Consider the following 72089-nt stretch of genomic DNA (forward strand, 5'->3'; position numbering starts at 1 on the left):
GGTAAATGGCAGGAATGGTGGTAGATGGCAGGAATGGTGGTAGATGGCAAGAATGATGATAGAAGGCGGGAATGGTGGTAGATGGCAGGAATGGTGGTAAATGGCAGGAATGGTGGTAGATGGTAGGAATGGTGGTAGATGGCAAGAATGATGGTAGATGGCAAGAATGGTGGCAGAAGGCAGGAATGGTGGTAGATGGCAGGAATGGTGGTAGATGGCAAGAATGGTGGTAGATGGCAAGAATTATGGTAGATTGCATGAATGATGGTAGATGGCAAGAAGATTGGTAGATGGCAGGAATGGTGGTAGATGGCAGGAATTGTGGTAGATGGCAGGAATGGTGGTAGATGGCAAGAATGGTGGTAGATGTCAGGAATGGTGTTAGATGGCAGGAATGGTGGTACATGGCAAGAATTGTGGTAGATGCCAAGAATGGTGGTAAATGGCAGGAATGGTGGTAGATGGCAAGAATGTTGGTAGATGGCAAGAATGGTGGTAGATGGCAGGAATGGTGGTAGATGGCAGGAATGGTGGTAGATGGCAGGAATGGTGGTAGATGGCAGGAATGATGGTAGATGGCAGGAATGATGATAGATGGCAGGAATGGTGGTAGATGGCAGGAATGGTGGTAGATGGCAGGAATGGTGGTAGATGGCAGGAATGGTGGTAGATGGCAGGAATGATGATAGATGGCAGGAATGGTGATAGATGGCAGGAATGATGATAGATGGCAAGAATGGTGGTAGATGGCAGGAATGGTGGTAGATGGCAGGAATAATGGTAGATGACAGGAATGGTGGTAGATGGCAGGAATGGTGTAGATGGCAAGAATGGTGGTAGATGGCAGAAATGGTGGTAGATGGCAGGAATGGTGTAGATGGCAGGAATGGTGGTAGATGGCAAGAATGGTGGTAGATGGCAGGGATGGTGGTAGATGGTAGGAATGGCGGTAGATGGCATGAATGGTGGTAGATGGCAGGAATAGTGGTAGATGACAGGAATGGTGGTAGATGACAGGAATGGGGTAGATGGCAAGAATAGTGGTAGATGGCAGAAATGGTGGTAGATGACAGGAATGGGGTAGATGGCAGGAATGTTTGTAGATGGCAAGAATGGTGGTAGAGGGCAGGAATGGTTGTAGATGGCAAGAATGGTGGTAGAGGGCAGAAATGGTGGTAGATAGCAAGAATGGTGGTAAATGGCAGGAATGGTGGTAGAGGGCAGAAATGGTGGTAGATAGCAAGAATGGTGGTAAATGGCAGGAATGGTGGTAGATGGCAGGAATGGTGGTAGATGTCAGGAATGGTGGTAGATGGCAGGAATGGTGGTAGATCTCAAGAATGGTGGTTGATGGGAGGAATGATGGTAGATGGCCGGAATGGTGGTAGATGGCAGGAATCGTGGTAGATGGCAGGAATCGTGGTAGATGGCAAGAATGGTGATATATGGCAGGAATAGTGGTAGATGGCAGGAATGGTGGTAGATGACAAGAATGGTGATAGATGGCAGGAATGGTGGTTGATGCAGGAATGGTGGTAGATGGAAGGAATGGTGGTAGATGGCAGGAATGGTGGTAGATCTCAAGAATGGTGGTTGATTTGAGGAATGATGGTAGATGGCCGGAATGGTGGTAGATGGCAGGAATCGTGGTAGATGGCAGGAATCGTGGTAGATGGCAAGAATGGTGATATATGGCAGGAATGGTGGTAGATGGCAGGAATGGTGGTAGATGACAAGAATGGTGATAGATGGCAGGAATGGTGGTTGATGCAGGAATGGTGGTAGATGGAAGGAATGGTGGTAGATGGCAGGAATGGTGGTAGATGGCAGGCATCGTGGTAGATGGCAGGAATCGTGGTAGATGGCAAGAATGATATATGACAGGAATGGTGGTAGATGGCAGGAATGGTGGTAGATGGCAAGAATGGTGATAGATGGCAGGAATGGTGGTTGATGCAGGAATGGTGGTAGATGGCAGGAATGGTGGTCGATGGCAGGAATGGTGGTAGATGGCAGGAATGGTGGTAGATGGCAGGAATGGTGGTAGATGGCAAGAATGGTGGTAGATGGCAAGAATGGTGGTAGATGGCAGGAATGGTGGTAGATGGCAGGAATGATGGTAGATGGCAGGAATGGTGGTAGATGGCAGGAATGGTGGTTGATGGCAGGAATGGTGGTAGAGTTAAACACTCCATTATACACAGTTTACGGTCTAGGTATGAACGGGCAAACAAGGTTAGGAATTAATGCCAGTGGAGGCGGGACGAGGAGCTGTAACTGAACCCCCAACCCTCCACCCTCCCAAAACACCCAGCAAGGAGCAGTGACTCGACCCCCCCTTAACAACAGCCAGAGTTAGGTTCACACACACACCCGTCTGGAAAGTGAAGTAGTGGAGGCAGGTAACATACATAGCTTTAAGAAGAGGTATGATAAAGCTCATCTAGTAGGGAGAGAGTGATCTAGTGGCGACCAGTGAAGAGGCGGCTCCAGGAGCTGTGGATCGACCCCTGAAACCACAATTAGGTGAGTATCATGAGTCGATCGCTAGTGGTGTTCGCCCTCGCCGCGACAAACGCAGCCAGCGACCTCCCTTGAGAGGCAGCGAACCACCCCAGCGACCAACACAATGACACTGCCAACACACATACTGACTCACAACACATCTTGCTAATACACTCTCCAATTCTATATATATATATATATATATATATATATATATATATATATATATATATATATATATATATATATATATATATATATATATATATATATATATATATATATATATATATATATATATATATATATATATATAATGCCTTAATCGCGAGCAAGCGACAGAATATGCAAAACAGCCACCGGGGGAGAGAAGTTGAATGACAGCTCTAGGCCTTTCGTTTTGCAGTCAACACATCAGGAGCTTGCAGTGTTGCAAACTCATCTTTTCTGCAGCATTCCAAGCTGCTGATGCTTCGATTGCAACACGAAAGGCCTAGAGCTGTCATTCAACTCCCCCCCCGTGGTTGTTTCTAGGTCTGTATTTTCGTAGGCTGAATCAGCGTTTCCGGGTGTGAAGTTGGGTGAGGGGTGTATGTGGGGGGTAGGGTGTATGTGGGGGTGATGGTGTATGTGGGGGGTGATGGTGTATGTGGGGGGTAGGGTGTATGTGGGGGTGATGGTGTATGTGGGGGGTGATGGTGTATGTGGGGGGTAGGGTGTATGTGGGGGTGATGGTGTATGTGGGGGGTGATGGTGTATGTGGGGGGTGAGGGTGTATGTGGGGGTGAGGGTGTATGTGGGGGGTGAGGGTGTATGTGGGGGTGAGGGTGTATGTGGGGGTGAGGGTGTATGTGGGGGTGAGGGTGTATGTGGTGGGTGAGGGTGTATGTGGGGGTGAGGGTGTATATGGGGGGTGAGGGTGTATGTGGGGGTGAGGGTGTATGTGGGGGTGAGGGTGTATGTGGGGGGTGATGGTGTATGTGGGGGGTGAGGGTGTATGTGAGGGTGAGGGTGTATGTGGGGGGTGAGGGTGTATGTGGGGGTGAGGGTGTATATGGGGGGTGAGGGTGTATGTGGGGGTGAGGGTGTATGTGGGGGTGAGGGTGTATGTGGGGGTGAGGGTGTATGTGGGGGGTGAGGGTGTATGTGGGGGGGAGGGTGTATATGGGGGGTGAGGGGGTATGTGGGGGTGAGGGTGCATGTGGGGGTGAGGGTGTATGTGGGGGTGAGGGTGTATGTGGTGGGTGAGGGTGTATGTGGGGGTGAGGGTGTATATGGGGGGTGAGGGTGTATATGGGGGTAAGGGTGTATGTGGGGGGTGAGGGTGTATGTGGTGGGTGAGGGTGTATGTGGGGGTGAGGGTGTATATGGGGGTGAGGGTGTATGTGGGGGTGAGGGTGTATGTGGGGGTGAGGGTGTATGTGGTGGGTGAGGGTGTATGTGGGGGTGAGGGTGTATATGGGGGTGAGGGTGTATGTGGGGGTGAGGGTGTATATGGGGGTGAGGGTGTAGGTGGGAGTAAGGGTGTATGTGGGGGTGAGGGTGTATATGGGAGGTGAGGGTGTATATGGGGGTGAGGGTGAATGTTAGGGGTGAGGGTGTAGGTGGGGTGAGGGTGTATATGGGGTGTGAGGGTGTATATGGGGGGTGAGGGTGTATATGGGGGGTGAGGGTGTATGTGGGGGTGAGGGTGTATATGGGGTGTGAGGGTGTATATGGGGGTGAGGGTGTATGTGGGGGTGAGGGTGTATATGGGGTGTGAGGGTGTATATGGGGGGTGAGGGTGTATGTGGGGGGTGAGGGTGTATATGGGGTGTGAGGGTGTATATGGGGGGTGAGGGTGTATATGGGGGGTGATGGTGTATATGGGGTGTGAGGGTGTATATGGGGGTGAGGGTGTATATGGGGGGGTGAGGGTGTATATGGGGGGTGAGGGTGTATATGGGGGGTGATGGTGTATATGGGGGTGAGGGTGTATATGGGGTGTGAGGGTGTATATGGGGTGTGAGGGTGTATATGGGGGGTGAGGGTGTATGTGGGGGGTGAGGGTGTATATGGGGGGTGAGGGTGTATATGGGGTGTGAGGGTGTATATGGGGGTGAGGGTGTATGTGGGGGGTGAGGGTGTATATGGGGGTGAGGGGGTATATGGGGGTGAGGGTGTATGTGGGGGGTGAGGGGGTAGATGGGGGGTGAGGGTGTATATGGGGGGGTGAGGGTGTATGTGGGGGGTGAGGGTGTATATGGGGTGTGAGGGTGTATATGGGGGTGAGGGTGTATGTGGGGGGTGAGGGTGTATATGGGGGGTGAGGGTGTATATGGGGGGTGAGGGTGTATGTGGGGGGTGAGGGTGTATATGGGGGGTGTATGTGTGAAGGTGCATTTGGGTGTTGGTCCGGAACAACGGTATCAACAGGGGAAGGTAACAGCATCAGGAGCGACAATGGCAGCGACAGTGCTAGTAGCAGCAGTAGCAGCGACAGTGCTAGTAGCAGCAGTAGCAGCAACACCTTTATATTATAATAATAAGGTAAAAGGACCCCAATGGAAATAAGTCACTCTGTCTGACTTTTTTGGGTTATCCCAGGTTCTCTACACATATGCTGCTATGTATGATAATTCTATGTAACTGTATTGTGTATACCTGAATAAATTTACTTACTTACTTACTTACTTACTTACTTAACAGTACCACCAGAAACAGTAGCAACAACAGTACCACCAGAAACAGTAGCAACAACAGTACCACCAGAAACAGTAGCAACAACAGTACCACCAGAAACAGTAGCAGCACCAGAAACAAAAGCACCCCCTCCCCCCCCAAAAAAAAAGATCCAGCAGCAGCTACATTACCGTAATTAGTAATATTCACTGGTAAACTGAAAGGTCTTCACACACACACACTCTACCCACCTTAATGGCCGCCTGGGCCCCTTAGCCTTTTTACCTCCACTTTCCAGACATTTTTTGGGTCCAGTAGGGGGGGTAGTGGATGGTTTTCCAAGTGCTAGGGGTCTAGAATGTGCTTTTTAACAGATTACTTTTTGAGATGAATGACTGTGGTTTCCCTGGAGAATGTCGACTATTTCATTAAGTATTTTCTGAGTAATGTAAAGAGCAGCTCCTCGGTTTTTTATATATTTTTTTTATCTTATTCTGACTTGATTTCTTTTTTTGTGTGTGTTTTCGGGTTTCTTTGTCCTTTTTCGACTCTTCTCTATCTTCTTTTCTCACTTCTCTCTCCTTTCTCTCGTCTCTCAATGGGTAACCACAGTTAAATAATGGGCGAAAGGTGTTCAGAGTAGTTTCGCTCACGTGGACTTACGATGTAAGTCACATAATCAGGTTCCCGTCGTGACGAGGCGTCAGAGTGGGCGCCTGTGACGAGTGGGGTGCCACAAGGGCCAGTCCCAGGAACCGCTGCTGTTTCTGGTATACTGTGTGACTGTGTTGTGGTTCACCCTCGTCTTCCATAGACCCATCCACCGACAGTTCACTCCCATATAGCTTGAGGCCTTTCGGTTCCTGAGTGAAGCCTTCGTCAGGAGGCAAGAGGTCATTAAAGTCACGGTAGATATCTCGGGTTCAGTATAAATAGTTGACATGGTTGATTTGGGGCTTCAAGGGGAAGGTCCTTGATGCTGGGGGAGGAGGGGGGAATGGGGGTCTTGATCCGAGGCATTGGAACGACCCATTCTCTTGCTAGGGGGTCGAGACTGATGACCTCCCGTCACCCAGGTGCTCTTTATTCTTCTTCATAGTCTACCTATCTCTCTCTCTCTCTCTCTCTCTCTCTCTCTCTCTCTCTCTCTCTCTCTCTCTCTCTCTCTCTCTCCCTTCCTCCATCCTTCTATTTACTCAGCTCACCCCATTAATCATTCTAATTGTCTCTTCTCTTTATTTCACTCTATCCTCCCCTCCTCTCCCTCTCCTCCCCTCCCTCTCCCTCCCATCCCCCCTTCCTCTCCCTCTCCCCTCCAGTACATAGGAGTACAAGGGAGCCCAGTTAATGTCAAAATAGATTAACAGAAGGCTCTCTCCCCACAATCCAATCTACTACTGCTAATACTATTATTACCACTACTACTACTATTACTACTACTACTATTACTACTACTACTACTATTACTACTACTACTACTACTACTATTACTACTACTATGCTACCACCAAAATTCCATTTATAATTTATTCTGAAGTTAACTTCAGAAGTAGCGTCAGGTTTGCACTTGCCTCAGCCACGCAGAACACCGTAGCCAGTCATCAAGTACACTGCTTCTAGTAAGGTCTTGTAGTGTATCTAGTTGAAGCGTCTAGGTGCTGACCCTCCCGGGTTGTTTAAGCCCTTGCAACTCCAGTAGGGAGCTTGTTCTAGTCTTCTGTGACTCTGTAAAGTTGTGTTACGTTTGTGTTGCTTCTCTTGCCTCAGAGTTTCATACTGGGTAGAGGGACAGAAAGAGATTGTGAATAAAGTTAGGAACTTTAACCTAGCCTTGTGGAACCCCGTGAGAGAGAGAGAGAGAGAGAGAGAGAGAGAGAGAGAGAGAGAGAGAGAGAGAGAGAGAGAGAGAGAGAGAGAGAGAGAGATTCCCTTCCCTTCAGCCACTCACATACAGTGGAATACTTGCATAGCGACCACTCCCCACCTCACTAAGTGGTACTCGTCACCCACTAAGAGGACTCCTCTCTCTCCCTTCCCCTCTCTCACTCTCTCCACTCACCTAACTCCCCCCCCCTCTCTCACCTACCCACTTATCCCTCCTACTCTAATTAATCCATCACGACCCTGGCACTTGTGACACAGAGTGCCACCTGCTCATCAGATGGAGAGTGCCTGTTGACACCTAAGAAGGCACATAATAATTCGGTTTAATCCTATGGATTAGGAACCCACGATAACCCAAGGAAAGCCAGTGTGGCTTATTTTCCTTCGCTCCTCTTCCCCAGGATGCCACCCACAGTTGTCTAGCATTCAGGTACCTACTTACTGCTAGGTGAACAGGAGGTGACGTTAGGTGACAGTGCTGAAGGTTTGATCATTTTGTTTACATATCCTTGCCTGTCGGTTTGCGTGCGGCCAGCAGTAACAACCTGGTTGATCACGCCCTGATCCACCGCGAGGCTTGGTCATGGACTGGGCCGCGAGGGCGTTGACCCCCAGAACATCCTCCAGGAATATCCCAGGTCTTTACCTATCCCTGGTTTAACATCCACTAATCTCACTATCCACTTATCCTTGGAGACCTACAATATCCTATTCTAGTATCTAAGGATTTGCCCTCAACCCTTGGGGAAGCGCTAAATTTAGGGGTTATTCAGGGCTTGGGACATATACATCGGAAGGTGTATATGTCTCAGCGTATATACACTGAGAGTTGACTTAATCGCAGAGAGATGAGGAGTGTTCTTGTCTGGCTGTAAACAGGTTACGTGCAGCCATACTGACTCGACTCACGAAATCGTAATGACACGATTGCAAACCAACCATACCACGGGTGGGGATAGAACCCGCGATCAGAGAGTCTCAAAACTCCAGACCGTCGCGTTAGCCACTGGACCAGCTAGCCACAATAAGATTCGTCCAACTAGGTATATTTCTACACCACAGGAAGGTTAGCATAGGCACCACTGTGACCCTTCGTTCAGTCGATAGGGTTTAAACCTCCCCTTAACCAATATATTCATTGCTTGGAAATGATGGGTAATAAGGTGGTTGATGCAGTTCCTGGGTTCAAGAACCCTTCATAAGCGCCCAGGTTCTCTTCTTGAAGGTTAGAGTGGTAAGTACTACCAGCCCTGGCTGCCTTCAAAAGGGAGCCGGACAGATACCTTAAATCGGTACGCGATCAGGCGGGCTGTGTGGTTTGTACGTTGGTCTACGTGCAGCCAGCAATAACAGCCTAGTTGATCAAGCCCTGATCCACCGAGAGGTCTGGCCAAGGACCGAACCGCGGGGGCGTTGACCCCCGGAACACCCTACAGGTAGGTCGACTATAAATGCTTTTATCTAAGCACTTTCCCAGACTATCCCTTCACAAACTCACTAAAATAACCAGTGATTGCAGTCCGCAGCGTCTGCAGTTCCAGCCAAACCCCGGCTCAATTTTCAGCCGAGCAGATTTCAATTTGTAATCCAAGCAAATTCTCTGTTTACACTCTGTTATGGAATATCAAACAGAGCAAACAGTGGTCCGCATCTGAGGCGAGCAGGGATGGCGGTCTTTTTAAACGTGTTTGCCCTTGCGCCCAGCCACTCTCGGGGTTCCAGAAGGCTTCGTCGGGGTTTCCAGAAGAGATCAGAGAGGGAGATAAGGGCGAGGAGGAGCTGACAGCCTCACCGAGTGGAAGGTTGCAAGTGAAAGACGGAGGCTGTGGTGCGGCTCTCCGCCTCCTCGTTAATTGGTCCCACACGGAGGCCGGGAGACTGCCAGCAGGCTAAGCAAACCCAACGTTCGCTTCCCCGCCTGCACACCCCCACACACACACACCACCCTCCCCTTTCTACCCCCTCTAACACCCTTCCCCCACACGCCCCACCATGAAATACCCCTCCTAGCCCTTCCACACGTCCGTCTCCCCACCATGATACACCCCTCTTATCCCTTCCACACGTCCATCTCCCCATCACGAAATACCCCTCCTATCCCTTAAGTTTATTTAGGCACAGGTACATAAGTACAATTATCATACATAGTGTAAATCACCTAGAATAACCCCCAAAATATTAGTGACTAATTTCCATTGCGGTCCTTCCAGACGTCCGTCTCCCCACCATGATACACCCTTCTTATCCCTTCCAGACGTCCGTCTCCCCACCATGATACACCCCTCTTATCCCTTCCAGACGTCCGTCTCCTCACCATCACTAACTCGACCCATCAGAGCACACTCAGAGAAAGCAGATCAGAATTTTATGTAAGATAGCAGACTGGAGTGGGGGGGGGAGGAGGAGGAGGAGAAGGTCAGAGTGCTTGGCAGTGTCTGGAACACACTGCTTTGAGGCACTCTGCCCATTACGGCCCCAACAGTTGCCACAGCTCCACAAACACTCTCCTGTTCCACCAGTTTAAAGCCCTTTTAATTTGCGTTCGTTTGGAGAAACAACGTCGTTGCTAATCTCCAGTTGCTGCTGGGTTTTAAATGGAATTGTGTGTGCCTTAAACATGTGAAAATTCCCGTCTGTAGCCGCAGAGAAAATAAAAAATCAACAAAAGAAATGGTATATGATGAGTGAGTACAGGCATTCCCCCACCGACGGTCTTTTCAGTTTCAAGATGAGATGAACAGCCTCGACGGCTTTTAACCTGGTCAAGTCCTCTCGTTGCCACGGAGCACTGTTTGTTCCCATCATGGTCTCCTCTGAGGAGCCATTGGAGGCTGAAATTCCAGGCTGAATAAGGCTGAGTGTGGACACCCGGCGCGTCTCGCCCGCCTCGCCCGGGGCTACGACCCATCCACCTGAAAGACCCAACACACAGAATGCAAAATGCTTTCCTTGTCATGAAAAAGGCAGAGGCGGTCCCATTCAGAGAGGACACTTGCACCGGCAACGGTTAATGATGTACACTTGTGTACCCTGGCACAGTGTCACCCGCTTATTTACGCCAGGATAAAGCGGTGAGAGAAATTATGGAGAAATGTATACGAGGTTCTCATGGTTGAGAGAGCTGAGGGAGGGCAGTGTGAGAAGCCTGGCTGTTATTGTCTAGTCTTCCCCGCCCCTTTCCCTCTTATCCTACCTACTGTTGTGCACCTTTTGTTCATCGTTTTAAAAGCAATAATAGCTAGATAAGTTTGGGCTCCAGATAGCCTCTATCTACGATAGCCTCTACCTACGATAGCCTCTACCTACGATAGCCTCTACCTACGATAGCCTCTACCTACGATAGCCTCTACCTACGATAGCCTCTGCCTACGATAGCCTCTACCTACGATAGCTTCTGCCTACGACAACCTCTGCCTACTATAGCACCTTCCCAGCCATGGTGACATAGCACAAGATATTTTATTATGCAGACTATACAGGAAATTTGAAGCCACAGGCATCAAATTTAAGGTTTACCAAATATTTTACAAGGACCCCCAATGGATGTAAGTCACTTTTAATTTTTGGGGAGTTATCCTAGCCAGTTTACACTATGGTTGTAAGTCACTTTTATTTTTTGGGGGGTTATCCTAGCCAGTTTACACTACGTATAATAACTATACTCGTGTGTAGCCGTACTTAGTTTACGACTGAAAAAGAAAACGACACAATACCACGACTGGAACGATACACAAATAACAAGCGCGGTGGAGAATGCAATTTATAGGGATGTTGCCGTCCGACTTTGACCGATTTGTCGTGAGTTTTATTCCATGTGTGAATTTCTTCTATAATGCCAAAAGCAATCCCTGGAACGGGTGTGATTTGAAGCCACGACGAGTGAGTGTTAAAACTACAGGCCAGTGCGTAAGCCACTGGGCCAGCTGGCTTAAATAAGATTCATCCATAGGGAAGTTAGCATGGGCCACCACTGTGACCTCAAATGCAAGTTTTTACAGACGATTCCCCACGCTGGCGGGGGAAGTTCTCAAAATACCCCCTTCCCTCCGCTGCCCCCTCCATCTCTTGACCCCCTACCTTCGTAGGACCCCCGCCAATCCCAGGAGGACCCCCAGAAAGGACCCCTCCAGGGAGAGGAGGAGCCTACCACACATTGTGTGAGGATCCTCAAGGCTAAATTGAAGCATTTGTTGTGTCTAATGGAAAACCGCCCACTGAAAAGCACAGCACGCCCACCCTGCCGCCCGCCCAGCCCCGCCCAGCCCCGCCCCCGCCTGCACACCTTGCTAGCACGACCGCCCACCCACCCACCCACCCGCCCACTGCAGCGCGTTAACGATTTCCTCCTTCCCTGTGACACCCGCCCATTTCTCCAGCCGCCCACCCTCCCACCCGCCCGCCCATCACTGCCACCCGGTAGCCAAACTCTAAGTAAATAGAACACAAGGGAGAGTTACCCCATTCACCCCTCTACCACCCATTCACCTCTCGTCTACCACCCATTCATACCCTCTTCTACCACCCATTCGTACCCTCTTCTACCACCCATTCACCATGTTCCAGCACCCATTACTCCACCTTCAGTATACAAGAGGCGTTACCCCTCTGAAACATAACACTGAGTCTCTGGAACAGAGAACTAGCTGCTTTTTGATCCCTAGCTGCCCTGACGAGTCTTTAGCCCAGCTCTTTAAAGTTTATTCTCTATAAGGATTACAATGCTGAGTTTACAGAATTTGGTTATTGTGTGGTTTACATATAGTAAAATACTAATTACAGAGTGTACCACTAGAACACCTAGCATGGCTAGGCATTTCGGGCAGACTTAGTTTAATTCTTAATTGTAAAATATTACAAATTATGAGGTAAGTTGGTATTATGGCTAAGTGACTAAATACTAGTTTGTGAGTTTAGCAATGTGAATGCTTTTGTTTTGGCACAGTACATAGTTTCATTATTGGAGTATCACAGGATTCATTATTTTAAGATTGAGATTAATATTTCTGTTTATGGTCAAATGAGTGAGCGAGTGTAAGTGCGAACCACCAGGTGGTATTCGTGTAGTTAGTTGACGGGGTGTATCAGGGAGATAAGATGTTTTCTAATGGTAGTTTTGAAGGTGATGAATGTGTCTGCAGTTCTAGAGTTCTCAGGTAGGGTATTCCAGATTTTAGGGCCTTTGACATACATTGAATTTTTGTAAAGGTTTAGTCGGACACGGGGAATGTCGTAAAGATGTTTGTGTCTGGTGTTGTGCCTGTGGGTTCTGTCACAACTATCAAGAAAGCGTTTTAGGTCAAGGTTGATATTGGAGTTTAAGGTCCTGTAGATGTAGATTGCACAGTAGTAAGTGTGGATGTACTGAACAGGGAGTAGGTTTAGATCTATGAAGAGTGGGGGGGGGGTTGCTAGGGATGGGATTTAGTGATTATTCTTACTGCAGCTTTTTGTTGGGTTATTATTGGCTTTAGGTGTGCTGCTGCAGTTGATCCCCAAGCACAAATAGCATAGGTGAGGTATGGATAAATAAGTGAGTGGTATAGTGTGAGAAGGGCAGTTTGCGGCAAGTAGTATCGTATCTTGGAGAGGATCCCAACACTGGATGGCACTGGATGTGTTTTTTCCCCATGAGGCTAGGATCTCTGAGTCTATAGGCAAGTTCACCGTATTTTCTACACTTTTATGACTCCCTGAAGCTGGTCACAGCCCCTCCTTCCTCCCTGCGGTACAGGAGATAGGTCTCAACCAGTGTGAATGTCCATTTGTGGTCCCACACTACCTGTCCAGGCTTGCAAGGTGATTCAATCTGGACACTTTTGGTTGCCACTGGAGTTACATAGCTGGGGCGACTCCCTTATTGCTGGGCATCCAGCAAACAAGACCATGGTGCCAAAATGAGTCTGCAATTGCACTGCCACAAATGCACCTGTGTTCTGCAAGGGTATGGACGGCAAGGCCGAGTGTAACACCAGTGTGGAAACAGGACGTGTTTCCTTAAGACATCTGCTGCCCCTGTTCACCTAGCAGTAAGTAGGTTACCTGGGTGTTAGTCGACTGGTGTGGGTCGCATCCTGGGAGACAAAATTAACATAATTTGCTAGAAATACTCTGTATAACCAGGGCCTTTATATATAAGTCACTGATGTCAGCTATGGTCTGTATAAGTTGCATCATGTATCTGTAGAAATAAAGCTTATTAAGAGCATAAGAAAGAAGCACTGCAGCAGGCCTACTGGCCCGTGTGAGGCAGGTTCAATTCACACCCACTCATGTATTTATCTAAACTATTTTTAAAACTACACAAGGTTGTAGCTTCAAATGATGCAAATACATCTGTCTTCTGCAAGGCTAAGTGCAACACATAAATGAATCGTCTGGGGGTCGAGGCGTGTGACTAGGGAGAATTAGGCATAACCAGTAGGAAATCCCCCACATAAGGAGCTCTCACTGCCCCCCCCACACACATACATTATTTGAGATGGAAAATAAAAATCATGATGGAAGAGGGAAGAATAAAAACTGGGGGGAGGGGGGAAGGGGAAGGGGGAGGGGGAGACAACAAGCATAAAAATATAACCCTGTTATCCCTCCCTACATGGTACCCCACCAGTATTTACAAGCAAGGAGGGGGGGGTCAAAATTTTTCCCTGTATCCCCCCGACCGTCAAATCAAACTTGTATATTCTAATTTGCTTATTAATTTTTTTTCAGGTCTCTTAATGGAGATTCATCAATTATTCCAAAATTTGGGCTCCATGGATTTATATTTCAATTTAAGAGATGTTTGTTTTCGAGGGAATATTTTGTAGTACCGTAGCCCCCCTTTGGTCAGTCCGCCCTAGCATGTCTCTGTATATGTATATATACTGGTGTATATGTCGGTGTATATATACTGAGATGTATATGTCGATATATATGAAATGTATGCACTGAGTGAGGTGTATATCTTAGTGTATATACACTGAGAGGTGTATATCTCAGTGTATATACACTGAGAGGTGTATATCTCAGTGTATATACACTGAGAGGTGTATATCTCAGTGTATATACACTGAGAGGTGTATATCTCAATGTATATACACTGAGAGGTGTATATCTCAGTGTATGTACACTGAGAGGTGTATATCTCAATGTATATACACTGAGAGGTGTATATCTCAGTGTATATACACTGAGAGGTGTATATCTCAGTGTATGTACACTGAGAGGTGTATATCTCAATGTATATACACTGAGAGGTGTATATCTCAATGTATATACACTGAGAGGTGTATATCTCAGTGTATATACACTGAGAGGTGTATATCTCAATGTATATACACTGAGAGGTGTATATCTCAGTGTATGTACACTGAGAGGTGTATATCTCAATGTATATACACTGAGAGGTGTATATCTCAGTGTATGTACACTGAGAGGTGTATATCTCAGTGCATATACACTGAGAGATGTATATCTCAGTGTATGTACACTGAGAGGTGTATATCTCAGTGTATGTACACTGAGAGGTGTATATCTCAATGTATATACACTGAGAGGTGTATATCTCAGTGTATGTACACTGAGAGGTGTATATCTCAGTGCATATACACTGAGAGATGTATATCTCAGTGTATGTACACTGAGAGATGTATATCTCAGTGCATATACACTGAGAGGTGTAAATCTCAGTGTATATACACTGAGAGGTGTAAATCTCGGTGTATATACACTGAGAGGTGTATATCTCAGTGCATATACACTGAGAGGTGTATATCTCAGTGTATATACACTGAGAGGTGTATATCTCAGTGTACATACACTGATAAGTGTATATCTCAATGTATATATACTGTTCCACTTCAGCATTCAACACTGCAAACGTTATTCTAAACTGTTACGTCAAATCCCAGAATGTCTTATAGTATCAACCAAGTTGTTGCGTATAATGACAGACTGCAAACCATTGCAGTCTAACTCAGTTGCTGTCACTGTTCACCTAGCAGTAAGTAGGTAACTGGGTGTTAGGCACCTTACACCTTAAAACAGGGGCAGCAGATGTAAGGAGGCTAACCCCCAGGTACCTACTTACTGCTAGGTGAACAGGGGCAGCAGGTGTAAGGAGACTAACCCCCAGGTACCTACTTACTGCTTGGTGAACAGGGGCAGCAGGTGTAAGGAGACTAACACCCAGGTACCTACTTACTGCTTGGTGAACAGGGGCAGCAGGTGTGAAGATATTTGTCCATTTGTCTCTGCCCGGTCAACACTGAACGCAGATTTCTTATATTTGGAACCATGTTCAGTTGTCAAGAATAGGAGAAGAGAAAGAGGAGGAAGAGAAGGAAGATTTGGTAAACAAGGATAACCCAAGAAAGCCAAGCTGTATGGCTTATTTTCATTGTGGACGTCTGGTCTGGGATAGCCCAAGAAAATAGGGCCTAGTACGGTGTAAGTTGTCAGTGGCCCTATGGACCACACTAACGAAGCCGTAGCATATCACCGGGACTTTTTTGACTTATGTACACAAATAATGAGCGACACAGCGTCTGGCTAATGGGAGATAATTAGGTTTGATCCAGACAAGGAAAGGATAGCTTCAAAGCCTTGGATCAGGAGTTCTTCGCTCGCATAAAGGCACCATCGCTGGAGGAGAGCAGATGGTAGAGGCCAGAAGGCAGACAACATTGATCAACTAACTTTACCGAGGCAAAAAGAACTCGGTTAATCCATACCAAGATAGGCGAGGTTCTGGAAACAAAAGCTGCTATTGATATACGACCTCGACAATATCCATTCCGTACCGAGAAAGAGAAACAGAGAGAGAGGAGGGAGAGAGAGGTAAAAAAAAAAGTGTTCCGCCCTCTTAATCACAAGCGAACGCGGCCATAGAGATTCATCCGAGCGTGAGGACACAATTTTGTAATGAACGTTAACATCATACATCCGCCACTCTTACCAACACACCTTTGATGAGGAGTTTCTATACCTCTCCGACATCTCGTATCATTTTAAAAACCACCAGCAGAGGCATCCGGGAGAGTATCCTTTTTTGATCATTTCTCAACACTGACTCCCCGTCCGGTTGAGTTCCCTTCGGGGGCTCTCAGAATGAAAGCCCTGGGGAGGATTGTCGTGGCTGAGGCAACCTGGAGCCACACCGCCGTCTTGTATCGTATCACTCAGTGTAAAATATTACTGAGATTGGATTCTAATTATGGGGTTGATAATGAGTTGACTGGTGCAGTTACTGGAAGCAGCCAGCTGTTCAACTCCTCATTCCGATTTTCTCTGCCAGAAACATTGTTGACATGTGTATAGAGACACAACTAATGAAGGCCTCCTCCTCGTCTTCCTCTTTCTTTTCTGTTTCTTCGTCTTCCTCCTCCTCGTCTTCCTCCTCTTCGTTGTCCTCCTCTTCGTCTTCCTCCTCTTCGTCTTCTTCCTCCTCCTCGTCTTCCTCTTCGTCTTCCTCCTCCTCTTCATCTTCCTCCTCTTCTTCGTCTTCCTCCTCTTCAAGTTACACCAGAGACGCAGACTCGTGATAAACCCTCTCATATAACATACACTAATAACTAATACCCATTTATATGAAGAATATACAACTGTTTCTTGCTATACATTTAACCATCAGTGATCCTCATAAATCTTCCTTACTAACACCCTCCTTTACTGATGGTCAAGAGCTTTCTTATTCAGAGATCAATTTTGTCAGAAATATATGTGTACCGTCAGATTGTATGCTTTTAAAACACAAATTACAGTGAGAAAACATACGCCTAATCAACAGGTTTTATTGCAGGTCCGAAGAGAAGTCAGGTGTGACCAGAGATCAGACAACACATGATATATATACACTGAGATGTGTAATTTTCTCAGAGCATTTAAGTTCATTTTGGTACAGGTACACAAAAGTGCAGTTATACATAGTGTAAATTACCAAGAATAACTCCCAAAATTCCAAAGTGACTTATTTCCATTGGGGTCCTTGTTTAGAGTTCATTGTAATCCCTCTTTAAGGGATTAAATTGCGTATTCTTGTCTGGAGGCAGAAAGATCACCATGCACCTGTGTTTCCTTGAGACACCTATTGTCCTTGTTCACCTAGCAGTAAAACAGGTACCTGGGTGTTAGTTGACTGTTGTGGGTCGCATCATGGGGATAAAATTGACCTAATTTGAGGGAAATACTCAGCATAACAAGGGGCTTTCTATATAGTAGTATGTCACTGATGTCAGCTATGGTCTGTATACCTTGTACATGTACTGGTAGAAATAGGTGATGTAATACAATATGTTACAATACAATACAATACAACTTTATTTTTTTCTGCAGTATACGAAATGTAGTTTACATGTTAATAGACAGGCTTTAAGCTTATCTATTAACATGTAAACGATAGGCTTTAAGCCTTAAAGTGACTTACTTAGAGACGTGAAATTAGCTCGCAGCCTCCCGAGTGAAGATTTTGACACACGTGCAATATTTAGACGCATGTGTAACATTTAAACACATGTTGCACGTGTGTCTAAATCTTCATCTTGTCGGTATTGTAAACCATTCTTGAACAGCCTCCAGAATGTCCGAAGTAATTCCATCGCAATGAATGATACTCACCCAAGTGAATTGTTACCAACCTTGACGCATAGCCCCTAGTGTCCCTTTCTGCCCTTTTCTTCCCTCACCCCTGATCCCCTCTCCACCTACCTGTTTATACCCCCGGTACTATTTTCTGCCCCGCAGCTCTGGATGACCCTTATCGGTTTAATACTTAATTATTTGATTATAATAATGATGATCTCCCAAGTGAACTGACGTTGTCGTCCCTCTGCTCTCTTTGTTTTAGTTACCCATTAAAATCGTCCCCGATGGGAATAAATCCCACTGTGTTGACCTATCTTTCGTAAGTAAGTTTATTCAGGTACAAAGAAATACACTTATACTGCTATGTATGATAGCTTATGTATGTGTAGATTATTTAGGATAACCAAACAATAAGTCTCAGTGAGTTATTTACGCTGGGGTTCTTGTGCTTATTTCCTGGGGTCCTTGTGCTTATTTCCTGGGGTCCTTGTGCTTATTTCCTGGGATCTTTGTGCTTATTTCCTGGGGTCCTTGTGCTTATTTCCTGGGGTCCTTGTGCTTATTTCCTGGGGTCCTTGTGCTTATTTCCTGGGGTCCTTGTGCTTATTTCCTGGGGTCATTGTGCTTATTTCCTGGGGTCCTTGTGCTTATTTCCTGGGGTCCTTGTGCTTATTTCCTGGGGTACTTGTACTTATTTCCTGGGGTACTTGTACTTATTTCCTGGGGTCTTTGTACTTATTTCCTGGGGTACTTATACTTATTTCCTGGGGACCTTCGCTAAAGATGTCCTCTCATTCAGTGGATAAATTTATAAGTCTCTAAAAAATACTTATTGTATTTTCTGAACATAGTTGTATGATGTATTTGTATGAATTATCCTCACTGGATGTATGACTGTGTGTGTGTGTGTGTGTGTGTGTGTGTGTGTGTGTGTGTGTGTGTGTGTGTGTGTGTGTGTGTGTGTTCACCTAGTTGTACTCACCTAGTTGAGGTTGCAGGGGTCGAGTCCGAGCTCCTGGCCCCGCCTCTTCACTGACCGCTACTGTGTGTGGGGGGTGTACGTGTGTGTATGACAGCAGGAACGACAGAGACAGCAGGGAGGACAGAGAGAGCAGGGAGGACAGAGACAGCAGGAACGACAGAAACAGCAGGAACGACAGAGACAGCAGGGAGGACAGAGACAGCAGGAACGACAGAGACAACAGGGGCCGACAGAGACAGCAGGGAACGACAGAGACAGCAGAAATTACAGAAACAGCAGGGACGACAGAGGCAGCAGAAATGACAGAAACTGCAGGGACGACAGAGACAGCAGGGCCGACAGAGACAGCAGGAACGACAGAGACAGCAGGAACGACAGAGACAACAGGAACGACAGAGACAGCAGGAACGACAGAGACAGCAGGAACGACAGAGACAACAGGAACGACAGAGACAGCAGGAACGACAGAGACAGCAGGGAGGACAGAGACAGCAGGAACGACAGAAACAACAGAGATACCAGGAACAGCAGAGACAGCAGGAACAACAGAGACACCAGGAACAACAGAGATACCAGGAACAACAGAGACACCAAGAACAACAGAGACACCAAGAACAACAGAGATACCAGGAACAACAGAGACACCAGGAACAACAGAGACACCAGGAACAACAGAGACACCAGGAACAACAGAGACACCAGGAACAACAGAGACACCAGGAACAACAGAGACACCAGGAACAACAACTTGCACCTCAAAAGAACCATAAACCAAACCTATTACAGAGAGAGGTAAATGTCACATCTGCGTTGGGAGGATTGTGATCATTTCTTAGTAATTAAGCGTTAAGTAGAGTGAACACAGGCTGGTGTACTCGACCGTGAAACACAAAGAAATACTGATCCTTCTCTGTGAGGGAGAGGGAGGAATGGGTGGGAAGAGTCATTGAATGGGAAATGGGGGTATGTGTCCCCTTACCCAGTAATAATACCTGGAGTATACCTGAGGGAGTTTCGGGGGGGTCAGCGCCACCGCAAACGGTCCATGGCCAGGTAGATCAGGGCCTGATTAACCAGGCTGTTACTGCTAGCTGCTTGTAGCCAATGTAGGAACCACAGCCCGGCTGGTCAGGTACTGACTTTCGGTACCTGTCCAGCTCCTCCTTGAAGACAGCCAGAGGTCTATTGGTAATCCCCCTTATGTATGCTGGGAGGCAGTTGAACAATCGTGGGCCCCTGACGCTTCTTGTGCTGTCTCTTAGCGTGTTCTTGCCCCCCTTACTTGTCACTGAGGGATCACAGGACCCTATGTCTAACTCTTATACGCTGTCATGTGGACTACACTGCCTCTACATGGTTCTCTGCCTTGACAACTGAAAGAATAACCTTGACAACTGCCTTGACAACTGAAAGAATAACCTTGACAACTGAAAGAATAACCTTGACAACTGCCTTGACAACTGAAAGAATAACCTTGACAACTGCCTTGACAACTGAAAGAATAACCTTGACAACTGCCTTGACAACTGAAAGAATAACCTTGACAACTGCCTTGACAATTGAAAGAATAACCTTGACAACTGAAAGAATAACCTTGACAACTGAAAGAATAACCTTGACAACTGAAAGAATAACCTTGACAACTGAAAGAATAACCTTGACAACTGAAAGAATAACCTTGACAACTGAAAGAATAACCTTGACAACTGAAAGAATAACCTTGACAACTGAAAGAATAACCTTGACAACTGAAAGAATAACCTTGACAACTGCCTTGACAACTGAAAGACTAAGTACAAATCAAACAGAAAAAATGGTAAGAATCATCCTGGACCTGGATCCAGGAGAACATGTAGGCCAGGATGGTAAGATTCATCCTGGATCTTGATTCAGGAGAACATGTAGGCCAGGATGGTAAGATTCATCCTGGATCTTGATTCAGGAGAACATGTAGGCCAGGATGGTAAGATTCATCCTGGACCTTGATCCAGGAGAACATGTAGGCCAGGATGGTAAGATTCATCCTGGACCTGGATCCAGGAGAACATGTAGGCCAGGATGGTAAGATTCATCCTGGACCTTGATCCAGGAGAACATGTAGGCCAGGATGGTAAGATTCATCCTGGACCTGGATCCAGGAGAACATGTAGGCCAGGATGGTAAGATTCATCCTGGACCTGGATCCAGGAGAACATGTAGGTCAGGAGGGTAAGATTCATCCTGGACCTTGATCCAGGAGAACATGTAGGCCAGGATGGTAAGATTCATCCTGGACCTGGATCCAGGAGAACATGTAGGCCAGGATGGTAAGATTCATCCTGGACCTTGATCCAGGAGAACATGTAGGCCAGGATGGTAAGATTCATCCTGGACCTGGATCCAGGAGAACATGTAGGCCAGGATGGTAAGATTCATCCTGGACCTGGATCCAGGAGAACATGTAGGTCAGGAGGGTAAGATTCATCCTGGACCTTGATCCAGGAGAACATGTAGGCCAGGATGGTAAGATTCATCCTGGACCTGGATCCAGGAGAACATGTAGGCCAGGATGGTAAGATTCATCCTGGATCTTGATTCAGGAGAACATGTAGGCCAGGATGGTAAGATTCATCCTGGACCTGGATCCAGGAGAACATGTAGGCCAGGATGGTAAGATTCATCCTGGACCTGGATCCAGGAGAACATGTAGGCCAGGATGGTAAGATTCATCCTGGACCTGGATCCAGGAGAACATGTAGGCCAGGATGGTAAGATTCATCCTGGACCTGGATCCAGGAGAACATGTAGGCCAGGATGGTAAGATTCATCCTGGACCTGGATCCAGGAGAACATGTAGGCCAGGATGGTAAGATTCATCCTGGACCTGGATCCAGGAGAACATGTAGGTCAGGAGGGTAAGATTCATCCTGGACCTTGATCCAGGAGAACATGTAGGCCAGGATGGTAAGATTCATCCTGGACCTGGATCCAGGAGAACATGTAGGCCAGGATGGTAAGATTCATCCTGGACCTGGATCCAGGAGAACATGTAGGCCAGGATGGTAAGATTCATCCTGGACCTGGATCCAGGAGAACATGTAGGCCAGGATGGTAAGATTCATCCTGGACCTGGATCCAGGAGAACATGTAGGCCAGGATGGTAAGATTCATCCTGGATCTTGATTCAGGAGAACATGTAGGCCAGGATGGTAAGATTCATCCTGGACCTGGATCCAGGAGAACATGTAGGCCAGGATGGTAAGATTCATCCTGGATCTTGATTCAGGAGAACATGTAGGCCAGGATGGTAAGATTCATCCTGGACCTGGATCCAGGAGAACATGTAGACCAGGATGGTAAGATTAATCCTGGATCTGGATCCAGGAGAACATGTAGGCCAGGATGGTAAGATTCATCCTGGATCTTGATTCAGGAGAACATGTAGGCCAGGATGGTAAGATTCATCCTGGATCTTGATTCAGGAGAACATGTAGGCCAGGATGGTAAGATTCATCCTGGACCTTGATTCAGGAGAACATGTAGGCCAAGATGGTAAGATTCATCCTGGACCTGGATCCAGGAGAACATGTAGGCCAGGATGGTAAGATTCATCCTGGACCTGGATCCAGGAGAACATGTAGGCCAGGATGGTAAGATTCATCCTGGACCTGGATCCAGGAGAACATGTAGACCAGGATGGTAAGATTCATCCTGGACCTGGATCCAGGAGAACATGTAGACCAGGATGGTAAGATTCATCCTGGACCTGGATCCAGGAGAACATGTAGGCCAGGATGGTAAGATTCATCCTGGACCTGGATCCAGGAGAACATGTAGACCAGGATGGTAAGATTCATCCTGGACCTGGATCCAGGAGAACATGTAGGCCAGGATGGTAAGATTCATCCTGGACCTGGATCCAGGAGAACATGTAGGCCAGGATGGTAAGATTCATCCTGGACCTGGATCCAGGAGAACATGTAGACCAGGATGGTAAGATTCATCCTGGACCTGGATCCAGGAGAACATGTAGGCCAGGATGGTAAGATTCATCCTGGACCTGGATCCAGGAGAACATGTAGACCAGGATGGTAAGATTCATCCTGGACCTGGATCCAGGAGAACATGTAGACCAGGATGGTAAGATTAATCCTGGATCTGGATCCAGGAGAACATGTAGGTCAGGATGGTAAGATTCATCCTGGACCTGGATCCAGGAGAACATGTAGACCAGGATGGTAAGATTCATCCTGGACCTGGATCCAGGAGAACATGTAGGTCAGGATGGTAAGATTCATCCTGGACCTGGATCCAGGAGAACATGTAGGCCAGGATGGTAAGATTCATCCTGGACCTGGATCCAGGAGAACATGTAGGCCAGGATGGTAAGATTCATCCTGGACCTGGATCCAGGAGAACATGTAGACCAGGATGGTAAGATTCATCCTGGACCTGGATCCAGGAGAACATGTAGGCCAGGATGGTAAGATTCATCCTGGACCTGGATCCAGGAGAACATGTAGACCAGGATGGTAAGATTAATCCTGGATCTGGATCCAGGAGAACATGTAGGTCAGGATGGTAAGATTCATCCTGGACCTGGATCCAGGAGAACATGTAGACCAGGATGGTAAGATTCATCCTGGACCTGGATCCAGGAGAACATGTAGGTCAGGATGGTGAGATTCATCCTGGACCTGGATCCAGGAGAACATGTAGACCAGGATGGTAAGATTCATCCTGGACCTGGATCCAGGAGAACATGTAGGCCAGGATGGTAAGATTCATCCTGGACCTTGATCCAGGAGAACATGTAGGCCAGGATGGTAAGATTCATCCTGGACCTGGATCCAGGAGAACATGTAGACCAGGATGGTAAGATTCATCCTGGACCTGGATCCAGGAGAACATGTAGGCCAGGATGGTAAGATTCATCCTGGACCTGGATCCAGGAGAACATGTAGACCAGGATGGTAAGATTCATCCTGGACCTGGATCCAGGAGAACGTGTAGACCAGGATGGTAAGATTCATCCTGGACCTGGATCCAGGAGAACGTGTAGACCAGGATGGTAAGATTCATCCTGGACCTGGATCCAGGAGAACGTGTAGACCAGGATGGTAAGATTCATTCTGGACCTGGATCCAGGAGAACATGTAGGCCAGGATGGTAAGATTCATCCTGGACCTGGATCCAGGAGAACATGTAGGCCAGGATGGTAAGATTCATCCTGGACCTGGATCCAGGAGAACATGTAGACCAGGATGGTAAGATTCATCCTGGACCTGGATCCAGGAGAACATGTAGGCCAGGATGGTAAGATTCATCCTGGACCTGGATCCAGGAGAACATGTAGACCAGGATGGTAAGATTCATCCTGGACCTGGATCCAGGAGAACATGTAGGCCAGGATGGTAAGATTCATCCAGGACCTGGATCCAGGAGAGCATGTAGGCCAGGATGGTAAGATTCATCCTGGACCTGGATCCAGGAGAACATGTAGGCCAGGATGGTAAGATTCATCCAGGACCTGGATCCAGGAGAACATGTAGACCAGGATGGTAAGATTCATCCTGGACCTGGATCCAGGAGAACATGTAGGCCAGGATGGTAAGATTCATCCTGGACCTTGATCCAGGAGAACATGTAGACCAGGATGGTAAGATTCATCCTGGACCTGGATCCAGGAGAACATGTAGGCCAGGATGGTAAGATTCATCCTGGACCTGGATCCAGGAGAACATGTAGGCCAGGATGGTAAGATTCATCCTGGACCTGGATCCAGGAGAACATGTAGGCCTGGGTCCAGAACATGTAGGCCTAGGTCCAGGAGAACATGTAGGCCTGGGTCCAGAACATGTAGGCCAGGATGGATTACAACAATTGGATATGTTGAATATTTAAGACAGAGTAAAACAGAAGTTAAATCAAGTTTATAAAACTGTTCACAATGTCCAGAATATCTTGCTGTCAGTTTTGTCGAGACTGTTAACCAAAGCAATCATAGTACTAGGGGGAGAGAGAGCACAGTTTTGGTACAATAATCTGCCCTTCATGTTGAGTACTAGTGGTACAATAATCTGCCCTTCATGTTGAGTACTAGTGGTACAATAATCTGTCCTTCATGTTGAGTACAAGTGGTACAATAATCTGCCCTTCATGTTGAGTACTAGTGGTACAATAATCTGCCCTTCATGTTGAGTACTAGTGGTACAATAATCTGTCCTTCATGTTGAGTACTAGTGGTACAATAATCTGTCCATCATGTAGAGTACTAGTGGTACAATAATCTGCCCTTCATGTTGAGTACTAGTGGTACAATAATCTGTCCATCATGTAGAGTACTAGTGGTACAATAATCTGCCCTTCATGTAGAGTACTAGTGGTACAATAATCTGCCCTTCATGTTGAGTACTAGTGGTACAATAATCTGTCCATCATGTAGAGTACTAGTGGTACAATAATCTGCCCTTCATGTAGAGTACTAGTGGTACAATAATCTGTCCATCATGTAGAGTACTAGTGGTACAATAATCTGCCCTTCATGTAGAGTACTAGTGGTACAATAATCTGCCCTTCATGTTGAGTACTAGTGGTACAATAATCTGCCCTTCATGTTGAGTACTAGTGGTACAATAATCTGCCCTTCATGTAGAGTACTAGTGGTACAATATTCTGCCCTTCATGTTGAGTACTAGTGGTACAATAATCTGCCCTTCATGTTGAGTACTAGTGGTACAATAATCTCCCCTCATGTAGAGTACTAGTGGTACAGTAATCTCCCTCTGCGTGCGGCCAAAAGTAACAGCCTGGTTGATCAGGCCCTGATCCACCATGAGGCCTGGCCACAGACTGGGCGCGGGGGCGTTGACCCCCGAAACGTTCTCCAGGTATACTCCAGGTATACTCACGTACAGTACTAGTGGTACAATAGTAGTGGAGTTGAGCGCCTCTGGTGGTGAGAGTGGGCGCCTTGAGTGAGGTTCCTTGAAGGTGGTGGTGAGGGTCTCTTGATCCAAGGAATGTGATCTATGCCACCTGGGAGTGACCTTATCCTCCCAGGTGGTCCATGACCCCCACGGGTTGAGCGCTTCACCATGAGTAGTACTAGTGATGGTGTAATAGTGCCATCTAGTGGTGGTAGTGGTGGTGTAGTAGTGCCATCTAGTGGTGGTAGTGGTGGTGTAGTACTGCCATCTAGTGGTGGTAGTGGTGGTGTAGTAGTGCCATCTAGTGGTGGTAGTGGTGGTGTAGTACTGCCATCTAGTGGTGGTAGTGGTGGTGTAGTAGTGCCATCTAGTGGTGGTAGTGGTGGTGTAGTAGTGCCATCTAGTGGTGGTAGTGGTGGTGTAGTAGTGGCATCTATTGGTGGTAGTGGTGGTGTAGTAGTGGCATCTGGTGTTGGTAGTGGTGGTGTAGTAGTAGTGCCATCTAGTGGTGGTAGTGGTGGTGTAGTAATGGCATCTAGTGGTGGTAGTGGTGGTGTAGTAGTGGCATCTAGTGGTGGTAGTGGTGGTGTAGTAGTGGCATCTAGTGGTGGTAGTGGTGGTGTAGTAGTGGCATCTAGTGGTGGTAGTGGTGGTGTAGTAGTGGCATCTAGTGGTGGTAGTGGTGGTGTAGTAGTGGCATCTAGTGGTGGTAGTGGTGGTGTAGTAGTGGCATCTAGTGGTGGTAGTGGTGGTGTAGTGGTGGTAGTCAGAGTTAGTCAGGTTATCAGTGATGGTGTTATAATGAAGGTCAAGACAGTGACCAACCTCAAGGTGTAGTAGTGCCATCTAGTGGTGGTAGTGGTGGTGTAGTAGTGGCATCTAGTGGTGGTAGTGGTGGTGTAGTAGTGCCATCTAGTGGTGGTAGTGGTGGTGTAGTAGTGGCATCTAGTGGTGGTAGTGGTGGTGTAGTAGTGCCATCTAGTGGTGGTAGTCAGAGTTAGTCAGGTTATCAGTGATGGTGTTATAATGAAGGTCAGGACAGTGACCAACCTCAAGGTGTAGTAGTGCCATCTAGTGGTGGTAGTCAGAGTTAGTCAGGTTATCAGTGATGGTGTTATAATGAAGGTCAGGACAGTGACCAACCTCAAGGTCACTAAAAGTCAGTTGAACTTCAGTGGTCGTAATGGAGAGACGTGTCGCTGCTCCTCCTGCCGCCCCGCCGGCTTTACCGCTTCCTCAGCATTTTAATACACCTAAATAACGTAAGTATTGTCTGGTGACGCATTTGTCAGTACAACAGCAGAGTTGAGCTGCAGCTCCTGGTCCCCACCACCAGTTTGGTCACCAAATTATTAATATTTTAAGTCTTAATTTTCTTTGGGGTCTAATGTGTTGGAGGGGGGCGGGGGGGGTTGACCTTAGTGGAGGGGTTTTGATGCGAGGAACTGGAGCTGCTCCACTTCCTCTGATCAAACAATAATTCTCACACTAGACGTTACATAACCTATAATTATGTATCCAGTTCTGGCCTATTTTTATCCATTATTGAAAAATACCTTAGTGAAGGTCTCTTGATCCAAGGAACTTGAGCCTTGTGATCCAGATATAGATTTACATGTTAACATGGTAATGTTACTAGTGTATATTAGCATGGTAATGTTACTAGTTTATATTAACATGGTAATGTTACTAGTTTATATTACATGGTAATGTTACTAGTTTATATTAACATGGTAATGTTACTAGTTTATATTAACATGGTAATGTTACTAGTTTATATTAACATGGTAATGTTACTAGTTTATATTACATGGTAATGTTACTAGTTTATATTACATGGTAATGTTACTAGTGTATATTACATGGTAATGTTACTAGTGTATATTAACATGGTAATGTTACTAGTTTATATTACATGGTAATGTTACTAGTGTATATTACATGGTAATGTTACTAGTGTATATTAACATGGTAATGTTACTAGTTTATATTACATGGTAATGTTACTAGTGTATATTACATGGTAATGTTACTAGTTTATATTTCATGGTAATGTTACTAGTTTATATTACATGGTAATGTTACTAGTGTATATTACATGGTAATGTTACTAGTTTATATTACATGGTAATGTTACTAGTTTATATTAACATGGTAATGTTACTAGTTTATATTAACATGGTAATGTTACTAGTTTATATTACATGGTAATGTTACTAGTGTATATTACATGGTAATGTTACTAGTTTATATTACATGGTAATGTTACTAGTTTATATTAACATGGTAATGTTACTAGTTTATATTACATGGTAATGTTACTAGTTTATATTACATGGTAATGTTACTAGTTTATATTACATGGTAATGTTACTAGTTTATATTACATGGTAATGTTACTAGTGTATATTAACATGGTAATGTTACTAGTTTATATTAACATGGTAATGTTACTAGTTTATATTACATGGTAATGTTACTAGTTTATATTACATGGTAATGTTACTAGTGTATATTACATGGTAATGTTACTAGTGTATATTACATGGTAATGTTACTAGTGTATATTACATGGTAATGTTACTAGTGTATATTAGCATGGTAATGTTACTAGTTTATATTACATGGTAATGTTATTAGTGTATATTAACATGGTAATGTTACTAGTTTATATTACATGGTAATGTTACTAGTTTATATTACATGGTAATGTTACTAGTTTATATTACATGGTAATGTTACTAGTTTATATTACATGGTAATGTTACTAGTTTATATTAACATGGTAATGTTACTAGTTTATATTACATGGTAATGTTACTAGTTTATATTACATGGTAATGTTACTAGTGTATATTACATGGTAATGTTACTAGTTTATATTACATGGTAATGTTACTAGTTTATATTACATGGTAATATTACTAGTTTATATTACATGGTAATGTTGCTAGTTTATATTACATGGTAATGTTACTAGTTTATATTACATGGTAATGTTACTAGTTTATATTACATGGTAATGTTACTAGTTTATATTACATGGTAATGTTACTAGTTTATATTAACATGGTAATGTTACTAGTTTATATTACATGGTAATGTTACTAGTTTATATTACATGGTAATGTTACTAGTTTATATTAACATGGTAATGTTACTAGTTTATATTAACATGGTAATGTTACTAGTGTATATTACATGGTAATGTTACTAGTTTATATTAACATGGTAATGTTACTAGTTTATATTACATGGTAATGTTACTAGTTTATATTACATGGTAATGTTACTAGTGTATATTAACATGGTAATGTTACTAGTTAATATTAACATGGTAATGTTACTAGTTTATATTACATGGTAATGTTACTAGTGTATATTACATGGTAATGTTACTAGTGTATATTACATGGTAATGTTACTAGTTTTTATTACATGGTAATGTTACTAGTTTATATTACATGGTAATGTTACTAGTTTATATTACATGGTAATGTTACTAGTGTATATTACATGGTAATGTTACTAGTTTATATTACATGGTAATGTTACTAGTGTATATTAACATGGTAATGTTACTAGTTTATATTACATGGTAATGTTACTAGTGTATATTACATGGTAATGTTACTAGTTTATATTACATGGTAATGTTACTAGTTTATATTACATGGTAATGTTACTAGTTTATATTAACATGGTAATGTTACTAGTTTATATTAACATGGTAATGTTACTAGTTTATATTACATGGTAATGTTACTAGTTTATATTACATGGTAATGTTACTAGTGTATATTACATGGTAATGTTACTAGTTTATATTACATGGTAATGTTACTAGTTTATATTACATGGTAATATTACTAGTTTATATTACATGGTAATGTTGCTAGTTTATATTACATGGTAATGTTACTAGTTTATATTACATGGTAATGTTACTAGTTTATATTACATGGTAATGTTACTAGTTTATATTACATGGTAATGTTACTAGTTTATATTAACATGGTAATGTTACTAGTTTATATTACATGGTAATGTTACTAGTTTATATTACATGGTAATGTTACTAGTTTATATTAACATGGTAATGTTACTAGTTTATATTAACATGGTAATGTTACTAGTGTATATTACATGGTAATGTTACTAGTTTATATTAACATGGTAATGTTACTAGTTTATATTACATGGTAATGTTACTAGTTTATATTACATGGTAATGTTACTAGTGTATATTACATGGTAATGTTACTAGTTTATATTACATGGTAATGTTACTAGTGTATATTAACATGGTAATGTTACTAGTTTATATTACATGGTAATGTTACTAGTTTATATTAACATGGTAATGTTACTAGTTTATATTACATGGTAATGTTACTAGTGTATATTACATGGTAATGTTACTAGTGTATATTACATGGTAATGTTACTAGTTTTTATTACATGGTAATGTTACTAGTTTATATTACATGGTAATGTTACTAGTTTATATTACATGGTAATGTTACTAGTGTATATTACATGGTAATGTTACTAGTTTATATTACATGGTAATGTTACTAGTGTATATTAACATGGTAATGTTACTAGTTTATATTACATGGTAATGTTACTAGTTTATATTACATGGTAATGTTACTAGTTTTTATTACATGGTAATGTTACTAGTTTATATTACATGGTAATGTTACTAGTTTATATTACATGGTAATGTTACTAGTGTATATTACATGGTAATGTTTATGGTTATAATGTGAATGTTTTGTTTCAGGTGTGATAAATGAGGATTGCTGTGCCTGGCTGTGTCTGCTGCAACATTGATCAACACAGCAACATTGATCAACACAGCAACATTGATCAACACGGCAACATTGATCAACACAGCAACATTGACCAGTCTGAGAGGTGGAGACAACCACACTAGTAAATGATCTGAACCATAACATTTAGATGGAGATGCAGCAGTTGGAGACGTCGTTACGGGTGGGCGGGGCCCACTTGTAAGGTATTTCCAGGTTATTAGTCCACAAAAGTTTGGTTATTGAAGCAGATAATTGTATTAGGTGGTAGACTGGTGAGGAGAGTATATGAAAAATTGCAAGGAATTGATATCAACAGTAACTTAGTGGGAATTATTAGTTTATCTCCCGACCAGAGATGAAATCTCTGCCCAGGAAATAATGAGGAATGTATTCTATAGGTTACCTTGAATGGGGTGGAAATAAAAACTGGAGAAATTGGTTGTAAAGCTTAGAATTAAAGACTGATTATATTTTAGTAAGTTTTAGTTAGTGTAATATCAGTATTATGTAGTGTATACTCATCCTACAAGATTGTAGGAAGCTGAGATGAAATGTGTAAGTGATGTATCATGGTTCAGTTGGTAGTGGCGTCAACTGAAGAACCGGGATTCGATCCTGGGAACAAGTGGGTATGTTCCTTATATCCATTGCCACTGTTCACATGAGAAACACAGCGGCAGGTCTACTGCCCCTGAGCAGGCCTACTGGTAGGGGTCGCATCCTGGGGAAGTATAAATACCCTAATAAAAATGTCAGATGTCATCCTGACTTGATTGTGTAATTATGTGTTAATCTACCGAGTTATTAATTATACTGAGATAATTTAGTGTGGTGAGGGTAATGGTAGAGGTGTTGATGCTGGGTGTGGTGAGGGTAATGGTAGAGGTGTTGATGCTGGGTGTGGTGAGGGTAATGGTAGAGGTGTTGATGCTGGGTGTGGTGAGGGTAATGGTAGAGGTGTTGATGCTGGGTGTGGTGAGGGTAATGGTAGAGGTGTTGATGCTGGGTGTGGTGAGGGTAATGGTAGAGGTGTTGATGCTGGGTGTGGTGAGGGTAATGGTAGAGGTGTTGATGCTGGGTGTGGTGAGGGTAATGGTAGAGGTGTTGATGTTGGGTGTGGTGAGGGTAATGGTAGAGGTGTTGATGTTGGGTGTGGTGAGGGTAATGGTAGAGGTGTTGATGCTGGGTGTGGTGAGGGTAATGGTAGAGGTGTTGATGCTGGGTGTGGTGAGGGTAATGGTAGAGGTCTTGATGCTGGGTGTGGTGAGGGTAATGGTAGAGGTGTTGATGCTGGGTGTGGTGAGGGTAATGGTAGAGGTCTTGATGCTGGGTGTGGTGAGGGTAATGGTAGAGGTGTTGATGCTGGGTGTGGTGACGGTAATGGTAGAGGTCTTGATGCTGGGTGTAAGGAAAGCCTATTAAATCAGGCATATCCATTATTAAGACATAATGAGCACTGAGACAGGCCTATTGGCCCATGTTAGGTAGGTCCAACTCAACCACTCATTTGTCTAACCTATTTTTAAACTACACAGCCAAACTTTTAGCTTCACATGACGGGATAAATTATCCTCAGGCAGAATATATTATAGCCGGAAAAATCAATAACAATTCCTCAGAATTGTGGAATTAACCACATCTTCCTATTATCAGTAGTGTTGTAGAGGACCTGGCAAAGTAATTTTATACTATGAAGTCCCGTCTTGGGGGGGGGGGGGATTTTTGAAACTGGGTTATACAGTGTATATTTACAGAGACTTTGTAGACTGGTCTTACCTAGACCCCCTTGATCTTTCCTAGACTTCCTTGATCTTTCCTAGACCCCCTTGATCTTTCCTAGACCCCCTTGATCTTTCCTAGACCCGCTTGATCTTACCTAGACCCACTTGATCTTACCTAGACCCCCCTTGATCTTACCTAGACCCCCCTTGATCTTACCTAGACCCCCCTTGATCTTACCTAGACCCCCCTTGATCTTACCTAGACCCCCCTTGATCTTACCTAGATCCCCCTTGATCTTGCCTAGATCCCCCTTGATCTTACCTAGACCCCCCTTGATCTTACCTAGACCCTCCTTGATCTTACCTAGACCCCCCTTGATCTTACCTAGACCCCCCTTGATCTTACCTTTACCTCCCTTCATCCCCCCTCGTGTCGCCACTGCTCTGCAAATTAGTAAGGCCTATACCTGGAGTATGCTGCATAGTTGTGGTGTATATATAACACTGTAGGTCTATAATTATTTATTATATCAAAATTACTTATAGAATTAGGTGGTGTTAAGTAGGATATGTAAGGTATAGAACTGGAGCATCTGCTATATGCATTATGAATGCATATAGCAGGGGAGAGTAATCTCCCCTGAAGGCATAGATTACGTAGGACTGTTAGCCTGGGAACCCACCAACGACCTTCAGTAGCTGTCTGCAATCTGTTATTGCATGTGGTTTCCGTGGGGATTTTGGTGGGTTTCGGGCTTGGGTAGTGGTTGTGGTGGGTGTTCTACGTTTTTTATGCCTTTGGCCAGTCTAATGTTGCTTTGTTTACTAAGTTCACAAAACTGACACTTGGGGAGGAAACTTTAGACGTTTCGGTATAACCTGGGTTGTTTTGAGACCACTTTCGACTGCACCTGGCTTTAGTTTTGATATATTTTTTCCTAGACCAGATTTCTCTAACTTTCATTGTTTTCACATTATAAATGGTGTACAATACCAGGTTGGTAAGAGACGTTGTGACAGGTATGAATAATGATGAGATGTTTCGCTTGGGGAGTAGACTTTATCTGTCGACTACAGAGGTGACAGCAGTCTTGGAGACTAAATTGGAGAGTTAATGTTGAGATCTACTCCCCAACCTTGATAGATGATCAGTCTCTCAGCCAAACTTTTTATTTACGTCTAATTTCTTGCCTAACATTGGCCAACAGGAATATTGGAGTTTGTTTTCATGTCTATTGTAAGCTCCTGTTGAACTTTATTATTGAAGGTTAACTTGTCGCAATTTCCTCACTGTTGTATTGACACTATTTCAGCTACGAATATTGTTACTATTCTATTAATGTTACTACTACCAGAACTTGCTGCTAGACTGACTACCAGCACTTCTATTATTGCCAGTACTAATACTACCACCATTAGCATTACCACCATTGGTATTACCTCAAATCTTACCACTACTACCTACACTATTATTGTTATTATTTCTACTTTTTCTGCTACTGTATATACCACCACTACTGTTTGTAATTTAACCCCCCGCCCCCTCCCTTTCATAATTTTTGCGACCTGTATTGTGATCTTGGTCTGACTTGATACTCGTCCAAGAGAAATCAAAATATCGTCTCGAATTGCTTCTTCATTGTTGGTTTCGATAAGTGTATTGTAAATAGTTTTATATATTTAAGTAGGATAAGAATAGAACTGGAGCATCTGCTATATGCATTATGAATGCATATAGCAGGGGAGAGTAATCTCCCCTGAAGGCATAGATTACGTAGAACTGTTAGCCTGGGAACCCACCAACGACCTTCAGTAGCTGTCTGCAATCTGTTATTGCATGTGGTTTCCGTGGGGATTTTGGTGGGTTCCGGGTTTGGGTAGTGGTTGTGGTGGGTGTTCTACGTTTTTTATGCCTTTGGCCAAACTATACAAAGTTAAATATTGATTCATCGAGTTTACACAATATTATTTTGGAAAATTTAAGCGGCGTTCAAGTTCCTATGAATATAAAATTATTAGCGTTCAGAATTGCAGTTGGTTTGTAAGTAGTGAAGTCTAACTCTTCTTCATTAACAACTTCAGAGGTTTTCTTGCAGCAAAAAAGTGTTAGTCGGTAGAAAGGATTCACTAGCATCTGATGCTGATGAGTATAGTTAGGGGAGTGATTTAGATTGCTATTAGTGAGAATAGGATTATTAACCCTACTGGATTTGAAAAATAGAGGTAGAGTGGGGGGCTTGACTGTAGTGGTCCTCAGGTTGTGCTTAAGATGCCAGCCATAACTGGCAGGTAAGGTGAGTTATGAATTCAGGCTAGCACAGTAGTGTGTTAGGAGACTGGTATACGGCAGAGCTCAAACTGGTTAGATAGCACATTAGCCTAAACAACCAACACTGGGTTATGAGGGACGTGCAAGTGTAGGGGAAATAAAGTTGTAATATATAGCTTTGGAAATTGTATTTGGGTAAATGTGCACGTAAGTATTTTACATTGTTCGAATGGGGGGAGCAGTGAACTCTCAATCAGGTTCTATGAATTAAACAACTTCCACTGTTTTTTTTTTTCGGTTAGGCGTCTATATTTAAAGAATATTAGGAGTAGGTTTGGCTAGGTTGTAATATGTTACCATCAAACTCAGTAAGACTTGTTTGCACCAGAATCCTCCTGACAATTAAGACAGGTTATTAGAATACTGAAGACAAGAGGTGATCATGTGTTAGAAGACTATGCAGTGAAGATAGTGTTGTACATGACTGGGCAGTGGACAGTGTCGCAATACTTGTCTTCCTGACAATACAAAAAAAGGTCATGAAATTTTTAAATGTATCATACCTCAAACTACTAATAATGGCAGCATTGAGGCTCCGCCTCATTACTACTATTGTTAGTAGGGTTGGGGTAGGTATAATTTTTTTTTTTTTCCCCCCGAGCTTAAAGCTCCCGAACTGTGTGAATGTTGTCCTCCTGCTGACAAATACAGCAGTTGAGGCTTGTCTCAGTTATTTCCTTTTTCTATTTCTTTTGTGTTCCTTGAACACTTGTGTGGTCAAGAAACAGTTCTTTCTTTTTGTTTTGATAGACATTTTATTTAATTAAAATGTAATAATCTAAATTTTATCGAATTTTGTAGGTTGAAGATATTCCCCGTGTTGTGGGCAGCTGCTGTGTGAAGTCTGCGTTGTGGGCAGCTGCTGTGTGGTGAAGTCCGTGTTGTGGGCAGCTGCTGTGTGGCGAAGTCCGTGTTGTGGGCAGCTGCTGTGTGGTGAAGTCCGTGTTGTGGGCAGCTGCTGTGTGGTGAAGTCCGTGTTGTGGGCAGCTGCTGTGTGGCGAAGTCCGTGTTGTGGGCAGCTGCTGTGTGGCGAAGTTCGTGTTGTGGGCAGCTGCTGTGTGGCGAAGTCCGTGTTGTGGGCAGCTGCTGTGTGGCGAAGTCCGTGTTGTGGGCAGCTGCTGTGTGGTGAAGTCCGTGTTGTGGGCAGCTGCTGTGTGGCGAAGTCCGTGTTGTGGGCAGCTGCTGTGTGGCGAAGTCCGTGTTGTGGGCAGCTGCTGTGTGGCGAAGTCCGTGTTGTGGGCAGCTGCTAGTCTTCAGAGATGTCATCACCAGCAGCAACACGTCAAAACAATGTCTGCAAAGATAAAAGTATGGACATTACTAGATTATTCATGAACTGTCGGAAGCAATAGTTTGAAGTCTATGTATTTAGAATGATTCCTTCAACATTTTGTACAAAGAAAAATTGCTAAAATATTTTCAAAGCTGATCTATCGAAAGTTACCATGAAACTGGAGTAATCCAAATTTAAATTACCAGAGGTTGATGGCGCTGGAGGAGCTGGAGGTGTTGATGGTGTGGTGGATGGCAGAGGAATGACTAGTGGCGCCACTGTTCTTGACCACCATGGCTAAATGGCGCCACTGACCTGGAGGAGGGGGTGTGATGACGTCAGTGGTTGTTTGTGGGAAGGGGGAAGGGTCGTTAGGGGAAGTGTTGGAGGGTGGCTGCTGGTGGTGGGGTTTGGGGGTGAGTAGTTACTGGTGGGAGAGTAATGGGTAGGGGGATGGTTGTCACTTTTTTTTATGTATATTTTATTTAAAACGTTACAATACAAGGTGGCAAAAGATGCAACATCCCCCCAATGAAAAGCAGGGGTGTCACTAGCACGTTAAGAGACCATACAATAAGTGTCAGGGGCCCGAGACTGTTCAACTGCCTCCCAGCACACATAAGAGGGATTACCAACAGACCCCTGGCAGTCTTCAAGCTGGCACTGGACAAGCACCTAAAAGTCGGTACCTGACCAGCCGGCTGTGGCTCGTACGTTGGTTTGCGTGCAGCCAGCAGTAACAGCTGGTTGATCAGGCTCTGATCCACCAGGAGGCCTGGTCACAGACCGGGCCGCGGGGGCGTTGACCCCCGAAACTCTCTCCAGGTAAACTCCAGGTAAACTCCATACAAAAGATCACACCAGACAAGTGTTCTGACACCCTATCACCACACACCATATACACCCAGTTATACCAGAAATATACCTCTGACATTAAAGGATACATAGTAATTGCACTATCATGAGTGATACAGTAACACCATAGACACAAATATTAATAACAATATTTACAATGGGATAGATGTCTTTATTTAAACACAATGACAACTCAACCCGGTGAAAGAGAATACACTTCAAAAGATTAATTTTCTAAGAAGGTTGCAGCAATGACTGTCAACAACTCCCAAAGGTAACTTATGTGCAGTTATCTTAGCATGTAACCCTATTCATTCAACACAGTACATAAAAACTTAATATGAAAAACGTCACAGAATACAAAGGTATGAAGTATAAACCCCAGCCATGTAGCGGCTACAAGCAAAAAATTCCACATACTTCCCTAACACAGATAAAACAACTTATTGTGACAACTGCTGCTAAACACCACTCGCATCATATGACTTAAGACTGCTATGTACATAGATAAGAACATAAATCTAATTTGAATGTATCACAGGTGATAAATCCGCCTTAACATATCAGGCGTAAGAGAGTAATTCTCATAGTACAAGTCCAAGTCCAACTTGTATGTAGTCTCATCTTTCTATATACAATAATATGCTTATTATCTACACATTACACTACAACACACTGGACAAGCAACTGTCCATCACTTCCAACACAATATACTGCCCTACTCCTCACTCTGCACAGTGATAGAGGCAAAGACCCCCCCCCCCCTCCCCATTTATACCTTATCATTCACTACTACCTTGAAGGAACATGAGTACTATATGAATAGTGTATAATCCATGACACAAGAAACTGGCCAGCTCCACAGGCGCTTGCGCCCGTGGTCCATACATGATTCATTCACGCATCACTCATCCAACACACACGCAAACATTTGTTGTCATCCCGAAACTACTCAAGACGGCAAGGGTTACACCAATACATAAAGGTGGTGACCCTACAGATTTAAACAACTATAGACCAATATCAAACTTACCATTGCTATCCAAAATCTTTGAGAAACTCGTGCACAGGAGACTATATTAATTTATAACGTCACAAAACATACTCAACCCCTGCCAATTTGGATTCAGGAAAAAATAAAAGCACTAATGATGCAATTATAAAAATGCTAGATCTGCTTTACACAGCATTGGAAAATAAGGAATATCCACTAGGAATTTTTATTGACCTAAGAAAAGCTTTTGACACAGTAGACCACGGCATCCTACTCCACAAACTTGACCATTATGGTATAAGAGGCCATGCGCTTGCATATTTCAAATCTTACCTTACTAATAGGTATCAGTATGTCACCATTAAAGACACAGCATCAACAACACAGCCACTTATACTGGAGTTCCGCAGGGAAGTGTCCTTGGTCCCCTGCTCTTCCTCATATACATCAATGATCTTCCAAACGTATCTCGACACCTGAACCCCATTCTCTTTGCTGACGACACGACTTATGTCATCTCTCACCCTAATCTTGCAACCCTCAACACCATTGTTAATGAGGAGCTGATCAAAATATCGACTTGGATGACAGTCAATAAACTTACGCTTAACGTTGACAAAACCTACTACATTATGTTTGGTAGCAGAGCAGGAGATGCGCAAATTAACATTAAGATCGACAACACTCTAATTACCAGGCATAATGAGGGCAAATTCCTAGGCCTATACCTCGACAACAACCTGAACTTCAGCATCCATATCCAACACATAACCAAAAAAGTATCCAAAACGGTTGGGATCCTCTCCAAGATACGATACTACGTGCCGCAAACTGCCCTTCTCACACTATACCATTCACTTATATATCCATACCTCACCTATGCTATCTGTGTTTGGGGATCAACTGCAGCAACACACCTAAAGCCAATAACCCAACAAAAAGCTGCAGTAAGAATAATCACTAAATCCCATCCCTGGCAACACCCCCCCCCCCACTCTTCATAGATCTAAACTTACTCCCTGTTCAGTACATCCACACTTACTACTGTGCAATCTACATCTACAGGACCTTAAATTCCAATATTAACCTTGACCTAAAATGCTTTCTTGATAGTTGTGACAGAACCCACAGGCATAACACCAGACAAACATCTCTGACATTCCCCGTGTCCCTGGAGTTTACCTGGAGAGAGTTCCGGGGGTCAACGCCCCCGTGGCCCGGTCTGTGACCAGGCCTCCCGGTGGATCAGAGCCTGATCAACCAGGCTGTTGCTGCTGGCTGCACGCAAACCAACGTACGAGCCACAGCCCGGCTGATCAGGAACTGACTTCACAAAAATTCAATGTATGTCAAAGGCCCTAAAATCTGGAACACCCTACCTGAAAATTCCAAAACTAGAGACGCCTTCATCACCTTCAAAACTACCATCAGAAAACATCTTATCTCCCTGATACACCCTGTCAACTAATAATACGAATACCACCTGGTGGTTCACACTTACACTCACCCATTTGACCATAAACAGAAATATCAATCTCAATCTCAAAATAATGAATCTTAACTAGTCAAAAGTTGGCCTGTGATACTCCAATACTGAAACTGTATAGTGCCAAAACAAAAGCATTCACATATATCCCTCTGAAAAATCCCTCACCCACCTCCTCCCATAAATTTCCTTATTTCTACAGCAGCATACGCCACCTCAACCACACCAGCGTACCTTAGGCGCACACAGGCGCAGGCAGCAACACCTCTAAACAGAACCTAACACTACTCATACTCCACAATTTGCAGACACATCTGAACAGCACATATCAAGCCACTTTTATCCTAACACTGGGCACATGCCCCTCCCTCAAGGCGCACGCTATCTGGCGCTCCCAGACACACACGCCATTAACCGGCGCTGCCATCAAGCAGCAGACCTCATACCTTACTCATACCTTACTCTCCTCTCTGCAGGTTCACATTCCAATGTGTGGCTGACTTGTCCCTCAATAACCTTTCAGTCTGTGGAACCACAGCATCTAAACCCCCCTCGCACCTGGCTAAGGTTTCCTCCCTCGGTGCCCCACTACTACTATTGCATGCCCACATGGGCCCTGGGGACCACGTTTGCCATGCTCTCCACGCACGACACCCGTGCCACCTGGCACCACCTGCTGTCGCTGCTCACCTCCACTAGCACACCGCCCCCCATCTACCGATGCTTTCTTCCCTGTTCATTGAGCCGGCGTCAGGACGTCGTCAGAGTCCGACATTGCTGCCGCCCTCTTCCTCGTCCCAGCGTCCTCCTCCATGTTTGTGACCGGATCGTCCACACGATGAACCTCCACCACCACCTTCGTCTCTGCCTTCTGACGAGGGGTCACCACGTCCCCGCCAGCCTCACCAGCACCAACAACCACCTCCTGCTGCTCGACCGCCATGGACACGATCTCCGGACCGACGTCGGCACAGCCGGGGAGACCACATCCGTAGATGAGAACATGGTATGCAAAACAGACGCTATTGTCGCATCCGAGTCCTCCACTTCCACCATCACCTGGTCCTCCCCGAAAGCCTGCTGTACCACCGGCGATGCAGGCGACTCGAGAGACGACAGCTCCAGATTCGACACTAACACTGGCTCCTCAATCTCCTCACTCCAAAGTCGACCGTGCCCACCATCTCCTTTTCGTCCATGTATGGGAGCCTCCTGCCCATCGTCATTCATTGATCCACTGGCCGGCCTTCTTATCATGTGGGAGTTCGATACGTGGATAGGGTAAAGTAATACTCACGTAGGCTGGTAGTACGTATAATTACAGATAGTGTGGGGAGCGCCCAACAGCCTGCCTATCTCCTTGCTCACTCTCGTATAACTGACTAGCCGCCCACAGTACCCATATGTGAGGGGGTCTTTGAATACTGCTGTGGTCAGCACAATATGAATACAGACAGTGACTCAGGCAGAGACGGTTGATAGTGAGTCAACTACTGGTACACTGGTTACTGGTAACTGGTTACTACCACTGAGATTCTGGCCTGCCCTCGCTGCCCACACACTGCTGCCATATGATCATAGTCACCGCAGAGGCGGCACGTCCGTCGTTGACCAGCATACGACACCATGACCTGTGTGTGGAAGTCAAGGTACACATACGATGGTATGGCCTGGCAAAGAGACATCTTAAGGGTAATCGAACCATCTGGGAAACCAGCATACGCCCCAGCCACCCTATTGCCTTGTTTAGCCATGTGTACCACTCCATATCTTCTGAAAACACTGCGGAGATCCGTTGCATCAGCCTCGAAGGGCACATTGCGCAGTTTCACCCACGTATATTGTCGAGAGACATCCACCATACGCACATGCACTTCATGGGACACATCTATGCAGAGATCTTGGAATTGCTCAACCAGCTTTTCGTACACTGGCTCGTAGAGTAGTTTCACAAATATCCGGTATGCGCCATTTAATGCCACACCGTAAAATCCTTGTCCACAATTCCATAAGTGTCACGGATTATCTTGGGTAGCAAAACTTGTTCATTCTCAGGCGTAATCGCCCCCCGAACAAGCTGTATACCAACGGTATTCACCCGCCTCCTCACGCTGAATACCATGACGTCACTGGATAGCTTGCTAGACTGTCAGCAGAGAGGTACGAGGCACGTCCACACTCCCTGGCAGCTAGGTCGCGAATTTTCTCCAGTTCCCTGAATTAAGCCTGAATACCTTCCATCCCCCCCCCCTCACATGCGCTGTATAATCCTACAGGCTTAGCGCTCCCCCTTTGATTATAATAATTCCTATATGCTATGACAGTCTTTCATCTACGCCTCCAAAGGAGGCTTCCCCATATTTCTTATTCTCGCGTTACTAGATGTCCCCCCACATCTGGGGTCCCAAATACATCATGCCCTGGTTCTTCGTATCCAACTTTGGTTACGACGTGTCTTTAGCAAGCACAAAGATATTTTTGTTGGATCCTTGGTCATGTTGACGTACAGGGCAATGAACAGGCAGACACTGCTGCGCAGTCAGCAGTGTATGACCTCCCAGTTTCATATAGAGGTGTTCCATTCACAGACTATTTTGCTGTAATTGCTACCCACCCTCGCACCCATTGGCAAAAACGTTGGCCCTACCTGCTACATAATAACTTACATTCCATTAAACCAAGTATAGGTTTCTGGCCGTCTTCTTGTCAATGTCGAGGTTGGGAGACTACTCTCTCCTGTCTTCGCATCAGCCACACTCGTCTTACTCATGGATATCTCATGGAAAGGCACCCTGTCCCACTCTGTGAGAATTGTCAGGTTCCAGTTTCTGTTAGCCATATTCTGTTGGACTGTCCGTTCTACCAACAAGCACGCAGAATTTACCTCCAACGTCGTCACAGCTCTGCTGCCCTGACCTTCCCTTCTTGCTGATGGACGCTCCTTTAACTCAGACTCTCTCATTCACTTTTTGACAGCATCTGATTTACTGCGCAATCTCTGATGATGATGCCTCTAGTACCCCTCACGACCCTTTCTACCTCAACCTCTTGCTACCCAATACCCCTGCACCCTTCCCTGCCCTGCTGTGCTGTATGTTCCTTGTAGGTTTAGCACTTATTTTTGATAATGCAAACTGAAAATTATATTCCAAGTTATTCTTAGTCAATAAAATTGAGAAAAATAAAATCAGAGGTTTTCTTCCAAACCTAATATTTTTTTCGAAAAACTGCTGCTTATTATTCATTTTAGTTCATTTCTTATTTGTAATTCAATTTAATTTCCATGTTGAGGCCCCCCCCCCAAAAAAAAAAAAAATTAGTGCCCCGGGCCTCCCAAGGTCTAAATCCAGCCCTGGGAATGTAATATTATTATTACATGTATTTAGGTGGTTGCACAGTCCAAGAAAGGTATCCCCCTACTGCATAACCCCAGCCCCCTGTACTTCCATACATGTGAAAGGAGTAGTGCAGAGTGCAGCATAAGTATTTAATGCTGTTAATCAGCATCGAAGATTTTAAGTGGAAGGTAAGATATATTTGCAAGTTATCACATGTAAACTAATATATGAACGTAACGGAGGGACACTGCAGCAGGCCTACTGGCCCATACAAGGCAGGTCCTTCTCAAAATGCGACTGTTTGTACAACCTTTCCCAAAGCTTCCAATTCCTCTTAATAAAAATTAACAAATTACGTCATACACAACTTGACGCTGACTAAAATTTTACACCAAAAATTACCACCTTTAAGGTTTAGTGCTTTGTTTAAATTATAATAATAATTACCAGCTTTAAAAGTTTCAGCAGTGCTGTATAGCCCTTGTGGTTTAGCGCTTCTTTTCAATTATAATAATGAATCCTTGTGCTCCACTTCCTTGGATCCAGTCTCAGTGCCTTCCATTTCACTCCCTAAAACACTTGACTATATTGGAAATTAATATCCTCAGTGGGATTAAGTCTGGTCACTTTGGGGGCTTTTATCAGAGGTAATTTACACATCTGACTATATAAGACCAGTTCAGTCATTGTGAATCTGTGTGGAAAAAGACACTTATGTACAGTTCAGGACATTTATTAAAGGAAACGTTTCGCCACGAGTGGCTTCTTCAGTCCTAATACAGAGAAAACTAAGAAAACATTTATATATATAGTGGCAGGAGTCAGGTGAGGGGACGCGTGGGTAGAGGTGGTAGTAGTAGTGGAACTAAGAAGGTGAGGCTAGAGAGGGACCTGCTGGCATCATGTAACACCAGTTCCCAGGATGGGTAATATCTTCTTGATTAGTAATTTTGAAATACTGTAACTACCGGATTTTTGTTTTATAGTGTTACTGACGGTGATTAGTGTAGCTTCAATGCATTTTCTCCGTCTTAAGTCGTCTTCCTTAATCACATCCTTACTACTACTACTATTACTACCACTACTACTACCACTACTACTACTACCACTACTACTACTACCACTACTACTACTACCACTACTACTACTACCACTACTACTACTACCACTACTACTACTACTACTACCATTACTACTACTACCATTACTACTACTACCACTACTACTACCACTACCACTACTACCACTACTACTACCACTACTACTACCACTACTACTACTATTACTACTACTATTACTACTACTACCACTACTACTACTACTACTACTACTACTACTACTACTACTACTACTACTACTACTACTACCACCTCTACCCACACGTCACTTCACCTGACTCCCCACTATATATATGCTTTTGTGATGAATGGTTTGAGAAACCGACAAGTTTAAGATTGAGACACTTATGCAACATATGGGAATCTTTATTCAGGAAACGTTTCGCCACACAGTGGCTTCATCAGTCCATACAAAGGATAAACTTGAAAAACAGGAGGAGAATGAGGTAATCAGTCCCTCAGCCTTGAGAGCTGTATAATCCTCCGGGTTTAGCGCTTCCCCCTTGATTATAATAATAATCAGCCTTGAGATGATGTGTTCAGTCCATCAATCTTGAATAGAATACGGCATATTAGCGGAGAAGCAGCTTATAAACCGTATGGCAGGAGAGGTGCAGCAGTCATAGGTGGTGTCACATTAGTGTCTCAATCTTCAACTTGTCGGTTTCTCAAACCATTCATCTACAAACCTGTCAGACACTGCAACTTCTTGGGATCTTAATACTTGGGAATTCTTCGCTTGCCTAACCCTTGGGCACGACCTACTTCCACATTGGACAAATGTGACACCACCTATGACTGCTGCACCTCTCCTGCCATACGGTTTATAAGCTGCTTCTCCGCTAATATGCCGTACTCTATTCAAGATTGATGGACTGACCACATCGACTCAAGGTTGAGGGACTGATTACCTCATTCTCCTCCTGTTCTTCAAGTTTATCCTTTGTATGGACTGATGAAGCCACTGTGTGGCGAAACGTTTCCTGAATAAAGATTCCCATATGTTGCATAAGTGTCTCAATCTTCAACTATCTATATACGTTTTCTTAGTTTTCTCTGTATTAGGACTGAAGAAGCCACTCGTGGCGAAACGTTTCCTTTAATAAATGTCCTGAACTGTACATAGGTGCATTTTTCCACATCTTGTCGGTATCACCACACCATTTCCTCATTGTGAACCTGCCTAATTAATTTTAATAATGCAGAAATAATGGAAATAAATGGTATCAAATACCGACACAGTGAAAATATAAACACATATGCAGTATAATGTGATCCTTTATTGGCAACGTTTCACCCACACAGTGGGCTTTTTCAAGTCACACACAGATCTACCTGGGGTGGAAGGTACGGGAGTATTTATAGTCATGTTCAGAATGTTGAGGTCAGGTGGAGAATGCTGCATCTGATAATCTACCTGGTGGAGTTATAGAGTCTTGGGTAGCTTGGCAGGGGTATTGGACAAGTTGTGAGTAGACCTTCTGTAGTGTTCTATGTTCTTATGTGGGATAGCGATGAAGAAGTTTCTTGGCGAGTGGTTCAGCTATGTTATAGAAGCCGTTGTTCTGGTTGAAATTGTTGGTTATAGAGATAAGCGATGATTCCAGGATTCTTCTGTATTGAGTGTTGTCTTCTGTGGCTATAAGTCTTGAGTTTCTGTAGTTAATGAAACGATTTTGTGAATTGCGAAGAAGTCGACAACACTCTTCTTTTCCTTGATGTTCTGCTCTGCAAAGCTGACCACGAACTTCGTTTTAAAGTCTATCGAAAACCCACCAACCAAAACGATCTTCTCCACTTCTACTCTCACCACGACACCAAAACCAAACGTGGTGTAATTATAGGCTTCTTCCTGCGTGCACTCAGAATCTGCAGCAATGAGTTCCTTGAGGAAGAATGCACTATAATTGAACAAGTATTTTCTAAACTCCACTATCCTCGTCACTTCATCAGAGACTGCAGTTAGTTTAATATGTTGATTATGCACCCCATACCCATCCTGTGGGCGGTAGTCAAAAGGTTACAGAGGTACATAATTGGTCCAGGGACTGGACTCCAAAGTTTTGATAGCTGAGCAAGTTACAGAGGTAATGAATTCACAATTTACAAAGGTAATGAACTCACAATTTACAAAGGTAATGAACTCCAGGTAGGTCTAGTCACAATCATGACAACAGACGGCGGGCATTAAACATCTTCAACACACCCAGAGAAGACACTGCCAAGAAGAGATACATAGTCCTCCCCACCAACTCCATTGCCAAACATGTTTCCAACATCTTTTCCAATACATCATTCCAAGTATCTACCTCCACAACCACGACCATCAAGGACATCACCAGTAGTAGACAGGACAAGCCTCCATCCTCTGCAGGGGTATACATAATCCCTTGTGAACATCAAAATGGTATACAATACCGACAGGTTGTTAGGTAACCTAATATAATCCCTTGTAATGACTGAAACAAATTATATGTGGGCGAAACATCAAGAGACCTCCAAACACGTATTTCAGAACTCTAATATGCAAGCAGGACTGACGATACAAGGAATGCCTGTGTACAACATCGCAATTCACACAACCATTTAATTAACTACAGAAACTCAAGACTTATAGCCACATAAGACAACACTCAATACAGAAGAATCCTGGAATCATCGCTTATCTCTATAACCAACAATTTCAACCAGAACAACGGCTTCTATAACATAGCTGAACCACTCGCCAAGAAACTTCTTCATCGCTATCCCACATAAGAACATAGAACACTACAGAAGGTCTACTCACAACTTGTCCAATACCCCTGCCAAGCTACCCAAGACTCTATAACTCCACCCGGTAGATCATCAGATGCAGCATTCTCCACCTGACCTCAACATTCTGAACATGACTATAAATACTCCCGAAACTCTCTCCAGGTAAACTCCAGGTACCTTCCACCCCAGGTAGATGTGTGTGTGACTTGAAAAAGCCCACTGTGTGGGTGAAACGTTGTCAATAAAGGATCACATTATACTGCATATGTGTTTATATTTCCAATGCAGAAACAAGGTTGCAAATGACCCTTAACAGGGTTGAATGGATGGATAGATATAGAAATATATTGTGTGGAGACAGCTAGAGAGATGTAGAGCTAGAGAGATGCAGAGCTAGAGATGTGTAGAGCTAGAGTGATGTAGAGCTAGAGAGATGTAGAGCTAGAGAGATGTAGAGCTAGAGAGATGTAGAGCTAGAGAGATGTAGAGCTAGAGAGATGCAGAGCTAGAGTGATGTAGAGCTAGAGATGTGTAGAGCTAGAAAGATGTAGAGCTAGAGAGATGTAGAGCTAGAGAGATGTAGAGCTAGAGAGATGTAGAGCTAGAGATGTGTAGAGCTAAAGAGATGTAGAGCTAGAGAGATGTAGAGCTAGAGAGATGTAGAGCTAGAGAGATGCAGAGCTAGAGTGATGTAGAGCTAGAGATGTGTAGAGCTAGAGAGATGTAGAGCTAGAGAGATGTAGAGCTAGAGGGATGTAGAGGTAGAGAGATGTAGAGCTAGAGAGATGTAGAGCTAGAGAGATGTAGAGCTAGAGATGTGTAGAGCTAGAGAGATGCAGAGCTAGAGTGATGTAGAGCTAGAGGGATGTAGAGCTAGAGTGATGTAGAGCTAGAGAGATGTAGAGCTAGAGATGTATAGAGCTAGAGAGATGTAGAGCTAGAGAGATGTAGAGCTAGAGATGTGTAGAGCTAGAGAGATGTAGAGCTAGAGAGATGTAGAGCTAGAGAGATGTAGAGCTAGAGATGTGTAGAGCTAGAGAGATGTAGAGCTAGAGATGTGTAGAGCTAGAGAGATGCAGAGCTAGAGAGATGTAGAGCTAGAGAGATGTAGAGCTAGAGTGATGTAGAGCTAGAGAGATGTAGAGCTAGAGTGATGTAGAGCTAGAGGGATGTAGAGCTAGAGAGATGCAGAGCTAGAGTGATGTAGAGCTAGAGAGATATAGAGCTAGAGCTGAGATACACATCAGGTTAATACGGCGTCACTGGTGGTCGCCCTATACTCCCCTAACAACACCTGGGGACACAAACAAGGCGCCAGAAACTGCGAAATATTTATCATTTATGGTGTCCCAGACTTCGCCATTTGTAGCCACTTGACAAATATTGTCCCTGGGGCTGTTGTGTGTGAGTAGATGATATTTTGGTTGAGGTTTAGCCATAGTATCTCTGACAAAAACCCAAAAATTCTGCTGTCAAAACCCCTCCCCCAAAAAATTTCTGTCTGGCTGATTGTATTTAAGTGAATTTTTTTTCAGGTTTAGTTACACAGTCTTAAGTGATTACAATTTTGAGATATATTGTGTAAATTACTCGGGATAACTCCGAAAAGGGTCGAAATGACTTTTTTTTTTTTCATTGGGGTCCTCTTGTTGCAAAAATGTAATGGACTTAAAGGGCCCGAAAAATCTAGAGTAAATTGCCTGGGCCAATAAAGGTCACCCGCCTGCAAATCAGTTTAGGTTTATGCTTAAAAATCACTTCGTGTTAAAGAATTAATCATACCGATGCAATGCTGAATCATTCGACCAGTTTGAAACGACCCGAAAAATACCAAAAAAATTACGATCACTTAATTTAAGACACATAATGTATAGTTAAAATTGTACTGTTGCATCGTAAATTGTATGAGTTGTAAATACTGTTATTTGTTTTGTGCTGCCCTTGTGCCAGGCTCGTGGCCTGGTTGGCAATGCTCTTGCTTCACACTCTGTGCATCCGGGTTCAACTCCCGACAAGGGTGGAAACGTTGGACGTGTTTCCTTACAAATTCCTTACAAATTCTGGCCACAAAATAGAGCGAAACACCAACGTCAAAGACCTGGGAGTGATTATGTCGGAGGATCTCACCTTCAAGGACCATAACATTGTATCAGTCGCATCTGCTAGAAAAATGACAGGATGGATAATGAGAACCTTCAAAACTAGGGAGGCCAAGCCCATGATGACACTCTTCAGGTCACTTGTTCTATCTAGGCTGGAATATTGCTGCACACTAACAGCACCTTTCAAGGCAGGTGAAATTGCTGACCTAGAAAATGTACAGAGAACCTTCACGGCGCGCATAACGGAGATAAAACACCTCAATTACTGGGAGCGCTTGAAGTTCCTAAACCTGTATTCCCTGGAACGCAGGAGGGAGAGATACATGATTATATACACCTGGAAAATCCTAGAGGGACTAGTACCGAACTTGCACACGAAAATCACTCACTACGAAAGCAAAAGACTTGGCAGACGATGCAACATCCCCCCAATGAAAAGCAGGGGTGTCACTAGCACGTTAAGAGACCATACAATAAGTGTCAGGGGCCCGAGACTGTTCAACTGCCTCCCAGCACACATAAGGGGGATTACCAACAGACCCCTGGCAGTCTTCAAGCTGGCACTGGACAAGCACCTAAAGTCGGTTCCTGATCAGCCGGGCTGTGGCTCGTACGTTGGTTTGCGTGCAGCCAGCAGCAACAGCCTGGCTGATCAGGCTCTGATCCACCAGGAGGCATGGTCACAGACCGGGCCACGGGGGCGTTGACCCCCGGAACTCTCTCCAGGTAAACACCAGTTGTCCCGTTCACGTAGCAAGCAAGTAGGTACCTGGGTGTTAGTTGACTAGTGTGGGTTGCATCCTGGGGGATAAGATTGAGGACCACGATGAAAATAAGACAGTCCCTCGATGACGCACTGACTTTCTTGGGTTATCCTGGGTGGCTAACTCTCCGGGGTTAAAAATCCAAGCAAAATCTTAGTTGTATTTCACTGCTATAAATCTTATTAATTATAAAAATTTTGGCTATCTGTCTTTAGTAATAAGGTGGGAGACGACCGACTTGTTGAAAAAAAAAAAAAAAAAATGAATACAGTGGTACCCCAAGTTTCGTACAGCTCCCAACTTGAAAAATTATGTAAGTGCATTAATGTAAGTGCTTTTGTAAGTATATTTTTGGAGGTCTGAAATGGACTAATCTAATTTATATTATTCCTTACGGGGACAAATTCGTTCGGTATCGGCACTCGAACAGTCTTCTGGAATGAATTATGGCCGAAACTCAGGGTACCACTCTAATTAAAATTTACCACTCTGTAACCTATGTCTTCATTTTAAGTAGTGTGTAAGTATTAGTCTGTCCAAAATGCCCCGGCATGTTAGTGGCTTTCTTTGTACTTAACACTTTACAAAATGTAAATCACTCGCTTTAACCATTGCAAAGAAATAAAATTTGTATTTGTATTAACTAAAAAAAGAAAATGTGCCTAATATAGCAAATTTGAGCCTTTGCATAATAATATTCCTTGTGCAGACATTTAAAAGATTGTAAAAACACTTTCCTGGTATTCTTTTTTGGTATGCAGTGTCCGCGGTTGTGTGTATGAATTTTTAATAAACTGTACTGGTAATTTTCAGAAATGGTTGCTAGACTTGGATGCCGTAGATGACCACAACCATCATGAACTTCATGTACATCAGAGACGTTGAGGATGAAATTGCCCTGGAGGGGCTGGATGGAATAACAATACAAGGTTTGTGTCTTGGGGTGTGATGGCAATTCCTTTTCCAGAAAGACTGTCAGAGGTTATGGTGTACCGAGTACAATATTGTCCCCGTATCTGCGGGTGATAGACTCCAAGACCTATGGTAGATGCCCAGAATTGCAGATACAGGGGTTCTATAGTATGATCAAGTTTTATATTACAGGTCGACCATCACTAATCCGGCAATCAGTTATCCGGTTCCATCGGTAATCCAGCACTAATTTCAGCTAGCATAATTTCAAATTTCATTATTATACTGACTCAGATCATTATACTGACGCAAATTTCATCACTATACTGACTCAGAAATTGTGTAGATGGTTGTAAATCCGGAGGAGAAAGCAGTGATGAAAATGAGGAAGATATAGCAGAAAGAGTCTCTATTGATAGGTTAATTAAGCGTATTCTAACCTAACCACTCTGTAATCCAGCAAACTCACTAATCCGGCACACTACAGGTCCCAGTGATGCTGGATTAGTGATGGCCGACCTGTACTACTTAACCCGTAAACGGTCCAAGCAGATCTACATTCATATGCGTAGTGCTCCAAAAGTAGATCTACGTTTTTTTTTTACACGTTTTCAAATGTAAAAAAAAAAAAGATCTACTTTTTTTTACATACAGTGGACCCCCGCTTAACGATCACCTCCCAATGTGACCAATTATGTAAGTGTATTTATGTAAGTGCGTTTGTACATGTATGTTTGGGGGTCTGAAATAGACTAACCTACTTCACAATATTCCTTATGGGAACAAATTTGGTCAGTACTGGCACCTGAACATACTTCTGGAATGAAAAAATATTGTTAACCGGGGGTCCACTGTACTTTCAAATGTTGAAAAAACGTATATATACGTTTGGACCATTTACAGGTTAATGGGAAGATGTAAATTGTAGTAGAGTGAGACTATTTTGATTATTAACCCAGGATATTTCACGGAGGTCAAGCAGTGTTGTTGCTTCCTCCTCCAGGATATGACCCGCAACTGTTGATTAACTTCTAGGTACAATATCTAGTTACTTCTAGGTTGAACAGAGGTAACAGCTTGTGGGAGATTTGCTCAAGTATCACACCTTGCCCATGACTCAACTCTGGTCCTTTGGCTGCGAGCTGGACACACTTCGGCTGAAGCCTAAATAGTTTTGTCATTTCTATGAACTTTTTCTTTTCAGAGCTAAACAGTGCTTCAGCCCTCAAAGTTATTTCACATAGAGTATCATATTTACAACTTAGATTACATATTTTTCAAAAACCCCATAAAATTTCGATGAAATTCAGAAATAATTTTGAATATATCATATCAATAATACCTATGCTTTTAGTAGTGCTGTGAGCTGAAGAATTTAGGTTTCATTGTAGTATGGTACAACTGAATTATACTATGACCATTCACTTAGAAAAACATTTAATACAGCAAGTGAAATGTTTACATTATTTCTTTGTACCATATTTAAATAAAACTGTTTTTTCATATATTTTTTCATTACAGGACTGTGGGTGAGGCTAAAAATGAGGCCCAACTTCGAGACTAACATGCCCATCGATGACAATAGCAAAGCATTTCTCTGGTCGCTCCTAGTTTTAGATGATGAGATATCGATGTATAGGCTCCCCACTCCTCGAGATGAGCTCGTCATCTTTAACAGGCATGTTGTTCGTTTCCGCTTTTGTAGTGTTGTAGCAAATTGGAAACAACGAATAATAAAAAAATTAAATCTGCGTAACAGATTTAGTTTTATTATCTTTTTCAAAGAACCTACCTGTAATATATCGCTCTATTATCATCTGTTAATGTTGACTTTCATAAGAAATAATATATCCATAATAAAGGGAGATTTGGGCATGGGAAAGATAGTCAGAAAAAAATGGACTATTCAATCGCTTCTCTGGGTTACCCTTCGTGAAAAACATTGGGTAATCAAACTTTGCAAGAACTGAATCCTGTAAAATTATAGGGACATCTTATACACTGTGTGATTCATATAGGTTTAGTGCTGGTAAGGCATGTGTGTCATCAAGAGGCGACTAAAATGCTGGGAATGAGGAGCTAGTAACCCCTTCTCGTGTATATATTATTCAATTTAAAGAGAGAAATTTTCAGCCTGCCTTGGTGGGAGACGGTTGGTACATTGTAAAACAAAAATTGTTGAATATAATAATAATAATAATAATACTGTAGTAATAATGTGGGGTCAGAGTATTTCATGCAATTTTTAACATGAATGTTAACCTATTTCTTGTCACTGCACAGGTATGAGCACATGGATCCTGAGCTGGGTATTGTTCTGGAGCCAGAAGAAGAACCTAAGGATATTTATCCATTCCATACCATTGATGACGGATTAAAAGGAGTGCGTGGGTCTTGTAAGTTGTACGACGAGCGGGTTGATGTCACTTGCTTGGTCACTGAGAAGACACTACAGGAGGTGGAGATAGAGTGAGTCACTATTGATCATATTTGTCAAGTTCTTGGTTGATCACCCTTCAAGAGAAAGATGGGTTGCTTGATGCTGGTGAAGGGCTCTTGATTCAAGGAGTTGGAGTTACTTTTCCTTCCTTTGATGAAACCTGATTGCCTCCCATTCCCCAGCTGTTGTAAGACACCTAGAGGCTTAGCTCTTTCCCATAAGTATAATAATTATAATGTAGCTGGCCAGATGTTTAATACTAGATGTGGTCTTATTTCTAGAAACCTTTAAAATGCTTAATTAATGTTGTTCCTGAAGACTTAATTCTTAGTTTCAAACACTAATGAATTACTCTCCTCAGGTGCCTTGATGAAAATGAAGGGCTCTTGATCAGTGAATTGGACCTATCCCTTCTTTATCCTTTTAGCTGCTTGTTTAAGAAATATTTCTAGAACAAAGGTAAATGCTTTTAAGAGGTTAAAACACAAGTTGCTGCCGGTTGTGCTAGTTCCCCTTCCCCATTTTTTATAAACTTGCATTCGTTGGAGGTGAATTTTGATAACCACTTACCAGACTAATTTTGCAACTTTTTTCAGGTTCATGTTGGCTTTGCTGGTCTTCTCCTGTTTGGACTTTCCTCATTAGCCTCACCATATTAAGCATCAACCAGTACTTAGTGATTATGTGAGATATTAACCCTTAAACTGTCCAAACGTGGATTTACGTTCACATGCGTCGCACTCCAAACATACATATACATTTTTTTTGCATTCTTTCAAATGGGAAAATAAAGGTCGGAGCACTACGCACATGAACATAGATCTATGTTTGGAGAGTTTAAGGGTTAAGATTGAATTTGTGGTGAGCCTTCTTATTTTGAGAATATATTGTATTGCAGATACGGTGAAACGCTTGTGTTGGTAGCAAGTCAGATGCTTCGTAATAAAGCCCTCTGTATATCTACCTGCATTGATAAATTCTATGACTTGACTCTCACTCAGTACATCCTTTTGGAGCGCATTGGCCGTTCACGTCGCATGGGAGAGATCACTCAGGGCAAGGTAAGCTCCTAATGGTTGTATTAAAGTAAAGCACCAATCATGACCGAATTCCATGCATGCATGGAATGAAGAGCCCGGCTTCAGTCCAACGCTTACGGACATAATCACTGTAGTATCCATGAATGAAAATACAGGACAGCATTTCGGTGGGAACACTCAACAGTTGTAGTTGGCTTAATACGTAACTCTATGTAATATGAAATAGGTATAAGTACTATAAGATATATGCATACACAAGTTTTGTTGTGTATCTTAACATTGATAAGTGAAAAAGCTGAATCTCAGATGAATGAAAAATAAGACACAGAATGGAGAAGATGTGTGTAATTTAGCTTCAGTCAGAAATCCTTCTCAGTAGATGAGGATTTCAAAATACTGATAGTGTTTTCTATTCTCTCTAATTTGGGGTTCATTTGAGATTTACTTCTTCACACATGCTATGTAGTAAACCCACAATTTATGCTGACTTTGAAAATGTGGGACCAAATCCAGGAGGTCAATTGATTCAGAAACAGCGACGTCCATTGATTACAAATTGTTCGTTACTGTTATGGCCGTGAAGAATCAATCACATCTCCATCACGGCCACCAGCTCCTCCTCATTAATTAATTAATTAAGTAGAGGGTTTCCTTGTAGCGAGTGACCTAATAACATTTCCATTAACCCTTAAATGGTCCAAACGTATATATACGTTTTTTCAACATCTGAAAGCATGTAAAAAAATGTAGATCTTCTTTTTTGTTTTACATTTGAAAATGTGTAAAAAAATTTTATCTACTTTTTTTTTTGTTATATTTGAAAAATTGTAAAAAAATTAGATCTACTTTTGTAGCACTACGAATTTGAACGTCGATCTGTTTGGACCGTTTAAGGGCTAAAGATGGTGCTATGTATCACTCTCTTGCTCGATTGCTATCGAATTATTATTTTTCAGGTTAGTTTGGCATTAATGGGCGAGAATCCTAAGTCAATGTTTTACCATCGTAAACGACTGATTAAGCTGAACCTGATCACCAAACAACCACACCAACAAAAGGGCAACAAAGGACAGACACATAATGGGTCACTTCTGCATCTTACGAGGTTAGTGCTTTGCTTCTGTGACACTGAGAGAAGGTGTCAGGTTACTCGTCAGCTGTATTCAGTATTTCTTTAAATTAAACCATAAGAATATTTCTCTTATGTTATAATGGCAAACATCTTCAGACATGTTAGATTATAAATGGAAATTACAGGTTTTACGTGGAGAGACGGTCAAAGTTCATGATGATGATTCAGCGAGCAGTGGAGATACTGAAGAGTAAGCCTGGCAACACTGCCCCCTATACCTTGGTCAAGGAAGAGATGGGTATGCCAGAAACATCTTGCAGGAAGCTCTTCAAGAGCTCAGAATTTCAAAGGTAAAAATTTTCAGTATGTGAATTTTTATTAATGAGGCTGAACTGTTGTAAATACAGGTGCTCCTCGACTTCCGACAAACCCATTGGAAGATGAAAATATTGTAAGTTGAATATAAATATAATACTCTAAATGAATAAGTTACTAACTACTGTCATTGAATAATTAAATAAAACAAATAATTACAGTAAGTGTAAGCAAGGTAGCATTTATGAAGGAATTCAGGGAAACCAGCAGGCCGGACTTGATTCCTGGAAATGGGAAGTACAGTGCCAGCACTCTGAAGGAGGGGTGTTAATATTGCAGTTTTATAACTGTAGTGTAAGCATGACTCTGGCAAGACAGTGATGGAGTAAATGATGAAAGTTTTTGTTTTTCAGGCCACCCTGCCTTGGTGGAAGATGGCTGATGTCTTAATAAAAAAAAAAATTAAAATCATCGAAATATCGTAAGCTGATAACAATTAATTTCTTACGAAAGCCAAGCCACAGATTTTTTTTTTTTTTACACATCGGCTGTTTCCCACCAAGGCAGGGTGACCCGAAAAAGAAGAAACACTATCGTCATCGGTTTTATTGTCTTGGAATGCATCTCTAGTTTTAATAATGGACTGTATGGGAAAATAGGTTCAGAATACACTGTACTATACACTTCAGTTGCAATAAGTTTTCAGTTAGGCATCTCGTTTGTTAGTTGGGAACCTCCTGTGTTCCCAAATTACATAGAAAACATTCTTTCTTGAAAAGGGTATTTTAAGTATTGTTTATGCTGTACAGTATTTGTTCATTATGTGAATTCTAAGCTGTAGCAAAAAAACTAATTGATCTGGTTAATGCACCATTGAACACTCACTGTTCCTTTATAACTACGCTAATGGCAAAAATTATTTCCAGATACATAAAGAATATTTCGTCTCCCTACCGTAAAGTGTATCCCGATGCACTGCCCTCACAGTGGCAGTGTAAAGGAAAAGAAGCAGAGAAGTTTGTGCGTGTGTTGGAACTCATCAATCCTCAAATTGACCCCCTGGAAGTATGTAAAGTTGATGAAGTGCTCGATGAAGAGGAAGACGATGACTCTTATCCTGGTATCCTGGATCAACACCGTGTAAGACCTTTTTTTTTTTTTTGTACATCAGACAGGGTGAGCTAAAGAAAGAAAACACATTCTCCATCACTCTTTCCCTAAATGTCTTTCCAGAAGAACATTAAAATTAAGAATCTTTATTTCTGCATAATAGTGTTTGTGCAGAGGTAACTAACATTAACATTCTTTAGTACAATATCTCCTTTCAAGGTGAATGACTTGATGTTGCTAAAGGGCTCTTAATCCAAGGAGTTAGAGCCCTGTTTCCTTGGATCATACTTGATTGCTTTCCTTTTCCCCCGGTACTATATGACCACAATGGGTTTATCATTTCCCCCATGCATATAGTAACATTTTAGATAACCATAATGATAATGATCATGTACATGAATGGTATATAGTGCCGACAAGATGAAGAATTACACATGTGCACCATCTGCATATCTTTATTTGTATACAAATAAATTTTGTATACAGATGTGCACATGTCTTATTCTTCATCTTCATGATAATGATCACTTTTTCTACTGGGGTCATTCTTTTAATCAATTGTGATAATCTCCCAGGACCTCCATCTACCAGTATTCACTTTGAGTGCTGGGATTATTATTTCTGAAATTTTTCAAGTACATTAAGCTTTTATAAGGCTATTTTATGCATATGTGTAGTGCAATATTTAATAGATGCAATTGACAAAGTGCATAGAAAAATTGAGATAGTTGTAATTGTACATTTATGAGGTAATTACCCCAAGATAGTCATTGATCCTTTTGTTTTAAGGAACAGGTATAAGAGGGCAGGAGTTAAATGCCATTGTTTTGGCTGCATCATGGAGAGATGCTTTTCATTGTGTTGATAGGGTTACTAATTTGAACTGTGTATAGGCAGGAAGGAAGGGAAGGAATTGGATTCTTTTGTGATGGTTGTCATGGAGAGATGTTGCAGGTACTTGAGAAATATTAGTGATGTTCATTCTTAGGTGTTTGTCATCTTTCTTATTGCTGGGAAATAATGCATGATCAGAAGAAACCATATCATTCATTTCGAGTATCAAATTGTAATGAATAAGGCTATTTTTGCTTTCAACTTGTAATGAATGAGACTATTTTTTTGCTTTACTGGTAAGATGCAGGTATAATGTACACATTATATGGTAGGTTCCTAACAACACGGAAGGGCAGTTGCAAAGACTGGGCCAGGAGGTGAACATATAACAACTCCATTAATTAAATCTGAAGTTGAAATTTCCAAAATTTTAGCAAGGATTTCCATGTCTAAACCTGAATTACTAGCATTATTCATTGTATATATTATTTGTATATTTTACTGTTTTTTTTAACACGTCTGCCATTTCCCACCAAGGCAGGGTGGGAAATGGCCAGTATTTTATAAAATTAGGGATCACGAGATTTATAATGAATTTGCAGGTGGTTTGGGGTGTTGGTCTGCTACAGCAAGCATATGAGGTGGTAGAGGAGGCAGGTCCAGATGGGGTCTCCCAATCAGATATGGCTCGCTTGCTGGGACAGACTAAGCTCGACTCCCGCACCATCTGTCGTAACCTCCAGCGGCGCAACACCGTCCATTCTCTCATGAAGGACGTTTGGAGGCAGCGTGTGTCCCGCTATGTTTCCCACAAGTATGCTAAAACAGGCCATCTAACACAAGAGTTCAGGAAAGAAAGACAGAAAATGATGTCGATGATGGAGCAAGACCAAAGGGAAATAGACAGACCCTCCACATCTAAGCAGGTGAGAACATTTTAATCACTGTTTGAAAGTTTTCTAAGGTGTGAAGAGTTCACTTGGCTGATGGACAAGGTGATATATAGTTAAAATAGCAAATGGAAAATTTTGATTTTTTTTTCAATGCCCTGGCCGTGTCCCTTCGAGGCAGGGTGACCTAAAATTAAAACGAGTTTTTCTTTTTAAATTTGGAATGTACTGTACTTTTTTTCTTTTAACACGTCAGCCGTTTACCACTGAGGCAGGGTGGTTATTTTATATAATTTGATCACAATGGTAGATTTAGTGTGAACTAAGCTAAATTTGAAGAGAGACTGATTCTTATGCATTAAGCACTAATGCGCATATATATATATATATATATATATATATATATATATATATATATATATATATATATATATATATATATATATATATATATATATATGTATATATATGTATATATATATATATATATATATATATATATATATATATATATATATATATATATATATATATATATATATATATATATATATATATATATATAATGATGCACTCAGTATTGCCTACATAATATTATATAATGATTATATAAAGAATATTTAACAGAGATGTTACTACAGTGTACAACTCACACATAGGAGAAAGAAGCCTGTGATGACATAATACTCAGACCATTGACTAGACACACTAGTCACACTTTTCAGTGGTGCAGGTCAGACCGAAACATCGTTGTAAGCTCCTCTCTCCTATGTGCTGGTTATTAGTGTATTGTTCCAGTCATGGTATTTTGCTTTTTTTGTTCTTTGTTAATATGTACTGTGCTGTACTGTAATATCAGTCATAATTTCAGGAAATGTCTCGAGTCTTGGAGTCCAACTATCTTGAGGGTGTTGAGGTAGATTTGGAGTTGCAGACCTCAGAGAAGGCCAATGTAAAGACTAAAGTCATCAAAAGCAAGAAAGTATCATCATCCTCTGTGACTTCGGCAAACTCTCCGAGGAAGGAAAACAAGAAACAGGCAGCAGAGGTTGAAAATAAAGGGTGAGTGCATGGGTTGCTTCAACTTATGAAGAAGTTGTTTGTAAACCTGAACCACCTCCTTCCGCCAAAGTAGGGGTAACCCCCCCCCCCTCAGAAAAAGATACACATTAACAGTTGCTCATTCAATCACTGTTAACATGATTGATTGACCATTAGCACAGGCCCCACTGTGATCACAGTGGGGCCTGTGACCTCTCTATGGTGTATAATATATCTAGTTGGATGAATCTTATTGTAGCCAGCTGGCCCAGTTGCTTATGTGCTGGCCTGGAGTTTTACAACTCATTTGCCATGAGTTCAACCCCCACCCGTGGTATGGTTTGTTTTGGTGGATGAGTTTGGGAGGGTATGTAAAAGAAGGAAATTTAGAGTGAACACTGAAAAGAGCACATGTAATGAAAATAGCAATATTTCCACTTTAGGTGTAAATGCCATGTTTGAAAGCAGTTTTTTTGTTTTTTAATAATAATAAACTGGCCATATCCCACCAAGGCAGGGTGACCTAAAAAGAAAAAGAAAAGTTTCTCTTTTTAAATTTAGTAGTGTATACAGGAGAAGGGGTTACTAGCACCTTGCTCCTGGCATTTTAGTCACCTCTTACGACACGCATGACTTACGAAGGAAGAATCTGTTCCACTTCCCCATGAAAGCAATGTGTGGTGTGAATATTATGCAAAGAACCTGGAGTGTAGAAATTAGAAGAAGGTATTGGATTATGTAAAGTATTTTTCAGGGGGCAAAGGAGGGATTGTTAAGGTGGTTTGAGCATTTAGAGAGGATGGAGCAGAATAGGATGACCAAAAGGGTGTATAAATCCAGGATGGAAGGAAGGAAGGGTAGGGGTCATTCCAGGAAGAGATGAGGGAAGGTGTGAAGGTTTATGGAATTAGATGTGCTGATGGAGTGTGAGCAAGAAAACATTTATGAAGGGATTCAAGAAAACCAGTTAGCCAGACATGCACAGACACTACATTTCAAATGATTCTGAGCTGCAACATGTCTGCCTGTCCTTTACCCTCAAGTCCTGCTAAAGGTATTAAAACAAAATAAAATGAGATTTCTTGATTTATAATGTGATTGTGTTGACGTTGCAGGTTCTTAAGCCTGCTGGAGGAAATCAGGCTGACGTACAGCAATCAGAAGCGAAGTTCCCCTCATGTGACCACTCGTATGATGAAGAGAGCCAACATGATTATTGAGGCTGTCAGATCCATCAAGGTTATTGATGATGCCTTCAAGTTGCAGAAAATGATTGTCCAGGTAAGTTTGATGTTGCAAGCATTTTTTGGAGGTTAGTTTGAACTGTGTAAGTAAAATACAATTTTTTGTTATATAGAATACAGGAGGACCTCCAGCTTATAAACAAGTTAGATTCCTGGTGTTGCAGCTTGCAGATGGGTTGTGGGTATAGAAACAACCAATGCAAAGAAAGGTTCACAAGTAACCCACAAGTAGGAGACAAACTTATGATGACATTTTGGTCTGACTTGGCTCCCTTCCCTTCATGCTTCTGTGTGAATAGTTAATGCTCCTAGTTAGACTTAAACATCATGATGAGTTTCAGTCTCCTACGTCCAGGTTATTTGTGTATTGTTCCAGCCACGGTATTGCGCCTTTTTGTTATTCTTCACAACTTCACACTTTCAAGTGCGGATGTTTGTACGTTTCTCTCTCTCTCTCTCTCTCTCTCTCTCTATCTCTATCTCTATCTCTATCTCTATCTATCTATCTATCTATCTATCTATCTATCTATCTATCTATCTATCTATCTATCTATCTCTCTCTCTCTCTCTCTCTCTCTCTCTCTCTCTCTCTCTCTCTATCTCTCTCTATCTCTCTCTATCTCTCTCTATCTCTCTATCTCTCTCTCTATCTCTCTCTATCTCTCTATCTCTCTATCTCTCTATCTCTCTATCTCTCTATCTCTCTCTCTCTCTCTCTCTCTCTCTCTCTCTCTCTCTATCTCTCTCTCTCTCTCTCTCTCTCTCTCTCTCTCTCTCTCTCTCTCTCTCTCTCTCTCTCTCTCTCTCTCTCTCTCTCTCTCTCTCTCTCTCTCTCTCTATCTCTCTATCTCTCTATCTCTCTATCTCTCTATCTCTCTATCTCTTTTTTTTTTTCTATGTATGGGGTTATTTGTGTATTGTTCCAGTCATTTTATTATGCCTTTTTGTTCTTTATTTTTAAATTCATTGGAAAAACTAACCTCTAAGACTCCTACACTGCCTGGGGAATGGGAGGGTAATCAGTAGCCCCAATGTCCAGGATCAAAAACCTTTTCACCAGCATAAAAGCACAAAGTGGAAAAGAATTCTTCCTCCATAAGCCATGTGTGTCATAAGAGGCGACTAAAATGCCAGGAGCAAAGGGCTAGTAACCCCTTTTGTGTAAATTACTAAATTTAAAAAGAAAACCAAAAGTTTTTCTTTTTATATCGTCCTGCCTCGGTGGGATATGGCTGGTTCATTGAAAAAATAAAGTACTAATGATGCAAATGCTTGTGAAGTTCTCTTAATGCTGATTGTTTTCACAATCATTTTCTTTTAAGGCTGAAACAGAAGAAGGTTATGCAGTGAAAATGGATAAGAAGAGCCTGAACCGTCTACTAGACAAGCTGTCAAAGGGCGGCTTCCTCAAAAATATCACCGTTAAGCTCAAATGCGCTAATATGCAAAAGTCATTGCGCTTTGTTGTACACCCGAGCATCACCTTTGGTAAGTGACTCGCAGACTGTTTACAATTTTTGTTAGTCATTCATTTTTTCAGGGTATTGATTTTAAACTACCAGTATCTTGTTTTGTATCGACATTATAGCCCACCAGTTAGCTGGACTTGAGTCCTGGAGGTGGGAAGTACAGTGCCTGCACTCTGAAGGAAGGGTGGGGATATTGCAGTTTTGAACTGTAGTATGTATTGGCACCCCTTCTGGTAAGACAGTGATGGATTGAGTGATGGTGAGAGTATTTCTTCTTTTTGGGCCACCCTGCCTCGGTGGAAAAGGCTGATGGTTTAATTTTTTAATACATCATCTGTTTCCTACCAAGGTAGTGATCCAAAAGAGAGGAAACACTTCACTGCTATTCATTCATTTACTGTGTTCCCTGAAGTGTGCTGACATGACATTGCATATGGTCCTCTGAGCTGTAACATCCTCACTTTAGAGTGTTTATGTTGAACCTGCCACCTCCTTACAGTTATGATGTAATTATTTTAGAAAAGGAAAATTTCTGTGCAATTTACAACTAACCCACAATTCGGAGAGATTTTCAGATATCGTTTATGCCTTCCATGGACCATTAAGAAGTTGAGACCTGTGACTTGTGACTTCATGTTCAGGACTGGTCTGAAGTACTGTCTTAAGTTTCCTCTGGGTTTATTATGAATTGTTTTATTCATGTTATTGTGATTTTATTATTTTTTCTGCATAATATTATTAAAAATCTTTTTTTTTTAGTCTTGCTATGTCCTCTGGTATTCTGTTCATGGGAAACTACTATTTATTTTTTTTTATCATCACACTGGCCGATTCCCACCAAGGCAGGGTGGCCCGAAAAAGAAAAACTTTCACCATCATTCACTCCATCACTGTCTTGCCAGAAGGGTGCTTTACACTACAGTTTTTAAACTGCAACATTAACACCCCTCCTTCAGAGTGCAAGCACTGTACTTCCCATCTCCAGGACTCAAGTCCGGCCCACCGGTTTCCCTGAACCCCTTCATAAATGTTACTTTGCTCACACTCCAACAGCACGTCAAGTATTAACCCTTTGAGGGTTTCGGACGTACTAGTACGGCTTACGACCCAGGGTTTTTGACGTACTAGTATGCCTAAATTCTAGCGCCCTCAAATCTAGTGGGAGAAAGCTGGTAGGCCTCTATATGAAAGAATGTGTCTATGTGGTCAGTGTGCATGGTATAAAAAAAATCCTGCAGCACACAGTGCATAATGAGAAAAAAAAACTTTGACCGTTTTTTTGGAATAAATCAGCGACTTTGCACTGTATTTTCGTATGGTATTTATTGTTGTATTCTAGTTTTCTTGGTCTCATTTTATAGAATGGAAGGCATATCACAGAAATTGAGATGATTTTGACTGGTTTTACAATGAAAAGTACCTTGAAATTGAGCTCAAAGTAGCAGAAATGTTCGATTTTTACCAAAGTTCAAAAGTAAACAAATCATGCCAAGCGTCCAATACACGTCAACTGGTGAGTCTAATATTCTTTTGCAAGTGCGCCAATATGATTCATATCATTTTTTACACTAATGCAGTAGTCTGCATAACAGTAAATCTTCTATTTTTTGTGAGAATAAAAATTCAAAGTGGAAAGCAAAAGAATGTAAGAGGGGCCTTGAGACGTGACTAATGAACAGAGGAAATGTCATTTTAGTGCCAGGAATGTATTTCTTGTTTGTTCTGGACCCTATTCGGAAATTGGCATCTTTTGAAATTTGTGTGAAATTGGCAAAATTGCTAAATTCTGACCACTGTACTGGATAGTTGAAATTCGTAAATGGGTGGTTTCTTGCACTCATTCAATAGAGAAAATGGAGTTCTAGTGAAATATTCATGTTTTTTGTCGACTAGTACAGTGGAACTGGCCGAAAATGGGGCTCAAAGTGGGCAAAATCGCCGATCCGTAAACATCGCCGAGACCGCTAACTTCGCGAGAGCATAATTCCGTAAGTTTTCCATCAAATTTTATATTTTTGGTGTCATTATGATCGGGAAAAGATTCTCTATCTTTTCATAAGAAAATTTTTTTTTGTTTTTTTTTAAATTTGGCCGACCCTGAGAACGAGTCTCAGAGAGGGCCTGTCGACCCTCAAAGGGTTAAAAACCATTTGTCTCCATTCACTCCTATCAAACACGCTCACGCATGCCTGCTGGAAGTCCAAGCCCTTCGCACACAAAACCTTTACCCCCCTCCCTCCAACCTTTCCTAGGCCGACCCCTACCCCGCCTTCCTTCCACTACAGACTGATACACTCTTGAAGTCATTCTGTTTCGCTCCATTCTCTCTACATGTCTGAACCACCTCAACAACCCTTCCTCAGCCCTCTGGACAACAGTTTTGGTAATCCCACACCTCCTCCTAACTTCCAAACTACGAATTCTCTGCATTATATTCACACATTGCCCTCAGACATGACATCTCCACTGCCTCCAGCCTTCTCCTTGCTGCAACATTCATCACCCATGCTTCACACCCACATAAGAGCGTTGGTAAAACTATACTCTCATACATTCCCCTCTTTGCCTCCAAGGACAAAGTTCTTTGTCTCCACAGACTCCTAAGTGCACCACTCACCCTTTTCCCCTCATCAATTCTATGATTCACCTCATCTTTCATAGACCCATCTGCTGACACGTCCACTCCCAAATATCTGAATACATTCACCTCCTCCATACTCTCTCCCTCCAATCTGATATCCAATCTTTCATCACCTAATCTTTTTGTTATCCTCATAACCTTACTCTTTCCTGTATTCACTTTTAATTTTCTTCTTTTGCATACCCTACCAAATTCATCCACCAATCTCTGCAACTTCTCTTCAGAATCTCCCAAGAGCACAGTGTCATCAGCAAAGAGCAACTGTGACAACTCCCACTTTATGTGTGATTCTTTATCTTTTAACTCCACGCCTCTTGCCAAGACCCTCACATTTACTTCTCTTACAACCCCATCTATAAATATATTAAACAACCACGGTGACATCACACATCCTTGTCTAAGGCCTACTTTTACTGGGAAATAATTTCCCTCTTTCCTACATACTCTAACTTGAGCCTCACTATCCTCGTAAAAACTCTTCACTGCTTTCAGTAACCTACCTCCTATACCATACACCTGCAACATCTGCCACATTGCCCCCCTATCCACCGTCATACGCCTTTTCCAAATCCATAAATGCCACAAAGACCTCTTTAGCCTTATCTAAATACTGTTCACTTATATGTTTCACTGTAAACACCTGGTCCACACACCCCCTACCTTTCCTAAAGCCTCCTTGTTCATCTGCTATCCTATTCTCCATCTTACTCTTAATTCTTTCAATAATAACTCTACCATACACTTTACCAGGTATACTCAACAGACTTCTCCCCCTATAATTTTTGCACTCTCTTTTGTCCCCTTTGCCTTTACACAAAGGAACTATGCATGCTCTCTGTCAATCCCTAGGTACCTTACCCTCTTCCATACATTTATTAAATAATTGCACCAACCACTCCAAAACTATATCCCCACCTGCTTTTAACATTTCTATCTTTATCCCATCAATCCCGGCTGCCTTATCCCTTTCATTTTACCTACTGCCTCACGAACTTCCCCCACACTCACAACTGGCTCTTCCTCACTCCTACAAGATGTTATTCCTCCTTGCCCTATACACAAAATCACAGCTTCCCTATCTTCATCAACATTTAATAATAAGGGGGAAAAAACAGTGAGTCATTCTCAAACTGGAAAACAAAACAAGGGTTGCTGATCTTAGCCTATTATTGAAACTACACAGAGCTCATAATGGCACAAACACAGGGAGGCAATCCAACAATAATTAATATGAGTAATGACTATTTTAGTCTTTTAGTGAAGCTGGAATAGTGCTTACCCATTTTGTGTGTCATTTTGTCTCATGTGGCAGTCACCAACAGCCTGCTTGGTTAGAGACCAAGTTGTGTGAATGGCCCACATGGATTCTAAGCCCTTCATGAACTGCAGTACAGTGAAATACAATTTCAGTGCATTTTATTTCAGAGAGCCCACATCTCAAGTCTGCTATTGAACAGCAAAAGCTCAAATTCTTGGCTGTTGGGAGTGACCCCAAGCTAGAAGGCCGAGGAGGAGGACTAGTGGAGGGTAAATTCGAAGCACTGAGTGTGGGGAATGAGGAGAGGCATCCATTCTCATTGAGAGAGCGGGACACACTGGATGACAAGGATGAACACATGAATAAGAGTTCTGTAGGAGAAAGCATGCAGGAATTAAAGCGCATGCACCAAATATCCTCTACCAAAACTGTGTCCCCTTCCACTGACACTGCTGCGTCAGGCAGCGTGGTGAAGGTTAGTCTGGAAGGCAATGTCAGTGTATTTTTAATGAAGTTATATGGTTTCTGGATCAGTATGACCAATACTGTACTTCAGTCTGATGAGCATGATTAATTAGGTATCATGGTAAGATGTCCTGCTACTTATACGGTGTTGCACCGTGTGTAATGAGTTCCTCGCTTGTGTGGTGGAGCGCTCTAAAAGCTTCTTCCTTAGTAATTTTAGCTTTATCAGTGCCATACAGTTTACTATATAAAGTCAACAAATATTATCATTACCATGGCTTGTCTTGTATATAGAGTTGGCATTCATCAGTGCAGTAAACCCTTAACCCTTAAACTGTCCAAACGTAGATCTGCGTCCACGTGCGGGGGCTCCGAATGTAGATCTACGTTTTTTTTTACATGCTTTCAAATGGGGGAAAATCAAGGTCGGAGCGCTACGCATGTGAACGTAGATCTACGTTTGGACAGTTTAAGGGTTAATATAACTGGCTTTTAAAATTATGCTTCAAATCTGCTGGTTAAATTGTATTTTTAACTCTGTTATTATTAATGTTTATTGCAGAATATCTGTAAACTGTGTACAAAACTGTACTAGGTGTACAGTAGAGTACTTTAGGGCACGTTTTTACTATTTTTTAATGTCAGTCTGATATAATGGACACCGGTTATTAGTCTCTTATATCGAAGGATTACTGTATCACGTAATGTAATATAAAGTATCCCATGGTTTTTCAATTTATTAGACTGGATACTTTTACTCTAATGCTATTTTTACTCAATTTTTTAGCTCTATTATTTTTAGGAAATTTAAATCTTTTTTCTAAAATTAAAACATTTTTGAGGCAAAACTAATCTAATAGATTTTTTTTTTTTTTTTACATTAGCTGTCTCCCACCAAGGTAGGGCAACTTAACAACAGAAAAAACACACCTTACCCATCATTTATTCCTTGACACACTTTCCAGGTTGTTGGAGTGAAGGGAAGCTTGGGACCCAAGTTTGTGCGCATGTGTGAGCTTCACAAGCTGCTCTTCTACTTGGTTTATGGTTATGGAGGTCAGGAGCACCTGGACCAGGGGGAAGCCTGGGTCACCATAGGTGCTTTATCTCCGGAACTCAAGCTGGACCAGGAGGACCTTGCCAGTTATCCAACAGTCTATTGTCCAGAGCTGTCATGGAAGTGAGTTCGTCATTTTGTATTTTTTCGACAAACTATCCATTTCCCACTGAAGCAGTGTGATGCAAAAAAGAAGAAAAACTCTTATCATCACTCACTTTGTCACTGTTTTGCCAGAGGGATGCCAAAACTAAGTTCCAAACTGCAGAGTGCAGGCACTGTACTTACCACCTTCAGGATATAAGACCCATTCATGTGGAAAACTGGTTAGCCAGACTTGAGTCCTGGAGGTGGAAAGTACAGTGCCTACACTATAAAGGAGAGGTTTGGGATATTTGCTGTTTTGAGGGGACATCTGAACTGTCATAACTGCACACCTCTGGCAAGACAGTGATAGTGTGAATAATGGTAAAAATGTTTCTTTTCTAGGTTGCCCTGCCTCAGTGGGAGATAGCCAGTGTTAAAAGCAATACAGCCTTTCCTCACTTAGTGACGTACTCGATTACCAACAATTCGGACACTACCATCCTTGACACTACAACAACTACTACACTACCATCCTTCACACTACAACAACTACTACACTACCATCCTTCACACTACTACCACACTACCATTGTTCATACTACAACAACTACTACTACACTAGCATCCTTCATACAACAACAACAACAACTACTACACTACCATCCTTCACACTACAACAACTACTACACTACCATCCTTCACACTACAACAACTACCACACTACCTTCCTTCATACTACAACAACAACTACTAAACTACCATCCTTCATACTACAAAAGCAACTACTACACTACCTTTCTTCACACTACAACAACAACTGCTACACTACCATCCTTCAGACTACAACAGTAACTAATACACTACCATCCTTCATATTACAACAACAACTACACTACCATCCTTCATATTACAACAACAACTACACTACCATCCTTCACACTACAACAACAACTACACTACCATCCTTCACACTACAACAACACCTACACTACCATCCTTCACACTACAACAACAACTACACTACCATCCTTCATACTACAACAACAACTACACTACCATCCTTCATACTACAACAACAACTACACTACCATCCTTCATACTACAACAACAACTACACTACCATCCTTCACACTACAACAACAACTACACTACAATCCTTCATACTACAACAACAACTACACTACCATCCTACACACTACAACAACAACTACACTACCATCCTTCACACTACAACAACAACTACATTACCATCCTTCATACTACAACAACAGCTACACTACCATCCTTCACACTACAACAACAACAACAACTACACTACCATCCTTCACACTACAACAACAACTACACTACCATCCTTCACACTACAACAACAACTACACTACAATCCTTCATACTACAACAACAACTACACTACCATCCTTCACACTACAACAACAACTACACTACCATCCTACACACTACAACAACAACTACACTACCATCCTTCACACTACAACAACAACTACACTACCATCCTTCATACTACAACAACAACTACACTACCATCCTTCATACTACAACAACAACTACACTACCATCCTTCACACTACAACAACAACTACACTACAATCCTTCATACTACAACAACAACGACACTACCATCCTACACACTACAACAACAACTACACTACCATCCTTCACACTACAACAACAACTACACTACAATCCTTCATACTACAACAACAACGACACTACCATCCTTCACACTACAACTACTACACTACCATCCTTCATACTACAACAACAACTACACTACCATCTTTCACACTACAACAACAACTACACTACCATCCTACACACTACAACAACAACTACACTACCATCCTTCATACTACAACAACACCTACACTACCATCCTTCACACTACAACAACAACTACACTACCATCCTACACACTACAACAACAACTACACTACCATCCTTCATACTACAACAACACCTACACTACCATCCTTCACACTACAACAACAACTACACTACCATCCTTCACACTACAACAACTACACTACCATCCTTCACACTACAACAACAACTACACTACAATCCTTCACACTACAACAACTACACTACCATCCTTCACACTACAACAACAACTACACTACCATCCTTCATACTACAACAACACCTACACTACCATCCTTCACACTACAACAACAACTACACTACCATCCTTCACACTACAACAACTACACTACCATCCTTCACACTACAACAACAACTACACTACAATCCTTCACACTACAACAACTACACTACAATCCTTCACACTACAACAACTACACTACCATCCTTCACACTACAACAACTACACTACCATCCTTCATACTACAACAACAACTACACTACCATCCTTCACACTACAACAACAACTACACTACCATCCTTCACACTGCAACAACAACTACACTACCATCCTTCACACTACAACAACTACACTACCATCCTTCACACTACAACAACAACTACACTACAATCCTTCATACTACAACAACAACTACACTACCATCCTTCATACTACAACAACTACTACACTACCATCCTTCACACTACAACAACTACACTACCATCCTTCACACTACAACAACAACTACACTACCATCCTTCACACTACAACTACACTACCATCCTTCATACTACAACAACTACTACACTACCATCCTTCACACTACAACAACTACACTACCATCCTTCACACTACAACAACAACTACACTACCATCCTTCACTCTACAACTACACTACCATCCTTCACACTACAACAACACCTACACTACCATCCTTCACACTACAACAACAACTACACTACCATCCTTCACACTACAACAACAACTACACTACCATCCTTCACACTACAACAACAACTACACTACCATCCTTCACACTACAACAACAACTACATTACCATCCTTCATACTACAACAACAACAACTACACTACCATCCTTCACACTACAACAACAACAACTACACTACCATCCTTCATACTACAACAACAACTACACTACCATCCTTCACACTACAACTACACTACCATCCTTCATACTACAACAACTACACTACCATCCTTCACACTACAACAACTACTACACTACCATCCTTCATACTAAAACAACTACACTACCATCCTTCACACTACAACAACAACTACACTACCATCCTTCACACTACAACAACAACTACATTACCATCCTTCACACTACAACAGCAACTATTACACTACCATCCTTCACACTACAACAACAACTACACTACCATCCTTCACACTACAACAACAACTACACTACCATCCTTCACACTACAACAACAACTACACTACCATCCTTCACTCTTCAACTACACTACCATCCTTCACACTACAACAGCAACTATTACACTACCATCCTTCACACTACAACAACAACTACACTACCATCCTTCACACTACAACAACAACTACACTACCATCCTTCACACTACAACAACAACTACACTACCATCCTTCACACTACAACAGCAACTATTACACTACCATCCTTCACACTACAACAACAACTACACTACCATCCTTCACACTACAACAACAACTACACTACCATCCTTCACACTACAACAACAACTACACTACCATCCTTCACACTACAACAGCAACTATTACACTACCATCCTTCATACTACAACAACAACTACACTACCATCCTTCATACTACAACAACAACTACACTACCATCCTTTATACTACAACAACAACTACACTACCATCCTTCATACTACAACAACAACTACACTACCATCCTTCACACTACAACTACACCTACACTACCATCCTTCACACTACAACAACACCTACACTACCATCCTTCACACTACAACAACACCTACACTACCATCCTTCACACTACAACAACACCTACACTACCATCCTTCACACTACAACAACACCTACACTACCATCCTTCACACTACAACAACACCTACACTACCATCCTTCACACTACAACAACACCTACACTACCATCCTTCACACTACAACAACACCTACACTACCATCCTTCACACTACAACAACAACAACTACACTACCATCCTTCACACTACAACAACACCTACACTACCATCCTTCACACTACAACAACAACAACTACACTACCATCCTTCACACTACAACAACAACAACTACACTACCATCCTTCACACTACAACAACACCTACACTACCATCCTTCACACTACAACAACACCTACACTACCATCCTTCACACTACAACAACACCTACACTACCATCCTTCACACTACAACAACAACAACTACACTACCATCCTTCACACTACAACAACACCTACACTACCATCCTTCACACTACAACAACACCTACACTACCATCCTTCACACTACAACAACAACAACTACACTACCATCCTTCACACTACAACAACACCTACACTACCATCCTTCACACTACAACAACACCTACACTACCATCCTTCACACTACAACAACAACAACTACACTACCATCCTTCACACTACAACAACACCTACACTACCATCCTTCACACTACAACAACACCTACACTACCATCCTTCACACTACAACAACACCTACACTACCATCCTTCACACTACAACAACACCTACACTACCATCCTTCACACTACAACAACACCTACACTACCATCCTTCACACTACAACAACAACAACTACACTACCATCCTTCACACTACAACAACAACAACTACACTACCATCCTTCACACTACAACAACACCTACACTACCATCCTTCACACTACAACAACAACAACTACACTACCATCCTTCACACTACAACAACAACAACTACACTACCATCCTTCACACTACAACAACACCTACACTACCATCCTTCACACTACAACAACAACAACTACACTACCATCCTTCACACTACAACAACACCTACACTACCATCCTTCACACTACAACAACACCTACACTACCATCCTTCACACTACAACAACACCTACACTACCATCCTTCACACTACAACAACACCTACACTACCATCCTTCACACTACAACAACAACAACTACACTACCATCCTTCACACTACAACAACAACAACTACACTACCATCCTTCACACTACAACTACACTACAACCC

The 72089-nt window shown here is 42.6% G+C and overlaps 1 protein-coding gene and 1 long non-coding RNA gene across 5 annotated transcripts in view; both read left to right on the forward strand.

Moving 5' to 3' along the window:
• The first annotated feature begins 26457 nt into the window (after positions 1-26457).
• LOC138855187 (uncharacterized) lies at positions 26458-42127 on the forward strand. Of its 2 annotated transcripts, none has more exons than XR_011394373.1 (4): positions 26458-26765; positions 30293-30536; positions 35175-35681; positions 39458-42127. It is a non-coding gene; the product is annotated as an uncharacterized lncRNA (long non-coding RNA). The 2 variants fall into 2 exon arrangements; XR_011394374.1 differs by lacking the exon at positions 39458-42127 and adding an exon at positions 35853-35983.
• A 5330-nt stretch (positions 42128-47457) lies between these two features.
• LOC128704456 (general transcription factor 3C polypeptide 1) overlaps positions 47458-72089 on the forward strand; it is a 76623-nt gene continuing 51991 nt past the window's right edge. For 2 of the 3 annotated variants that reach the window (XM_070103131.1, XM_070103130.1), the window contains exons 1-11: positions 52258-52441; positions 53311-53473; positions 54409-54557; positions 54710-54874; positions 55766-55979; positions 57386-57709; positions 58545-58735; positions 59830-59995; positions 61281-61446; positions 65494-65801; positions 66757-66971. In XM_070103131.1, coding sequence (XP_069959232.1) covers positions 52266-52441; positions 53311-53473; positions 54409-54557; positions 54710-54874; positions 55766-55979; positions 57386-57709; positions 58545-58735; positions 59830-59995; positions 61281-61446; positions 65494-65801; positions 66757-66971 — 2237 coding nt within the window. In that variant the 5' untranslated portion in view covers positions 52258-52265. Of the gene's footprint in view, positions 47599-49873; positions 49990-51493; positions 51651-52255; positions 52442-53310; positions 53474-54408; positions 54558-54709; positions 54875-55765; positions 55980-57385; positions 57710-58544; positions 58736-59829; positions 59996-61280; positions 61447-65493; positions 65802-66756; positions 66972-72089 lie in introns of those variants that run through there. The other variant, XM_070103132.1, reaches the window with a different exon arrangement.

The sequence above is a fragment of the Cherax quadricarinatus genome, chromosome 84 (assembly GCF_038502225.1).
Source record: "Cherax quadricarinatus isolate ZL_2023a chromosome 84, ASM3850222v1, whole genome shotgun sequence".
NCBI classification, from domain to species: domain Eukaryota; kingdom Metazoa; phylum Arthropoda; class Malacostraca; order Decapoda; family Parastacidae; genus Cherax; species Cherax quadricarinatus.